Here is a 59,926-nt window from a genome sequence, read left to right as displayed (position 1 = left end):
CCAACTGTATAGGCTACAGGGAATGATGTAGTCTAAATAAAACGTAAGCTGCGTGAGTCGTTCTGAAATTAATCAAGTGGTTACAAATGCCCTAACATATTTGAGAATCAAATAAAGAACTGAACAGTAGTGTAAGAATGGCCACGTTATTTACGTCATTCTCGATGTAATGTGTACACAAATATTTCCATGCGCGTACAAAAAAAAGCCAAATAAGATTTGATAAAGATACATGGCCAAGAGCGCTTGCATGTAGAGAAAAAAATGTATTTCTATTTTGAAAAGATATCTCGCTTATATATATATATATATATATATATATATATATATATATATATATATATATATATATATATATATATATTTAAAGACATGCTGCTTGAGTGTTATCAGGGGCTAGCTTTCATTCTGACCTGCAATATTAGTGATTATTTTGACGGTGTCCCTTTAAGGCAATCCCTCGGCGGAATCAAGGGGGCAGTTCCTTTCTTTCTGGGGTTGGGCTGAACCTTCATTCTGTTCTCTTTAAGTTTGCGCTTACTGCAAGATCATAGAACAGCAAATTGTAAATATTGTAGTGGTAATTTAGTTAAGTATGCATGTTGCGTACGGTACAGCCAGCAGGCTGTGAAAACGAAAATATTTTGTCGTTGGTTGTTTTGTGCTCTCCGAAAGACAATGAGGTGATGACAGATCTGTCCTCTGCTAGCTGGCTAGATCCATTACTGACGACTCCTTTCCTCAGCTGTGCGCTTATGAAAATGAGCATTAAGAAATTGTCAAGATGGCACCAGCTATAGAAATTGGAACGTGGTGGCAGTTTTTTCCTAAGGGATTTTAAATCTTGAAGCAGCTTGGTGGATTATTATGTACAAAGGATGCTTTTCTCGTTTAAGTATTTTGCATTTGCGCTTTCTCTCTCAGTATGTGTCGCCACTTAGCCAGTGGCTGCATTGCATCAGTCGCCTTGGACTCGCACGCAATTCTAAGAGCTGAATATATTCAATGATGGGCAAATACCGTTACGCCGCATTACGGGCACCAGATGTGTTTGGTCTGTTGGAGCACAAACTGCACAACGAGGAGCGTTTCACGTAAACGTCAGACCAGGAATAGATGTAGTTAATCCATTTGTAGGCTACTGCGATTAGCTACAGTTAGTTAGTTAAGTAGCTACATTGCGCGTGAAGTGCTATGCTATATTAACTTCTGGTGTCGGCTAGGCGTATATAAACAGTGTACATTGAAATTCTGCCTGATTTGTAAACATATGCAAATGATTTAATATTAGCCGGACTTCACTAACATGAATGCACCAATGCAATGAATTTTATTCATAACAGAAATGGTTAGACTTATCATTAACAGTTCTGCTTTGCAATGGGTACACGCGCAATTTAGTTAATGGAATGCATATTTAACAGCAAACTAGCCATCCATTCGGCCTGGTTCGTGTGACTGACAAGTGTCTTCGCTGGGACGAGCGACAAGAGTTGAGTGAATATGGAAGAGTCGCTGTCACCTGACCCTCTATCCTCGCTGGACGTGGAAATAGACCCAGATTTTGAGCCACAGAAAAGGCCAAGGTCCTGCACGTGGCCTTTGCCTCGACCAGAGTCCAATGCAGGAAAACCTGGATCTACTGACAATGAGATTATTCCTGAGGAAGGGGACGATGACGCTGCCACTTCAGTCACTAGTGGCACAAACGGCATAGTGAGCTACATCTCCACTACGGGGGGTGACGGAAACAGTCCCAATGCTACTACCGTGGAAGACATTAAAGCTGCGTCCGCCATCCTGCAAAAGTCGGGTTCGCAGCTTTCCTCGCTTTCTCCTGCAGCGCCTGGGGCTGGTCAGGGGTCCCAACAACCGAGAAAGTCGTCTTCGCGCAGGAATGCGTGGGGTAACCTTTCGTACGCAGACCTTATCACAAAAGCCATCGAGAGCTCGCCTGAAAAAAGACTCACCTTGTCCCAGATCTACGACTGGATGGTTCGATGTGTGCCATACTTCAACGATAAAGGCGACAGCAACAGTTCGGCAGGGTGGAAGGTAAGCCTAGGACCTGCAGCATTTTAAAAACATGTTCAGAATTCAAAATACGTGTGGTAGCCTACGCATACTGACGCTAGCGAATAAGGCGCAGACTGCAAAAGAGGCTATGTCTCTTTACGAAGAGCCGTTCTTACTGCTTTGTTGTCATTGTCACGATGAGCTCTAGGTTGTTAACCTTTTTTTTTCAAACCAAGGAGCAAAGTGTCGAAATAATTTGGAGGTAAATTATTTTGATACAATACCATGGAATTGTATGAAATAGTAATAATAGTATAATTTTTACTTGAAAATCTCTGCACATTTATGTATTGCACAAAACGTTTTGTACGGCCAAGGCAGGCAACAGTTAGGCTATTATTAAACATATTAATATAAAACATTTGAGAAGTTCAAGTCGGTCGGTCTACACACAGTAGGCTACTATTTAAGGGAGTGCTGTTTATCTTCTTTCAGAATACTGGAGATCCAATGCAACTTTTAGTTTCAAGAACTGGGCTTCTGCTTTTTTCATCAGATAATTGTACTTTGCAACACAATGGATATTTTCCAGTCTGCATATCTACAATTTTAGGGGGATTATTGGCCTGTTATTTTTATGTATATTGTATAATGTTTGCTCAAAATGTTTTGTTTTTTTCTCTCCATGTAATAAATAGCATAGAGTTAGCCTTTTGATGGTACTTAAACAGTCATAGAAATAACTGTGTCCAAAGCACACACGGTAAATGAGTGGAGGAAAAAGAATGCGCCTCTCACCTATCCACTGAGCAAGCAGCTCCCTAAAAGACCTTTGTTTTGCCTTTAGGTGGTGAAAAGGTGCAAACATGAATAATTCTTGTTTTTGCTCTTGATTAAGTGTGCTCTCATAAGAATAATGGTAAATTTAGTATAGTTTACACAGAACAAATTTACAGTATGTGTATGTGGAGACACACTGTGTGCATGTGGGCTTGTGTGTGTATTTTCCTTTTCTAAATGCCCTGCCTCTTGGGAGTAGATTATCGCATTTCAGGCCTGGCAAGATGATGCATTGCTAATAGAGCAAATCCTGCAGGACAGCTATAAAATAACTGCATATCAAGCTCCTGGGTGGTATCGGTCTTTAACACTGTCTGCCTGGGTCAAATCCTGACTGTACTAGTGTCTACACAAAAGCTCCTTTTCCTCCACGGGGACACTTTTTGGAACTTAGGAACTTTTTGTGGAACTCAGGAACTAAGAATCTTACAGATTTATCTGGTTGATGTGGCACTGGTGATCAGTGTGTTGCCGCTGTGAAGTCTTCCTGTGAAGTAACTGTGCAGCTCTGAAAATGTGTACATGTGCAATACCAAATGGACTGAGGACATCGTCACAAAGGATGGGCCTAAAATTAAAACTAGAAATTCCAAATTGGAGGTGAAAAAAAAAAAAAAGTTCCAAACAAACTTCTCAAAGCTTCTCAAAAGTGATATCCATCCTAGTTACAACAGAAATGTCAGTCATTGTTATTGAACTGTTATTCTCAATGAAATACACGCATAGTATCATCACATCATGACAAAAGCAGAAATTTAAATTTTAGGTGTTTTTCTGACAACCCCAGTGAACAACTCTAATTTGTACATGTTCCTGTCAGTCAGAATTGTAATATTATTTAAGGTATCTTTCTTCATATTTAAGATGGCCATCAGAGTGTTACACAAGTGTGTAATACAGTGTGATGCACCAAAGTGTCAAGATACTGTGTGTCATAAATGTGTTTCATTTGGGGCTATGCCATAATGCCATAGTGTCTACCATAACATCAATAATCAGTTGCTTGGATCAGAGCTGAAGGAAGTTACGAGTGGTCTTTTATTTTTAATCAATATTCATGAAGGAGACACTATAACCACAGTGAAAAATTCAGATTAAGAGAGTTCATTCATGTTATTAATGATTAATTTTTCTTCCTGTAACTGGGAGTAAATGTGTTGAGTCAGCATTTTTGCAGAAAGGACAAAGGTCTTATTCAGTGTTTTGGGGGGTAGGGGTGTGGTGTTGGCGTCTGATCTTGGGAGCCTCATAATATTAGAAACAGGGCTTGAAAACTAAAATTTTCAAAAAACTTTGTACTGAGCAGAATCTGAATTTTAACATTTATGTTCTTTTGTTCCTTTTGCAGCATGTTCCTGAACTGGTTAGAATTAAATGAAAAACCGGTTAATTTTGCACGTTTCTCCCACTTCCTGAGCATTGAAACCAGCCTAGTAGCCTTTCTCAAAACCTACCGTCTTTGTGATCATGTTTCCAAAAATAATAATGAACACAGGAACAGTGAAGAGTTTTTTATTTTTTTTTATTTTTGTGGCACTCATTCTCTGATATGCACATGGCTTTTAACTTATTAATCATGACTGCATACATGAAGCCCCCCAGCCCATCACCACCTGCCCCGGTCTAGAAAAAGAAACACATTCTATACATGATGAAAAACACAGTGGGCATACAATATTACACTGCGTTAGCACTGGATAATAGTCCCAGTGAGGATTATAATGCGAGTTGCTATCTTGATGAAAGATGAAAAAATGGAGCTAATAATTATGTAATCGGTTCAATTAAGTTTCAGGTCATTTTGGAGGATTCTGTAGAATTCCAGAGGATCTATCTTGATTTTTCTTTTCATTTTTTGCAGATGTTAGAAATGTAAACAATGGCTGTCATTTGTTTATTTTTGTTTGTCTAGAGAAATGTACTGTACCAATGGAAATTATGCATAAATTGATTAAATTGGCTTGTTAGTTATGTTATTTGTTCTCCCATGTCCCTGTGTGGGTTTCCTCTGGGTACTCCAGTTTCCTCCCACAGTCCGAATGCATGGTTATGTTAACTGGAGAGATTTAATTTCCAGTAGGTATGAGTGGGAATGCTGTATGTGCCCTGTGATGGACTGGTGACCTGTCCAGGGTGTGTTCCTGCTTCTCAACTAGTGCATGCAGGGATAGGCTCAATCAGCCCCTGCAACTCTGACCAGGAAAAAGCAGGTTAGATAATGGATGGATGGATGGAATTATGTTATTATCTGTTTAATGGTAGAAATACAAAAAATGTGACTCTCCAATCCTGAATTTATTTTAGGTGTTGAAAAGTTAATAGCCAATTAAGAACTACACCTGTGTCTGGCAGTCTGAATACTATTTAAAACATTGAGAGTGTCTCTTTATCTTATGCAGCTCAAGGAAGGTTGAATGCCCAAAATGTTTCTGCTCAATGAAATATAGATTTTAAATAATACAATAAATCACAGTAAATAGCCATTTTTGTGATTTATATGTTATATTGAGTATTTGAAAGCAACTATATTTGAATGGTGTGCAACAAGGATTGACAGCTGACCCCACCTATGGCACAAGCGACCCTGAGGAGCAGTTGTTCCTTTGAACATATTCTGTTTAAAGTCAAAATGTGCCTTTCACATTAGTGATTGAATTAAATCATCACTAAAAGTTTTCAGACAGTATGAAGCTGTTAATTTGAAAATACTGTCATTCTTGAGCAAGCAACTCTTAGCAATCATGTAAAGACGAAATGGGGCACAACTAACCCCGGTCTCTCCTACAATCGCAAATACCATTAGGCATTTAGACGTAAAAAATTTAATTACTGTAAATTACTTTAAAAACTGTAAATGCAATAGCTACCCTCCACCTTCCATGACTTTTCCTAAATATTTGGGCTTACAATTACAGCGTTTGTGCCAGAAAACACCCCGTCAGACAATGGGCAGCAGGTTTTGGTACCTGACCAGTTGCGAATGCATTGAGCAACTGAATGAGCAACGCTTTGATGTAGGCTAACCAATTTGTGTCCCGTACCTGCTCATTATGACAGAAAATTTATTTTAAAATACTGTACTTCATATTTATTTTAATTGTAAACGGCCTGTATTTATTAACTGCGTCACACTCAATAAACTCCTACATTTTAAGTCATTCTGCCAGACGTAGCCTAAATTATTGAGTTTGAATAAAAATATGTTCGCCTAATATGTTCGCCTAATTCCTAAAAAAAATGAAAACATGAGAACATGTTTATTAGTTAGCTAGCAGGCAGGTATTCACTATCACAAATAAATAGCAGCTAATTAGTTTTATGGCTACCTTCTTTCCCCTTAGGCTGCATTTAGACCAGGTCAGGCAAGGCGGGAAAAACGGCAGTCCTCCTATTCATTTGAATGGGGGTAGTGCGTTTAGGCTGCGGGAGTGGGGACTGCATGGGGTGCAGAAAAAAACCGCAGCGGCCGTGCGGGAAGAAGTAGAACCAGAATCAACTTTTGCCATAAAGCAACCCGACGTCATGCTTCGGTGGCCAATCACATAAGCCGGTGATCAGAGCGGAAGACGCCCACGGGAAGAAGAGCCTTGTTTAAATTACCATGTAGCATTCCGCTGGTTACCAAGCAACTGTGAAGATATGGAAGCGAGACTGAAACATTGCTTGGTTTATTTCCTGTACCCAGCTTCGACGTCTACGTCTGGCTTGCAGTCTACGCTGCAAAATAGCGATAGCAAGAAGCTTCCTTAGGTTTGTGTCCATTTGTTTGAGTTAGCGGACCTGAAATGGAGGGGGGGGTTAAAGTTCACAACATGACATCACACAAATGAGCCATGTATTGACACGCCCACACCTCCGCACCTCCTACAGTAGTCCCTTATCAGTCTCCGCTTCAGTGTCGCTGAATTAACTTTATTGATCAGTCACCTCTCTTGGGTAATGAAGTTCAGCACTATTTTCATTTATCTCTGCAGCTGCAACAGAACTAGCATTAGCATGCCACCGCTGCAACTGCTGACTAAATCTTGCAACTGACTTCTTTGTTGAAGTAGCCTGGGTAGTGTATGGTAGGCATGCGCTTGACTGTCTTGGTGTTTCTCTGAACCTTTTGGTTTTAATAAGGATATCAAACTAGATTGCCGTTTTTAACCAAACGTTCTGCCCACAATGTAATCACAATGACCGTTCCGTTCATCTGGGCTCACTTTAACAGGTAATTTCACAAGGAAATAAACAAAATTAGAGTAGATAAAGCTTGTTTCAGAAGTGCACTGACAGTTCAGCAATGTAATTTTTCACTTTTGAAGTCAGAAAGTATGATAATTTGACTGTTAACTCATTCACAGCAGTGAGAAATGATTGAAATAACATGTGCAACTGTAGCAAAGGTAACAAGTGCTTGAAGTTTCAAGAAATCAATGGGTAGTAACCAGCTGCGAGGAACAAATAGCCTACTAGTAAAATATTGATAGGCTGGCGCATTTAATTGTGGAAAGAAGGAGCATGCTGTTTTGGCTTTCATTTAACAAAACGTTAAAAAATAGAGCATGCTCAAATTTCACTACAAAAAAAAAAGAACGGTTACAGTGTGTCCATTCTTTTTCTTTAAAATTTGATTTGGTACATCATGTACATTGCTAGGTCTTGATGGAGCACCTCTTGTCACTGTGTGTTACCATGAAGGGGGAAGGAGCACTGGGCTTCAACATCATTGACAGGGGCCAGCAAATATCTGATTGTAACAACTGACAAGGACGGGAATCTGAATCCCTGTATTTGTTATTCTAAATGCGTTCGGGAGGTTTCTGGGCATGGCACTCTTTTCTGTGTGGGGATGGGTGGGCATGGCTACCCATCTTGTGGTATGGGACCAGATTCCAGAAGTGCTTGTTGCCTATTAATAGCTGCAATGACGAATGCTACCAAGCCTAGATACAGCAAAGCAAAAAGAAAAGCTGACAGGGCTCGTTCAATAACTAGAGTCAACCTTGGAATTGTTTTTCCTTGGTGGCTGAAGTTCGCCAGGCGGATGAAAAGCCATGCAGAGTTGGCCTGTTTTCTGTTGGAGCTGTAAGTAAACTTACTTTTAACTATCTAGTTATGTGAAGCAGCTACATGCCCGAGGTTGGGGAGCTTTTGGATTGAATTCTGTTCAACCATCAAGATGTCTTCCTCCCTATGGGAACTGCTGTTACTGTGTATAGTTGCAATTTAGCTGGCTTGGTAATTCATAAATGCTTATTTTAATCGGGGACTGAATTGATACAGTATGCATGCTATCTAGCTATGTGCCAGCTTTACTATCAAAGCTAACAAAAGTTGCAAACTTATCAGCGTTCACTGATTATAAAACACAACATAACTTATATTGAAATATGTCAATAATTTATTTCTGATTCTATACCTCAGGAATAAAACATTGTAATATTACATAACATTTTATTTGGCAGCAGCTTTATCCAAAGCGATGCACAATAACTGCATACCAAAGGACGTTGGAACAACTACGGAACACAGGTCAGATAAGGTAGCTACAATTCGCATAAAGTACCAGTTAACCACTTAGCGGACACACCCTAGTGGTCAAAACGCTGGCGTGCCTAGATTGCTCAATTCAGACATTATGTACTCCTGCAACCAAATTATAAGTTGAAAACACAAACGCGGTGTTCTAGCTTTATTAGTAGATGATTCAGGACAACTATGCTGAATACAGAGTTTCACAGCGCCACCATTGTCGCGTGGTCGTGCATTTACCAAGCACCCCCTCCTTGCAGTCTGTAACTACACCGCCCACACACAATATACTGGACAATAGTGTTGATCTGGGCATACATGAAAACATTCTTTTACCACTAAAAATTCGTATTCCGTCATAGCAACAAGATAAAGCCAACAATAGCCGAAGGTATGCCAGCACAGCTGCGAGAAACGCTGCTCACTGAACACTGAAATAAACGAGGAATTTTAAAAATGATGCCATGCCATTCTACTGTCAATATCTGGGACTAAATATTGAATAAATATACAACCTTACCATTGGTTTTATGCATAGAGATGCCCCTTTTGAGACTGAGTGGTCATATATTGTCTTGGACAATTTGTTTGTGAAATATACACGCATTTGTGATGCCTGGGTACCTTCCAAAATATCTGTGCGTAATACCACACGTTGTTTTCGGTGTTGTCGTCCTGTGTAGTATAATCTGGCTTGATCGACAGTTAATCGACCCAATAGGTGACAGAATAAGCTTTCTAACAATGTATAATATGTCTAATTTTGCTTTTGGAATAGCGTTTTTATAGCTCAACGTAACCAAAAGTTTTGTCTCATTATAGCTGCATTACACATTCAGTCTGTGGAAGCAGTAGAAGTCACTGCACCTGGTGAAATTCTATCGATGACTTTCGTCATTTCTTGAAATACTATTGTTCTTGAGAAATTATGAGCATGGCTAAGGCATATGTTTTCTGATAGACCTAGCTGATATACTGTTTTCTGGACTAAGTTAGAACTGGGGAGTGACAGCATTCATTCTGTCTCTGTCTCTATCTACTGAACACAGATAAGATTTCATCATCTAAATGTAAGTGTTACTGCTGAAAATGTTTTGCTTATATACAGTTGAGGCTAAAAGTTTACATACACCGAGGCTAAAGATATTCAAACTCAGTTTTTCACAACTGCACATTTCTTGTTACCATACATTTCTTTTGCCACTGTTTGGCCATAATGATCAGCGCTATATATGGAGGAAAAAGGGTGAGTCTTTTAATCTAAAGACCACCATCCCAACTATGAAGCATGGGGGTGACAGCATCATTTTGTGGGGGTGTTTTGCTGAAAAAGGAACTGGTGTACTTCCGAGAATAGATAGCATCATGAGGAAGGAGGATTATCTAGAAATACTGAAGCAATACCTCACAACATCAGCTATAAAGTTAAAACTTAGTCGCAACTGGGTCTTCCCACAGGACAATGATCCTAAGCATACCTCCAAAGTTGTAAAAAAATGGCTTAAAGACAACAAAGTGAAAGTATTGGAGTGGCCATCGCAAAGCCCTGACCTGAATCCCATAGAAAATATGTGCACTGAACTGAAAAAGCATGTCCGAGCAAGGAGGCCCACAAACCTGACTGAGTTACACCTGTTCTGTCTGGAGGAATCGGCAAAAATTCCGGCAAAGTATTGCGAGATGCTTGTGGAAGGCTACCCCCCAAGCATTTTATTCAAGTTAAGAAATTAAAAGGCAGTGCCACCAAATACTAACAAAGTGTATGTAAACTTTTGACCCACTGAAAATGTGATATAGTACATAAAAGCTGAAATAAATATGTCTCTTAGCTATTATTTTGAAATGACCTTTTATGGAAATAAAGTAGGTACCCTAATTGACTTAACACAGGAAATGTATGGTAACATGAAATGTGAGGGGTTGTGAAAAATTGAGTTTGAATGCCTTTAGCCTAGGTGTATGTAAACTTTTGTCCTCAACTGTACGTTATTTTTGAAATTGAGTGTCTTTAAATAGGTTAGTGGTGTTTTAGAATGAGGATACTTCACACTGTAGCATAAACGTTTGTTGGTTTGCTAAGTAGTTTGTGTTTAATGTATGTACTGGATGTGACCTCAACTGGAACATTGCAAAAATGTGGCGGACGTTTGAATATTGAATATAGAAAAACATAGGCTACAAGAGTTAATGATTACACATTTAAATACGGTACCACATAGTGTGATAATGTTTTTGCATTATTTTTTAAATCAGATATCAGTGTTTCATCTTAAACCTTCATAAGGGGCTCATTTATATGCTTTATAATGGACAAAAAGAATTTTATTCATTTTTGGAGAGATTTTGGATGTTTCAGGACCCCTAGATATTTTAAGCCACTGGACTGACGGAAAGCCTGTAATTCCTACTTGGAAATGATGCAACAGTGAGTTTCTTTAGTCAAACAGTTAATTTGTAGTGAAATACATGATTATGTTGTGATTTACAGCAATGCACAATTTAGACATTTTGGATAGATTTGAAGACACTGTGTACGCTGCTTACTTTTTGATTCATAGATCTTTAGTAGTTCTGCGTATCCACCCTTAGATTTGAAGCACTTGTGGTCAAGGAGTTTTTGATCCATAGTTTAACTGGCTGTATATTTGCAATCTCTCATTATTTCATTGCAAACTAAAAAAGAACAAATTCATTTTTAATTTTTGCCTAGTCTATAGGCCTCAGAAGTCTGACGTAACGCAGAGCAAAAACCTTGCCTATATATGGAATTCCGGTTCAAAGGGAAATTTCTCTATGGAAAAATGAATGGATTTTCACATAACCGTCCCTGTCACAGTCTGTGATTTAAGCTGGCATTTAAAACTTGGATGTTTTTATCCGGACACATTTCTCTCTTAAATGGCACTGGATCCGCTGAATTCCGATGTCCTTTTTCAACCGAAACAATTATTTTGCTAACAAAAAGCTAACACTGCTGCGCATGTTATTTACGTCACAGCTCTTGCGGTTCCCTGGCAACGCTTGTGAAGCACAAGTAGCCTAGTTATATTAAGATGTTTACAACAATATATACAACTGTAAAAAATTGATAAATGTATAATTACACTAACGGGAAACAACGAGAAGAAAACGGTTTTCGCGTGTGTATTGAAACAGCTCTGTCTGTGATGATGTAGCCTAATTGTGCGATGGGTCATCTTGGGTGGCTAACCACTTAGCCGTTAGCAATTGGCTTTTTAAAATGGCGCAGAATTTTTTAAATTATAAAAAATGGGTAAAATGCATTATTTTTTCATATACAAAAAAAACTTCCAAATGTCATAATTTATTTTAAAGGAATTCGGAAATCGCCATTCATTTGTCCCGTAGGGGCGTCTATTCTTTGAACCGGAAGTCTCGAAAATGCTAACGAACCCGAACGGAATGACGACGCGACTTCTGAGGCCTATTGCATTTGTGGCACTTTATTTCTTCCTAAATTATGAATATAAACTGATCTAAGTTAGTATTATAAATGGTACAAACGTCTTGCTTCATTTAAGCCATTTTTCAAGTGTCTGTGGTGTTCACATCTGGTGTTATAAAGCTTTAAATTGGGTACCCCCTAAATTGGCAAGGATTGGCCAGATTTGGCAAGTGCGCTAAGGGGTAATGCTACAGCATACAATGAAATTATAGATAATTGTGCTTCCAACTTTGTGGCAACAGTTGGGGAAGACCCTTTCCTGTTTCAGCTTGACAATGCCCTCGTGCAAAAAGCAAGGTCCATAAAGAGATGGCTTGCTGAGTTTGGTGAGGAAGAACTTGACTGGCCTGCACAGAGCCCTGACCTCTACCCCATCAAACACCTTTGGGATGAATTGGAATGCTGATTTCTAGCCAGGCCTTACGCCCAGCATGTTTTTTGTAATTATGGTGAAAAGGAGACATGCGCGACCCTCAGGAATCCGAATCCCCAGCAGATAAAATAGTATTCCATAGCCAGATATAACCTGCTGCTAGTGTATTATTTCTGGTGGCTAAGTCACCGGGAAAACTCATTTGAACAATAAGATTCTTACATGCCTATCTTTGCCAAGGTCATAACTACAGTGTGATATAAAGCATTTGAGATATACGAATGGGTGTTTTTTGTAATCGCAATGAAAAGAAGACCTGCGCCGCCGCAGGATTCCGAATCCCCAGCAGCTCGAATAGCCACAGCTAGCTATGACCTGCTGTAGTGTACATGTTTTCTGGTGGCTAGGTCACCGGTAAAACTTGTTTGAACAACAATATTTTCACTTATATTTTTCCTCCAAGATTGTGTCTACAGTATGGTATGAAGGATTTTAGTTTTACGAATGGGTGTTTTTTTTTTGGGTGAAAATGGGCACATAAACCTGGTCGATTCCAGGCCCCAACTGCAATGGAATTTTAAAGCCACAGGGTCGCAATATTTGAAACTTTTTGGCACATATTGCGTTTTGAGAGTACACTTTTCATTAAATGATGCATCCCATAACAATATATACCAGTAAGTGCGTACAGTATATTAGTTTTACTGAACGAATACCACAAAATATCGGTTCATTTTGTTGAACGAAAACAGATAACCTCACCCTAAAAGTCGCACAGGTGATGATGCGTTTCCCTCCAACAACAGTGCTTACAGGGAAGTGGCTAATTTAGTCGTATTATGGGAAACAACAGTTATATTCAGGCAAATTGGCCGATTATATGTTGTTATTTGATTATTCTGTAGCATTTATGACATTATGCATGAAGAATAAACTGTCAAAATATGTTTTCTGAAAGATCGCCAAAACAGGTTTGACCTCCCTGGCATAGATGATAATTATTCCAATTTTAATGGTACAGATATATTATCAAAATAGATCAGTTAAGTTGCCCTTTCTATTTTTCAAGATGATACAATGTTTGCCATATTGGAGTGGAATTTTTTTCAAGAGTTGCCTACGTTGCCTTTTTTAAAGTTTATACCGCTTTAATTTTTCAAATCATATAGGCTACAGTTTTTGCTGTTGGATTACACAAAGAATGTGAGTGAATGTAAAAAGACAAGACTCAATGATGCGGTGTTGTTTATTTCAGCTAGCGGGCTAAAACATAATTTTTTTTTATTGGTATTTGTGGTTATGAAGAATTTAGTGGTCAGTTGTTGTGTTCACCCAATGTTAAAATGAAACCTACACCCTTGTGTACAGTATATACTACATTGCAGTATTGAACAAAGCAAGTTCAATTTCCATTCATGCACTTATGCACAGTATTTATTTTTTAAAGAAGGACAGAAAAGACTGTAATGCCTTGTAGACTTGAGGTCAATTCCACATCAATTCAATCAGCACAGGAAATGAAAATGCAGTTCGCAAATTGAAAAATGTCCAGTGTTCTATGAGGACTTTTCCATTGCTAAATTGAGTTTTCTTAAATTTTTTGCACTGAATGAACTGAATGTTTTTTACTTTGTGACCAATACCACTAACTCCATGGGACTGCACTGCCATGTTATAAGAGACCCTGAAAAACAGAACAATGCTATTGATCAGAAATTACAGTGGCGATATTAGTGTGAAATCATCCACATGTATGTCTATATGAAATAGTAATTGGGCAACTGTGCCTGAAACACCAGGAGGAAAACACAGCTGTTATTCTTGTGAACAAGTAAATTAACCTCAATTGCTTTGGTAAATATCCAGCTTTATAAATGCTTATTGTCAAACAATTTTGTTACTGCATTCACTACACTGTACAGGACTTGGGATATGGGTGTCAGCTGAATAAATAATGTAAAATCCCAAGTGCTTGGATACACTGGGGGCTGTCTGCACACACTTGTTATGGGAGCGTGAAATTGTTCCACCGGCCCAGGGCATCCTTCTTGCCGGACTCCCCCTGTGCCAAGTCATTCTGCTCATCTCTCTGGTTCACATTGAGGGCGGGGGTGGTAACAACTGTGGTTCTGACTCTGGTCAGTAATTCTGGTCATTGAAGATTTGAGGATGCTGACGTGCACTGAAAGCAGATTGAATGAACTGAACACACTGTATGGTTTTACTTTATTTTATCTTACATGTCGTTGCATTGATAATACTTGGAAGTACCTTGATAGTTTTTGTCTTCATTCTGTAGCTTTTGATTGATGCCCATGTCCTCTTGGTGCTTGTAATTTATATGTATGATGCTAGAATGCTTGTATGTTTGTATGTACATTACAAGCAGTTACTGTAAATATTTGTTTGTTCAGTTAAAAATCTCACTTCTGGAGAGATCAGTGGGCAGCAGCTTTTTGTTAGCCTTAGTTTTTCAAACCGTCAAGGTCAAACAGTGTGAGTATCTAATCGGTACGAGGTGATTAAGCATGGCTTGCAGTTGGCTTTCCAATTGATCCCAAAGGTGCTGGATGGGGTTGAGGGCAGGGCTCTGTGCAGGCCAGACAAGTTCTTCCACGCTGATCTTGACAAAACCATTTCTATATTGACCTTGCTGTGTGTCCGGGGGCATTGTCATGCTGAAACAGGGAAGAGCCTTCCCGGTAATGTTGCCACAAAGTTGGAAGCACAGAATCATCCAGAATGTCATTGCGTTAAGATTTGCCTTAACTAGAGATAAGGGGCCTAGCCCAAACCATGAAAAACAGCCCCAGACCAAGGGGCGTCCAGATACTTTTGGTCATATTGTGTACCATGTTTAGAGTTACTATTTTCATGTAATCACCCCTTGCCAATATTGCATTGGGAATATAAGAGTTTGGAAATATTACTGGTCTCTTAAACACTATTATAAACTTTTCTGCAACCAAAAATTAATTGCGTAATCTTTTGCCATCCCCACGTTTTTTCCCGAAATTCTTCAGATGGTGTGACATGTTGCATTGTAATGATGATGTAATTATGCGAGTAATGATTGTTGTACAAGGAAGGTTGGCTGCAATGGCCAGTGCTGCGGTAAATAAGTTTGTTGACATTATTTTTGCACCATTCTCACATACTGTCGGCCAGCTTCAGCCAGTGTCAACTAGTGAGAGGGGGTGGGTGCTGAATTGGCTCAATCTGAGTAGTGTGCCAAACGAATAATTAATTAATTAATACATAAATAAATAAATAAATAAACTCTTTTTTCCCCTGTCATCCCAAAGGTGTTCTGGAGATGGTTTCTGTTTGTCCCAAAGACCTTTTTTTATGAATGTTCCAATTCCAAATTTTTATTGTTACCCTTGGTCCCAATTCACCTCCTAAACACTCACCCTCACTCACCCCACTCACCCCTCAAACTGTTTTCAGTTTAGCTTAATTATAAAGTGTCACTTTCTTGATGGACAGTGAAATTATGCTGTTTCCAGGGCCATCTTCAGTGTTTTATGTTGTTTCTCTGTTCTGTCTAGTAGTTAAATTATTCAGGGCCGGCCTGTGGCATAAACGGTCTATGCGAATCCAACAGCAGCCCCCCCCCCCCCCCCCCCGCTTGCTCGGACAGACTTGCTTAGGGCCACCAAAATCCTAGGGCCGGCCCTGTAATTAGTTTAATGTCACTGATTAGCTAGAGATTCCATTCACCTGCTGTCCTAGGTCTAAAGCAGTCCCTGCTTAGAGGGCCAGACTTGAGTATCCCTGTAACAGAGGATTGTTCAAGCTTTCCATGAGTACCCAGTCCTGGTTTTGGAGAGACACATTTTTGAAAGTTGCCACATTCCTTGCATGTGATTGCAAAGACAGCCACAATTGACTATTTCAAATTATGGGGGAAAAGGGGGAGATTATTAAAAAACAAACAAGACAAGGATCCAGGAGTGGGAAGCAAGAAGGGGTGGGTAGTTATTTTACCATATCCTCCAGGGATGTTCTTTGCTTCTTCTGAAGCCAGTGCTCTGGGTTATATGAGGTGAAGGGGTTCACTGGCTCCCACTCTTAGTCAAAGTGAGTGAAAACAACATTACCATATGTGCAAGGGTTTGAGAGGCCTCCAGATTGCAGAGCACGTGAGAAAGGGGAGCGTTTCTCAGACCTGGTTCTTGGGGGCACATTGGCCTGGATACAAACATTTGTCTTTAATTTTGACTCATGATGAAATGCATGTGTTATGTTTTCCTTCATGAAAACAGTTTGTTGGGTTCATCAATCATCAAAATGAACTTGCCAAAATGAGTTTGTCAAAGAAAAAAAAGACTGGTATTTAATTACCATCAAAGTTAAGGACAAATGTCACTTAAATGCAGACCATTGTGTACACTGGTTTTTCTTACAGCTGGCCAACTGTTTTCGTCTTGGTTTGTTTTAGTCTCTGCTTTTTTAACTGTTAAATGAAAGCTAACCCTCTTTTGAGATCTACACAGTTAGCCCGCTGTAAATCCATTGCAAGGAAGGTGTGCTGGTACAGGAGTGTTTATGGAGTAGATATAGTCATAAACATAAATAATGTTGAAGGAATATATCTGCCCTTTGAATCAATCTGGTTGATTGTCTCAAACATCATTAGTTTGTCAAACAACTAATTATGCCTGGTAAATGAAGCTGCATACCTGTGTCATTAAGTTGGTCTAGGGGTACTTGCAGAAATGACTTTAAAAATCCCTTGGCTATTAACACAAGCACACAATAACCTCTGTCTCTCAGAAAATACTCATATATTACAAACAGATTATATCACATTCACAGGTCAAGTGTTCAAATACGTCAGTTTACTGAGGAGTCAATTATGAGAAATCGCAGCATGTAGTTTTCTCCATTAGTGTGTCACAAATGTGTGTCCATTAGTGTGTTTCCTTACTCTTCTGTGTGCTTGTACGTCGCTTTGGATAAAAGCGTCTGCCAAATAAATGTAGTCTAATGTGTGTGTATTTCTCTGTACACTAGCCATCAGTATTCAGTATGTCAGTGTGTTTCCCCTGTAGACTGGATATCAGTATTGTTGCGAGTGTTTTCTTGTAGACAGCAGGCATCAGGGTTCTGGGCAATTCTCTTTGCCCCCTCCTCTGTACCCAGTGTACTCCTGTGCTGTCTTCCATGGACCATGTGAGCTGTGGAGCCGAACCGTAATGGTGTCTCCCAGGGATGGGAGGTCTGGCTTTGAAAATAAGCTCATCTGGAGCTACTGCTGATGAAATTCTGCATTTTGTAAAATTCACATAAAAAAGTAAAAATAGGTTTGTAATTCCTGGAAAGAATCCGGGGGTATTTGGGAATCAAGGAAATATTTATCTTTCTATTCTAATCAGGGCATACAAGACAGAGTAGGAAAATCAAAAGCAAGGTGAAATTGTAGGTGCAGAACTGGGCAAGGGACAGCTGTACTCACCAATTTTTAGACGCAACATTTTTCCTTTCTAGTAAATTGGAATGCCTAAATTGAGCCCTTAGTCAGTTCCAGAGAGTTCTTTCTTCTGAAACCAGCTGCCATTACTTTTAACATTGCATTCCAGCTGGGCTGCGCTAAAAGAGACAACTTCATTCACAGCTGACACAAGGGCTGTGTCCCAATACGATGTCAGCTGCCTCACTGTCTACATCCTTAGAAGGCAGCTCCCTCTGCAGGCATCATCCTAACGGTAAAGGAACCTCAAAAGGCAACAAATTTGGTGCGCACTTTGGTAAGGCAGAGTGATGTCACAGGGATTTCACAAAACCAACACAAGATCAGTGTTTACGGTTACAGCCGATGGCTTTAACTTGCCAACTGACAGACTCTACGCAAATAAATACTTCTGTTGTTGTAGCCACAATTGTTCTGACTCTCTGTTTAAAGGAAAACAAAATTAGTTTTACAGTCGGCTAACTACATAACTTCCTACTAGTTTAGCTACTTTTTTTGGTTTTAACCAGATTATCATGATTTTATTTGTTTGCTGTATGTCACTGTATATTCACATTTCCACCACTTAGCTGGTTTGAGCCACCATTAATTTAACGGAAGTCAGAAGTCAGTCGGAAGAAATCGCAAAGACCTATGGGATAGCCTTCCAGCTGAAGGATGCATCAGACACTGCCTTCAAATTTAACCCAAATAGGGCACATTAGAAGGACACAATTTTTTGATGACTTCGGTTTGGGACATGCCTACAAAGGACAAGTGGGAAAAATAGTGAAAATGCTGCCTTCAAATGCTGCCTTCTGAGGCAGCTGACTTTGTATTGGGACAAAACCAATAAAGCCGTGTTTCCACCGCAGGAACTTTACCCCGGAACTAGGAACCTTTTGAGGAACTTCCTGTTTCCACCACAGGAACTAGGGTCTAAATTTAGTTCCGGGGGCTTTATTTTACCCCCCAAAAAGTTCCTGCTCGGGGGGTAGTACTTTCCGAAAGTACAGGAACCTTTTGGGTGGAGCTTGCAGCTCTGAACATTTCTGATTGGTCGAGTACTCGCAGCATTTTTTTGTGTTTGTTTTCAGCCGCCATGTTTAAAAATATGCAGCCGCAAACCAATTTATTTTCATAATAACTTCAAATCAAACTTGTATGTTATGTGGCGCAGTAGCCTAATTTTGGTTATAGCCTGCCAACGTCTTGGAATTATAACGTTTGCTCTTCTGTTCTTTTCTTGCTTTAGTATTCGTTTTATACATTTTTTTAATAAAAAGCATTTGTGCTGGGACAGCATATTATGTACCAAAACATTCAAACGGATTAATTCGGTTGCTGAATATTTTCTTCCGGATTTTCTTTGTTAGCCCGTTGTAATTGACTCAAAACGTTTGATACAGTTATGTGAGGTATGCGGTAGTTCTGCGTAATTCACATTGGTGATACAGTAAAAGCAAACTGGAAATCACCTTCCGCACTTTTTGTCAGGGTAAAATAACGGGTTAATTCTAGTAATCGTCCCTTTAGCTTTTTCAGACTGCCGTAATTTTACTCTGCCATTCTTCAATTCCACAAAAAGACCAGGAAGACTATGGACTAATTTATGGTGCATGGTTCGCATCTGGAGGGCACACTTCACTGCTCGGCTAGCAGTAACTTCGAAGGAAAGCAAACGGTGGCTGTACCACTACTAATTTAAATTTTCACGCAAGTCCGAGTTTTCGTTCTATTCTTGTCATTTTGCTATTTGCGATATGGAATTGACGATGAGAAAGTAATCAAACAGCAAATTGTTTACAACGTGTGCATGTTTTCTGCTGTTGTTGCCAGTTATACATATAAATGTGAATGCATTCGGTCGCTTCGGATGTCAAGACATGAAAGCGAATGTTCGCATAAAAACATAATGAATGTGTTTGAGAGGATATATAAAACAGTTACAATCTGACTATTGGCCTGTTATATCCTATTTGTTGCATAACAACGGTCCAAGTTCAACTACCAACGACAGTTTTGCTTGACAACGGTAAAATATGCCCAAACGGCTGCAGAAGAATATTTCAATTCCAAGTGATTAAATCGATTTAAAAAAAAAAAATACAAAAGTAACCGTATAATCATTGTTGGTAACCCGTTGTATATAAGTGGAATAAACCCCTCTGGGCTGTCCCGGTTATTAGAAAATAATGTAGGCTACTTCGGTGGTAGTATGGGGTTACAGAAGAAATCATAGGACAGATGGACCGACGACAGCGTCGTTTTTTCATACGTCAGTGGGCTAATTTGCCTAATCTTCGCGGGACTTTAGACCGCGGTGTAAACGCAGACAACCATGGGCTGAAGGAAAAAAGTAGTTGAAAAGTAGTTCCTGGGACTAAAAGTTCCGGGTAATTTTGGTGGAAACGCGGCTTTTGTCTGTAGGTAACAGAGGAGACAAGTCTGGTGCGCGGTAAGACCAGATGACAATCCTAACGGCTCAAGCCCCCCCTCCCTTGGTGACAGTCGGGCCAATTATAACTTGTGGGGTTGCCAGTCACAATTAACGAGGCACAGGTGCACTGCTTTAGAGGAGAACCTGTGCTTGTTTGCACTGTTTTGAATTAATGGAGGAATATACAGTGAAAAACAACCGCAAATTCCAAATGGAGATAAAAAACTAGGTAAAGAACTACATTTAGCCTTTTAAAATTGGCTGTGATGTCTTGGCTCCAAAATCTGAATTATAAACTAGGGATAGGTAAGAATAATGGATTGATTGATTACTGGTGGGATATGTGCCTTATCGATCTTTTTATGCCTTAGCGACGGCACAGCCTAGGCCGGAGGCATTATATTTTTGGGTTGTCCGTCCGTCCGCCCGTCCTTCCGTCCGTCCCGATTCTCGTGAACGCGATATCTCTGGAACGCCTTCAAATTTGGCACAAACTTCCACTTGGACTCAAGGATGAACTGATTAGATTTTGGTGGTCAAAGGTCAAAGTTCAAGGTCACTGACCTCACAAAACATGTTTTTGCCTTGAGGGAATACAAAACACGTTTTTGCGTTGGGGGAATTTCTTCACATTTGGCATACACATCCACTTGGACTCAAGGATGAACTGATTAGCCTATATTTTGGTGGTCAAAGGTCAAGGTCACTGTGACCTCACAAAACATGTGTTTGGCCATAACTCAAGAATTCATACGCTAATTATGACAAAGTTTCACACAAATGTCTAATAGGATAAAATGATGAAGTGATGACATTTTATATCCAAACTGACTACTGGTTGGCGGAGGCATATAACCACGAGGCAGTATTTCAAGTTTTATTACATTACATTACAGGCATTTAGCAGACGCTCTTATCCAGAGCGACTTACACAACTTTTTACATAGCATTTTACATTGTATCCATTTATACAGCTGGATATATACTGAAGCAATGCAGGTTAAGTACCTTGCTCAAGGGTACAACGGCAGTGTCCTTACCCGGGAATCGAACCTGCGACCTTTCGGTTACAAGCCCAGTTCCTTACCCACTGTGCTACACTCCGTCCTATTTATTGTCACATAAATGCTATGCATGCACTATATGTTGGAACTTAGCTCCATTTATGAAAAGCTTGGGTACTGATATGCCTTGTTATTGCATTGGCCATTGCACCTTTGGTCCCACTGGGGTAACAGTATTAGTTATTGCACTGTGGTGAGATCACTGAAACGCCAACAGGCTTTTAGTCTGATTAATATACAGCCAGGAACACTGCTCCCCAAAAAGGGCCTGCTCTGTGCCAGGCCAGTACATTTGTTTGTATCTGTGCATCTTTGCATGGAAAACTGATAGCTCCGAGTAATGGGCATTGAGCGTCGACTTTTTAAATTGGGTGTCTAAATATTAGTCAGTAACTTTTACTATTTCAGAGGGAACTTAGCTGCAATACTGGCTGCAAATGTGAGTTGGGAATTTCTGCATAGGTTTCTTGCTCACAGCATATGCAGCAACAGTGATTGCACTCTGCTTTTCCCTTATTAATAGAATGATGTGTGCTGCGATAATAAAACTAAGTACTAAGAACTGTCTGATTAAACAAGCTATGTGTGTATTTGCATAGTCAATATTAATTTATTCATTCAGTTATGTTTATAAGGCGTTGTTATTTGACTAAATGCACAGATGTGTGGTTCATGGTAAAGTAATTGCAGAATCAGTATAGTGGTTAACCAAAATAATTTTTTGATTTCGCTGATTAAACGCATGAATGCACGGCTGTGTGAATCGTGTTCTCCACAGTCCTACAAGACTATAGCATTGAATATCACAGCCTGAACCGCACAGCATCTGTGCTCTGCTTAGTGATTGTTGAGAGCCACATTCTTGGTGTCTGCAGCCATTGGCCAATGCCTTCCCCACCCCTGCTTCTGATTGGCCACTGAATGTAGCACAGGAATCAATTGACACGTGTAGGTCAGTGTGCGGCGATATGGGAGATGATAACCGTGCTCACTCCACAAATCGGATGTTCCGTTCCTAGCAACAGCTGCAGGAGGGTTCAGAGCTCAAACAGGGAGGGATGCAGGCTTGTGTTAGCATCACAACATTTATCTGGTGTATGTTCAGAGATTCTGTCTTCTGGTCAGTTGCTATTTGTAATTCATCCTGGTATCAGTTGCACACAAGTTAAATCATGCTTAAGCTGAACAGGTTTTGCTAAAAGCTTGAAAACAAAAAAATTAATGTCCAAGCACTACTCTAATGCTCCCTAGTGGCTTTGATTTATTTATGCAAGGATGTAAATTGGACATTGTTTGGCTGATTTTTGTCAGATGCCCGGGGATTGGATTTTAAAGATTTACTTCCACATGCAGATAAATTAAGAGCCAAATGGGATTATTAGAGTAGAGTGCAGGCTTTGTTTCTAGGTTGCCTATTCAGTAGATGCACCACAAGAACAGTTTCACTTTCTGTGGTGTGACCCGTGCTTCTTCTGCTGCAGAAAGCACCATAGATGGGCATTCCCATCTAATACTCTGTGTGTGGCTAGTGGCTGCATGGCTGTGTGTTTTTTGCTTTTTGTGGGATGGGTACTTGTATCACTCAAAATGGCATCAAAATGCAAATATCTGACAATTTTCAAACTGACAACTCTGTTTCCTCTGTGTCATTTGGATGGGCTGGAGCCTATGTTGGATATCTGTTTAATACAGTTAGTAAGATTTAGGAATGCTTCACTTTGAGAATACTGAGACATGACAACAGATAGGAATAACAATCAAGTTAAAGGTAAATATTGTACAGCCCCTTGAATTTCCATATGGCTGTGGATGTTACACTGGATCAGCCAACCTTTCAAAAGCTGCACAAAAGCTAGCCATCACAGCCACTATGTAAAAAGAAGATAGACAAACGTCACATCTTCAGTTTTTGTCTTGACATCTGGACTGCCTGGTCCAATGAAAGGGAAATGCCCCCTTGTTCAGCAGATTTCCGTGTGGACTGCAGTAGGGTGACAGGATAGAGGCCAACCTGAACAGGAAATGCTGACTTCAGCACAGCACAGACGTTCACGTCCAGTCCTAAAGGTCAAACAAAGCAACAGTAAAACTTCAGCAACACGATAGAGCTGTGTTTCAAGAAAGACAGATACTGTGTTACATAACTACAAACAATTACTGTATTTACAAACAGTGCTTCACTGATTTCCTCACAAACACTATGTGCAAAGTGCTGCATTGGAGCCACAGTAGATTAGTAGTAAGGTAGTAAGGTTTTCATAATTGTTTTGTAGAAATTTAGAAAAAAAGTATGAGTTGTGCAACAGTTGTAATTTATTCAAATAATTTCTGCAAAGTAGTACATATTTCATATTTCAAGTCCAGGATGTGATTATTTGAAAAAAGAAACATTTTGGGCCATATTTACTAAGGATTTGCAGGGCTGGTTTTTGCGCTGGTAAAACAAGAAAAAATTTGGGTTTGGGTTAATGAATATGTATTTTAGGGCTTTCTTATGTTTGACATATGGGAGGAGAGAATGAAAATTTATGCATTTGACCTGCTACAGGTGATTTATCATAGCTGGTGTCCCCTGTGGAAAAGGTAATTGCATGTTTTTTAACGTCTGCGAAAAGAGGATGTTATTTTCAAGAATAAGATGAACATGGCCATTCATAAGAGTGTTAGATTAGGGGAGAGTTGCCATAAACAGTTTTTGGATTTAGCTAATTTATTTAGAAAATATTTAGCCTAGCACTATGAAATTTTAATTCAAGCAGCTTTGACATGTCTGCAGTCTAGTCATTAGCCATTTTAATTACATTCATAACTTAAGTTTTTTAATTAGGGAGAGCAGGTATTCATTAAGGGGAAATAATATCTTTGAAAAAAAGAGGGTAAGGACAAATGTGAAAAATATATGTGTGACAGTTAAAGGGGTTAAATTATGGAATAGTTGTAATGAACTAAAAGAATGTAGTAATATGTGTAAATTTAAGAAAATGTTTAAAAGCATTACATTAGAGAAATACAGAAATATGGTGTGACCATCAATTAAAAATGAATGGCACTTATGATCTGTAAATGTTTGTCTATCTGTTTCTGTTTTGTGCTGATGTGTTGCTTTATTTCAGTTTATCTTTTTGGTTTGTTCTGTTAAATTGTTATTTTGGACAGAGTATGGGTAATGTTTGTATTAAGGGTAGGCACAATAAGCTCAGGCTTCAGCCTACACTTTTTTTTCAGTGCAGAGAATATTATGTTTTGATTTCGTTTATTTTGATACAATGACTTGGTATTATTTAACCTTTTTTTCATAAATGTATGGTAAAATTGTTGTTAAGACCGAAAAAAAAATAAAAATAATAATAATCGAGTGGGATACAATTAAAACAAGGTTGATATGTCTGTATCTCAAGTGTCTAATAATTGTAACAGGAATTTTAAAAGTTTTTCGAAAAAGGACACTACATGTACAGTAGATGGTTTTCTACTCCATCTAGTGTCCCTAATCTCCAAATCAGAAGCCCTCTCCATGACCTCCCTGTGTACTCATTTTTTCTTTGGATGGCTCACATTGTTTGTTATAGCTCAGAGGTGGCATAACTGTAACACCTGTTACATTTATACAGATGGGGACATTTTTTGGTCACCAAGCATCCCATTTCCACTAGAATACTCTCCGAAAATAATAGCTTTTCAAGGACAAATAACTTTTTTTAATGCGCACAATTTGATTTATTACAAATAAAAATAAAGCCTATACCTGAAAATTACATCTGGAACAGATTTTTACTTAGCTTGCTCAAAAACAGTTTTTTGGAAGCCTTTCTCACAAAGACTATCACATTGCTCCATTCCTTTGGGAGGCAGTAGAGGACTAAATTGTACAAACCTGAAATGGCACATTCGCATCCCATGTGTTGCCAACTTGCTGGTGATACAAAGCAGCCATTTTGCACTGCACACAAGGTGAAGACAGGGATTTATGTGGAAAATGAACCTATTTATAATTAGGCCTATATATTCAATACAAGATATCTGTGTATATGCATGCCCACACGCATCCACAGTCTGGCCTCACCAATAGACCAGAGCTGTGGGGGTGGAGGTCACAGGGAGTGGTGGCAGTGGCTAGGGTTTTCCTGTCTTCAAGCCAGGAACAAAGCATGGCATTTTATTTTGTGTCGTATAATAAAGGTTACACCCACATTGCACCTGTGTGTGGGTGGACTACACCGAGCCTTTAAAAGTGCACATACAGGACATACTGTTCTATATCACTCCACCTCCTCTCTGCTGGAACTACTTTTGCCGAATGAGAGGCCGCCCCATCCAGTGTTGCAAATAAAAACTGAGACCATGCTGGATGTACTATGTACCACTCTAAATGAAGCCTGATCACAGAAGTTGTTGCTGTGATGTTGAGCATCACGGAATTCCACTAGCAATGAAAGATAAAAGAGCAACTGCTGCAGTGACTTCAATGGGAAAAGACAGATTTAATTGAAATAATTGATATTATAGTTAATCAGTAGCATTAAATTTAGTCAGGCTGTTATAGTAGCATTTTGACAGTCTTTTGAGAGATTCATTGGCAGAGAGGTGTCACATTAAAATGATTGTACTTTCATTATGTCACTAAAACTTAGCAGACATGTGGAACAATAATTCTAAGAAATGGCCCAAACTTCAATATCCTGACATTTATTGTTTTGTTATAGCCTATCTGTTATTCTTTCAAGTTATTTGAATTTGTTTATGCTTAATATTTAATATGTATTTTGGAGCATGCAGGCTTATAAACTGCCAAATAAGTATTTCCATCAGTGTGCAGTGTATCCAGGAGGAAAGTCTACTGTTGCACCTGGGCATTCAAAGACTTTTGTGCTTGACATTCCATCCTTGGAACTTTACTTTCACTTGGTACAGCCTATTACATAAACTAATAGGTTTGTAAGGGTTACAATGCTTCTCTAACTATATAATTATATATAATATATAATTAATCCATTTATTGTGAAAATCCAATAACTGCAACAATGCCACGCTGATTTAGATGGTAATGCAAATTAAAATAATTTTGGGTTAGGTTCCCTATACTATAATGTTTGCAGAGGTCAGATAACATATGACCATTCCTTCATGCAGAATCTCTCCAGATCCATCAGAGTCCTTGGTTTTTGCTTGTTGACTCTCCCTTTCATTGGGGACTAATTAATTTGGCCTGGGATGGCCATTACAAAATTTAATATGTGGCTGGTTGACCATTTTTGTTGATTTGGAGGAATGTTTTTCATCATTGTCCTGCTGGAAAATAAAACCACAACCTGTTTTAGCATCCTAGCAGAGGAATTTTGATCTAAAATCATGTTGTACTTGATACAGCCCTTATCCTTTAGGTTTGTCATATGATGGTACAATATTTAAATGCTATTCACATTGTAAAAATAAAGACATTTGAGCGTGAAAATTAATATTGAAATGTGAAAGGAACAAAAATCAGCGTATCTTTATTGCAGCTGTCTTCCGTTCAACCTGGGTTGTGTTAAACCAAAAATTAATCTCACATAAAAAATTAATATGCGCAACAATGTTATTGTATCCATTTTTAGATACGTATGGGTACCTTCCAAAATAGCTGTGCATAATACCACACGTTGTTTTCGGTGTTTCTAACAATGTATAATTATAATAGGCCTATGTCTAATTTTCACTTTTGTAATAGAGTTTTATATATCAGCGTAACCGAAAGTTTTGTCTCATTATTGCTGCATTACGCATTCAGTCTATGGTAGCAGTAAAAGACACTGCACCTGGTAAAATTTTATCGATGACTTTCGTTATTTCTAGGAAAATACTATTATTCTTGAGAACTTCTGAGCATGGCTAAGGCATATAATTGCTGATAGACCTAGCTGATATAGGCTACTGTTTTCTGGGCGAGCGACAGGATTCATTCTGTCTCTGTCTGATTTAATCGTCCAAATGTGTTACTGCTGAACATATTTCGGTTATATATGTTATTTTTGAAACAGAGTGTCTTTAATTAGGTTAGTGGTATTTTAGAATTAGAATATTTCACACTGTACCGTAAGCGTTCGTTGGTTTGCTTGTAGTTTGTGTTTAATGTAATACAAGAAAACACATACTGTAGAGTACAGAAAAATATACAGAGATAAAGATATAATGATTACACATTTAGGTATTGTAGCACAGTGTGATATTTTTGCATTATTTTTTAAATCTGATATCAATGTTTCACCTTAAATCTTCATAAGGGGCACATTTACATGCTATATAACGGACCAAACCCATTTTATTCATTTTTGGAGAGACTCTGGATATGTTTCAGGACTCCTAGATATTTGAAGCCACTGTACAGAAAGCTTGTAATTCCCACTTGAATTAAAACAGTGAGTTTCTTCAGTCAAACAATTGATTTATAGTGAACTACATGATTATGTTGTGATTTACAGCAATGCATAATTTAGACATTTTGGATAGATTTGGAGACAGTGGGTACACTGCTTACTTGACAATTGCATTTGTGGCACGTTCGTTTATATTTCAAGTCTCTGTGATGCTCACATCTGGAGTTATAAAGCTTTAAATAGGGTACCCCTAAATGGGCAAGGATTGGCCAGATTTGACTTGTGCGTTAAGGGGTTAAACCTGTAGCAAAATAGCTTTAACACACTGTACTATAACTAAGAAATAATGGTACCAGTATCTTGATGTTTTATTAAACAAAATAAAACCAGGGAAGATCACGCAATACCAGTGATCCTGTTCACAGCAGCAAACTGACATGGCGTTGTTCAAATGAAAGAAAGAAAAGCTGTAATGTGTCATTAATTCACAACAATGGCATGGCTTGGGTGGGACTGGGTGAGTTGTGGTTTCATCATGTTTTATATACACTTATTTCAACCATTTATCTCCTGATTATGATCTCCAAATTAGCATAGGTTTGACTTGTATTGTGTGGACATTGCTAAGCAACGAAATAGCAAGTCTGTCCCCATGTGACATGGTTGTAACCGATACATATGGAATGTAAATATAACATACATATAGGGGTATAGAAGAGGCAAACCTGGTTTCACCTCACATATGATTAGTAACTGGCCAAAAAATGATGTAACGGCAACAGAAAATCTGTTTCTTTTCCTTTCTGCAGAAAAAAGATTTCTTTACTCTTCCCTATTGACATGGGTATGGACAAAATAAGTGTATTTAAAACATGACAACCACAACTCATCTAGCTAATCCCCCACACATACCGTTTTTGGCAATAAATAAAAAAACATGACCTTCCTAATTGGTTGCTGGTTTAAACATCCATGCACAGTATGTTCCTTTGAACTGACAGCATTTTGTAAATATAGCAGATATTAAGGATTCATGCAGTTATTTTTCATTGTTAAAATTGTATTGCACCTTTGTTATTACTGTCATGTGTTATGTTTGATGCAGTTTACTGTGAAGCTAGAACATCACCGACATTTTTTTTCTGATGGTGGAATATTATTATACTGTAATCTTGTACATAATGCGGGGTATTAGTATCTCCATGTACTTGTCACTTAGGGCATTGAAAATACTCGCTGATATGCGCTGGATGAACATAAGATTTCCCTCATAAATAGTAACATTTATAAAATGTCATCCCATCCCCATTCAACAAAAGATTATAGACTGTAGAGTACAGAAAAATATATGAGAGTGAGTGATTACATATTTTGGTCTGTGTATCACACAGTTTCACAATGTTTTTGCATAGTTTTTCAAAGTGATATCAATTTTTTATCTAAAACTATCACAAAAGGCAAATTTATATGCTCTATAATGGACAAAAGGCATTTTGGACAGGTTTTGGACACGTGTCTAGGAGTGTATGATCCAGAACATACATATTACATTACATTACATTTATTTGGCAGACGCTTTTATCTAAAGCAACGTACAAGAAGTGCATTTTATGGTCATAGACAACTACTAAACACAGGTTCAGTAAGATACAATACTTATTTTGTACAGCTATTTCTAAGGGTTAGAACATAGGTTTAATTATGTGATCTCTCAGTATATAATTTCAAATTAAAGGTAAATAACTTCATTTTTGCATTTTTGCTGAGGTAATAGCATTTCTGGCACTATTTCTACCTGAATTATGAATATGAACTAATCTAAATTAGCAATTACTATTGTAAATGTACAAGTGCCCTGCTTCATTTAGGTAATTTCCCAAGTCTCTGTGATGCTAATGTCTGGAGTTATTCATAAATAGAACACTACCTTAGTGAATGTAGATTGGCCAGATTTGGCATCTGCACGAAGGGGTTAGTAATTGTTCATAAGTTTATTAAATAAATCCAAAGATTTCTTTTTCATTTTATGTAAAGGCAACAGCAAATTTAATACTGTTAAGTGCGTGCGTTTATTTGCGTGTATATCACATTCCTACCGTTTTTAAAAAGGAAGCTAGTCTGCTTCGACCAAGATCACAGACACCAGAGGAGAACTTCTTGATTGCCATTGCAATCTCACAGCTCCTGGAGTTGTTATGAAGCGGTGCTAGCACCCACATTTTTCATGGGGTTTCTGCTAACATCAGTGTCAGCTAGCTAGATTGCCATGCAGTGAAGTTTTTGGAGGCCTGTCAGCACTATGTTTGTATTAGAGACTATCCTGAAAATGGAATGCCTCCCTATAGTAGTAGGCTACATCAGAATAAAAACTAATTCGATATTTGGAGTGCTCTGCACATTAATTTATTATGCGTAAAGTGATTCATTTATTATATGTATACACATAACCTACCACTAGAAAAATCATTAAATTTGTCACTCTCCCCTGCATAGACTAGTTTACATAACTCAAAGCTAGTGATAATTTATTAAGTTGGCCAGCTATCTGTTTATTCATGCTGAATTTGATAGGAGGCCTACTGCCATTTTTTCACAAAAGTTCATGGATAGTACCAGTTGATGTAGACTTGTGCTTTCATTTGTGATAACATTATTAGCAATAGGTAGCATTTAGCCTAGTAGTCTAAGCAGACTAGTTGTTATATGCAGTGCTGTCGTTGTGCTGAATGGGAGTGAATGTGATTGGGGAATGTGCATTTCGGTTCCTGCAATTTCTAAAACATCCATAGATCTCATTTGTGAAAAAGAATAGCTGTGAAACAATCATTTCTTGTAAATTCTATGGGTAAAATACTTCTACTAATCAGTATAGGCTATTATATATCTTATCATCATGCTATATTATTGGGAGCTTATTTAGCCTGTTTTGTAATATTGGGGGGTTGTAACCCCCCATCTCCCCCATAAATTACGCCCTAGCATTTGGGTCAACATGCATTCTGTGCCACAATTGGGGACGTGTCAGTAGGAACATTCAGTGCTGTGTAAGTTTGGTATTCTGTGTAAGTAATTGCTTTTAATTCTGTAGGTCTACTCACTACTCAGGCAATTTGTCATTGCAATACGAAGGCATGGGGTAGGAAGACACATAGTGTCTTGGTGACTAGTCTGGAACTCATTCCGGATCCAGACCTGGACCTAAGGAATCAGAATGTCCAATTCCTTCAAAGATTTGGTCCTCAATGACAGAAATGACCTTCCCAAATTCGGTCCCCACCGCTTTTAGTTGAGGAACTGAACTGCTGTTGCTTTGGTCAGCAAAGCATGCCCTGCTCAAGCAGATCAATGCTGTCATTGGCTAAAGGCTACTACAGACACCCAAGCCCAATGGTGAAAATGGTTAAATAAGAGGAGTAGCTGCAGCTCCAGCAAATGGCAAGTTTTAATTACTGAGAGCTGAACAAAAGGAACAAATCCTTACATCGAGGTGAGTCAGTTCCTTTCATCCACCCTAAAGATTTGTTTAAAAGGAACGAATCATTCATGAACAACACACCACTACTATTAGGTGACAGTAGCTATCAATTAAAATCATGGCTACTTACTCCATACATCTAGCCCAGAACACACTGATACCTTGCTTTTATTTGTGCATTTGGCTGGGCAAGGTCAATGATTGAGCGAACCTTTGTAAAGTTGAAAATGTGGTTCAGATGTTAGGACCGGTCGAGTGGTACATTACAGTATAGCCCACAGAAAATCAGTGCATTTTTTGGTTGCTGTACACAATTTAGATTCTCTGATTAGCCTACCTGCATGTCTTTGGACTGTGGGAGGAAATTGAAGTACCCAGAGGAAACCCACATGGACACAGGAGAACATGTAAACTCCACACAGAAAGGCCCAGCCTGAGATGTAATCCTGTACTGTATCCTGCTGTATAAGCAGATGTAATTTAAAAGAAAGTGCAACAGCTGTGTTTAAATGGATGCAAAAATACACAGGAAAGTAGGAATTGGTTGACTGAGTTGTTTCTCTGGTGAGTATATATACATCTTATCAAGTGCATACATACATCTGATAGAGATTTGAACCCAGGACCTTCTTGCTGTGAGGCAACAGTGCTATCCACTGCACCACCATGCCACACCCAGCACTCGCATATACATGGAAAATGCATTTTGTTTAAGGGGGAAATAAATATGAAAATAAAATCTATTTAGTCTCACCTTTCTTTTGATATCATGAGTAATGGTTCATAGAGATGCTCTTAGTGTGCTGGCTCTTCAGCCATGACAAAGTTACCAGTTAGCTGTGGTGTTAACGCACTGCTTAAAGGGAAAGAAATGTAGCAATCTGATTGGCAGAAATGAAACCAAACCTCGATCACACCCATTTTTTAATTTTACCTAGGTCATATGTATTAAGTGCAATAATTTGCAGATGTGAATTTCTGTTTTATGTAAATAAGCAACAACATTGTCGCCCAGCGAGTAGGGGCGGAGGTGGGCAGAAAAAGGGGCTTTAGGCACCACAAAAGTATTCCTGTAATCGTAAGGACAAATCAGCTTGTCATCCTGTAGAAAAAATCATGAAATGTCCCACCCCTAATTTATTCTTAAGATATCATAGGGAAAATTACAAAAGTTAATATTTTATTTTATGTATTTTATATATATATATATATATATTTTTTTTTTTTTTTGCAGAACTCCATCCGGCACAACCTGTCTCTCCACAGCCGCTTTGTGCGGGTGCAGAATGAGGGAACTGGAAAGAGCTCCTGGTGGACGATAAACCCGGATGGCGGGAAAGGGGGCAAGGCCCCTCGGCGGCGTGCTGTATCCATGGACAACAGCAGCAAGTATGCCAAGAGCCGTGGCCGTGCTGCCAAGAAGAAGGCTGCCTTGCAGATATCCCAGGATGTTGGGTCTGAGAGCCCCTCGGGTCCCTCCAAGTGGCCCGGCAGCCCCACGTCACGCAGCAGCGAGGACCTGGACGCCTGGACAGACTTCCGCTCCAGAACCAGCTCCAGCGCCAGCACACTCAGCGGCCGGCTCTCACCCATCCTGGCCAATCCCGAGCTGGATGGGGTGCCAGATGATGATGACCTGCCCCTCTCCCCCATGCTGTACTCCAGCCCCAGTGGCACATCCCCCTCAGTGGCCGCCCCCGGTCCTGCTGAGCTCCCCCGGCTCGCTGACCTGACCGGCACCATGAACCTCAATGATGGACTGCACAACGACATCCTGGATGACCTCCTTGACGATGTTGCTCTGACCCCACCCCATGAAGCCTCTCCAGGCACCGGCGGGAGTGGTGACAGTGCAGTAAGGGGTTCAGGCCTCAGTGCTGCTGGCTATGCCAGCTCTATCTTCGGCCCACCGTCATTGGCGGGCCTGCGCCCATCACCCATGCAGACCATCCAGGAGAACCGCCAATCCTCCTTCTCCTGTGGCACACACTTCACTGCTGATACCCTGCAAGACCTGCTAGGCTCTGCCCCCCATGCCCACAGTGATGTAATGATGACACAGTCGGATCCACTGATGTCACAAGCCTGTGCTGCTGTGTCTTCACAGAACCCTCGGCGTGGCGTCATGCTCCGCAGCGACCCTATGATGTCCGGCCAGGGTGGCTCCGTGGGGAAGCCCTCAGCCGTCCGTCACCAGGCCCAGCGTCAGAGCTCCTTGCCAGCTGCATGGAGGGCTGGTTTAGTCGGAGAGATGAGGGACCTGGTCTCCCTCAAGCAGCAGGCCCTGTCCCCTGGAAACAGTCTGTCTTTGCACCAGGGCTCGTCCGACTCCTCCTCGTACTCCAGCCTTCAGCACTCTGCCCAGGACAGGTTCCCCAGTGACCTAGACCTGGACATATTCACGAGCAGCCTGGACTGTGACGTGGATTCCATTGTCCGCTCAGAGCTGATGGATGCCGATGGGATAGACCTCAGCTATGACTCCCTAACCTCTACTCAGAACGCTGTGACCCTTAGCATGGGTGGGTTCACCAGTGCCAAGCAGGCCACCTCCCAGAGCTGGGTGCCAGGGTGAGGACCCAGGGGTTAAAAAAGTAAGCTTTTACTGTGTAATCATGTTTTACTCGAACTCTAACTGTGCACAAATGGTTTAATCTCAGGGTACCAAGCGCTGTTCTAATGTATTACTTAGGTTCTACTTACTGGTTCTTAAAAATCTCACTCTGTTTTAGCCATTGACTGTAGAAAAATATGGGCAAAGTCACAGTGATGTCACAGTTTGACTGTCCATGGGCTTGGTGAAAAGCATTTTGAAGCCTGGGAAGTGTAGTTTGTGGGCGCCGCCATGTTGTACAAATTGGAGGCAGAGACTGCGCAGTAGGGACATGAAGTCCGGTTGTCCACTAAGCGTGTGAGATGCAGTGACTTGGTAGTGACACGAACTGTCCCTGATTCATCCACAAAATATTACTGTCTTGTCCAAATAGCACAATAACTTAACAAATCGACATATGGGGAAACATTAGGCAAAGAAAAAACACCTATTGCGACTACTTTCTTTTGTGGAAAAAAATGATTGACTTTGTATTTTGACAATATTGTTACTACTGACTTACATTAAAACGGGTGACTGAAACACCTATACTGATACAACCCCTGGCGCTAGTGAGAAATGTCTCTCAACAAGGCAAGGAAGTGAGTTTAAAAAACACAGCCCAGGTTTGGCTGCTTGGTTCTAGCCAGTGCTTAAGTCTGACTGTTCACCAATGTCTTACTAAGGGCCCTTTCCAACCAGTCATCCTGTTAAAGTGCTGTTCTATTGCATGGACCCCAGTGTGGTAGCGGCAGCTGCACAGGGTGATGCACGATTGGTTCTAGCTTTACCCAGGGATAGGAGGGGTTCAATTGGCCAGGATTAGAGCAGCTTATCACTTAAAATTGGGAAACAACATTCTATGGTCACATAAATGCATGCTAATGGAAACAGCTTCTGCCATATTGTTCTAATATTCTAACTGAGAGTTTCTTCAGTGTTTCTGTGCAATTATCAGTGTCAAGATCTCAGTTTCCTATTGACACCAACCTGTCAGTGTCCTACCTTTTCACTGCATGTGACTCCTTCATGTCAAAGCATGGTATTTTTAATATGGAAAATATATTAACCCCAAGAAATAAGGCACAAACCATAAGAGGAGAGATTGAAGTTACTGCAAAAATACAGGCGGGTGACAAAATAAAGGAAAAACCTGAATAAATGAGGGGAGAAACATCAAATATGGATGCTTCCATACAGGTGTACTGCATGATACAATTAAGTCATTTACATCTTATCATGCTTTGTGGCATGTATAAAAAATGCTGAGTAGGCCCAGTTGACCTCAATTGTGGATCAGTATGGAAAGAGGGAAAGATCTTTGGAAATGTGACTTTGAAAGAGTGATATTATTGGGACACAGATGGCTCAACTGGCTAGTGTATCAATAGGAGTGATACCCTAAAGTGATACCCGCATTTAGTAAACCTTCATTTGACTAGGAAGTCACATTGAGATTAAAACCTCTTTTACAAGTGAGACCTAGCCAAGACAGGGCCAAAGCAGTATAAAACAGCATACAAAACAACAGCAATGATAACAGTAGCACACAGAATAAAACAACAAACATGATGAGATACATAAACTAAAACAGTGTTAAATAAGTTCAGAGTTTAAAACAAGAACAGGTCATAGACAAAATATCAATTATCTGTCTTTTAAAATCTGGTAACGAGATGAGATAATCAAGTTTGAGTTTAGCCTGCAGCTCGTTCCAGGACCATGGGCCTTGATAGAACAAGCTCAACTTAACCGCCTCAGTTCGGACAGCAGATACCATACAGTGCAACCACTTTTGAGATTTTAGTTTGTGACTACCTTGCAGGAATAAAAACTTGGAGTTTATGTACCTGGGCAGTTTACAAAGGATAGCTCTATAGATAAAAATATACCAGTGCTGCATCCTACGCATTGCAAGGGATGGCCAATCAACTAGGTTGTACAAAACACAGTGATGGGTCCTATAAATAGAAATTGTAATGTATCTCACGGCTCAATAATACAGGGGGTCGAGCTTAGCCAAAGTAGAGGGGCAGGGAAATCTATAAACAGTATCACCATAGTCAAGCTGTGGCAGGAAAAGCCCGGCAACTAAAGTTTTCCTTGAAGACATCGAGAAACAAGACTTCAACCTGTACAAGAAGCTGAGTGTGAATTTCAGCTTCTTAGCTAGACATTCAATGTGATGTTTAAAATTTAGTATTTTGTCCAACCAGATTCCTAAATATTTATAGCTGTCGACAAATACAATGGAAATGCCGTTTAGAGTACTAATGATTTAGATCTATGGGACAGACATCAGTAAATAGGGTCAGAAAGTGCACATTCGATGACTGTAAGGTTGGCAAAACTGCCATGAAATTGAGCTTGAATATTAGCTTTTGTAATTTGTTAGAGTTCGAATATATTTGAATATAATTTGCCTATAATTCACAAAAATAAGCTGCTTATTGTCGGGCGCAATATGCACGTGACGCTCCCTCTAAACTGGCCTGCGCGTTATTTTCCACATGCCGGCAGTAGAATAGAGGACATCGGTGAACTTTCAAACTAGGTTACTACATCTGGGGCCTCATTTATAAAACGTATTTTAGATCAACTTTGTGGCGCATACGTAAAAAATCAAATCACGGCAAAGTAGTTATTTATAAAATTTCAACATTACTCGATTTGACCGTGGAAACGGTTGTGACTCTACGTCAGGTCTTCACTTTGGGTATACACGCAAGTTCATTTTATAAATGAGCCCCCTGCAGTTTCTTCAAATGCATAAAGCACTTTCTCGTGGATGTAATTTGCCACAACTCGGCATTTATTAATCACAATAATAGGGAAATGACTATTTATAGGAAATCCCTGTTTATTTCTTAACACAAAAACTATTAAAACGGCTAATACCTGTAGCCTAAAACAACATAAATTACTTACTCTGTTTAGTTTAACTTCTTTCGTCATCCAATTTTATAAAAATCTTCAGAACAGAAAGGAAACATAGCCTGCCATGGGTACGTTATTTAGCCTAAATTGTTAGCTGACCAGACCTGTTGAACGAAGTGAAAAAAGAAGACTGGCTCACGAGGCTAGCTGACCAGTAACGTTAGGTGTCCATGGAGCTGAAAGTATCACCGGAGGTTATTGGCAACCAAAACCAGATGATCCACTTGCTCTGGATCCAGGGCAAAAGTTTTTTGTTGACAGAGGAAGTAACGTTAGCACAGGAAATGAACTTTGCGTGCATGAACATGATTCGCCGCATGAAATTAAAGCCTGTATATTCATGTTAATTACAAAACGCAGGATCCAAAACTAATATTCGAATGTTCAAATTTAGGTTCGAACTTAAAAAAAAAAAAGATTTTCGAATAGTTTTCGAACTTCGAATATTTTTTGACAGCCCTAATGACCGTGATGCTCGTGCATTAGTGCGATGTTCAGGAAAAACAGAAGAGCAACTCTTTCGCAGGTCACTGAGAATGTTAATGCAGGTTGTGATCAGACTGTGTCAGCAAGAACAGTCCATCAACAACTACATATAAAGGGATATTATAGTAGGGTTGCAGTGCATAAACCCCTCATTACAAAGATGAATGCACATTTGAGAGTTCAGTGGTGCAAAAACCATAGGCACTGGTCTATAGGGATGTCGGAAAAAAGTGATATGGTCAGATGAGGCATCCTTCACCATATTCTCGACAAGTGGGTGAGTGCATGTGTGGTGTACACCAAGAAAACGGAGCAGGCCTGAATACTTGACTCCTACAGTGAGGGGGTCCAGTCCGGTGACTCTGTTATGCTGTGGGGGGTATTTTGCCTGGCATGGTTTTGGCCCACTTGTCCCCTTAGAGCGTTGGTTCACTGCAAATCAATACAAAGTTATTCTGAGTGATCAACTTTATCCTATGATGAAAGATTTCTATCCTGATGGGAGTGATCTCTTCCATGATGAAAATGCCCTCATCCACAGGGCACGAGGGGTCACTGAATAGTATAATGAGTATGAAAATAAATTTAATCATATGCTATGGCCTTTGCAGTCACCAGGTCTCAACCCATTTTGAACACCTATGGGAGATTTTGGACTGACATGTTAAACCACCATTAGCAAAGTACCAAATGAGGGAATATTGGAAAGGAGTTTTGGAAGAATGGTGTTCCATCCCTCCAGTACCAGAGACTTGTAGAATTAATCTGTGCCAAGGTGCATTGAAGCTGTTCTGGGGGATTGTGGTGGCCCAACACCTTACTAAAACACTTTATATTGGTTTTTCCTTTAATTTGTCACCGTCTGTATACTCTTTAGTAAAAAGCCAATGTTTTGGGAATCTGTGACTTTGACAGGCTCCACTGCCCTTTAAAATTTAAAGTTAATTTTCAGCAGACACTAATGATTAAGTATCATGGTAACAACGAGAGCACATTCTGTAACAACAACAGTAAACATATTACCACAGAGTCTGAACTAAGTAGAACAGAGACAAGAATGTGTTTTTTAGGCTCTTGTTTGAAATCATTTGAGAATTGTCCTTTGAATTACTGCTGAGGATGAAGAATCAGCAACCAAAAAAGAAAACATTCATGGTACATGCCCACTTTTTCAGTCCTAGTTTTGTAACATTTGCAATTCAAATCATTAAACTACCTTTGGCAAGCATTTTTGCAACAGTGGAATGCAGTACTTTGTTGGTCCCCCTTGATGTGATATCGCAGTCATCCTTATTTAATCATCCTTATATATAGGTATAACAATCCACTCTATTTGAATGAAGAGGAGGTTGTTATTGCAGCAAAGAATCGACTAACTCCATATTAATGCCCTTAATTTTGGATGGGATGTTTTGTGTCAGGTGTCCACATAATTTTGGCCATGTAGTGTAATGCCGCTGAACAAGCTGCTTTAGAGTTACTTGAATTGTGTGTTCTTGCTTTAAATCACACACCCCGGAAAGCCCTATGCCTGCTGTTATAAAGCCAAGTCATCAAAAACTACTTTAAAAATCTAAAATGACCTTAAAAACTGTCCCTTTAAAGCAGAGCAGAACCCCCATACCATATTATTCAATATTATGAGGTTTGAAGTCTCCAAATCTTCCAAATACAGCCTCCAGCATGGTAGCACAAGCAATCACGTTCATAGTTGGCCAGGTATTCAATAAGTAAATGATTGTTGTGTAACATGTAATATACATATTTAATTAGTATACAAATTAAATTACATTAATTGGCAATGAGGAAAATAAGGACAGGAACTGAAAACAAACCGCAGCATTACGTGTCAATTGAATAGAGGATCAAGCACTAAAACCTGATGTTCATTATTTGTCAGTATTTATTTGCAGAAGTAATTAGGGTGAATGGTTGTGGTTTCATTTGCCACATTACTCATTTGTACAGGTGTTTATGTACTGAAGTGATGCAGGTTAACCTCTTTGGTGTAGGGCTCAACGGCAACAACCCCCTTGGATTTGACTCTGCAAAACTCCTGGGTTAGATACCCAGTTACATACTTACATCTCCACCATCATGAATTCTGCCCTGATATTTCTTACAAAAAAGTGCACCTTTTGTCTTCTTCCAGGTCCATCTGTGATGCATGACCCAACATGATGTCTTTTGCCAAACCAGCCATCTGCATAATGTGGACGCCAGTCAGTTTATAGAACTGTCCTCAGAACCTTTCCATCGCTACTACAGAATCAAGAAATAATGACTGGAGAAAACTTGCTGAACTCAGCTTTTTATGAAGTTATTTGCAAAAAGAATTCTGAATTATGCACTGCTTATTTTCAATGTAAAATGTAACAACCACATGCTGATATAAAGAATTTGGGGGGTTAACATAAGTTGTGTGAGTATAATGTATCCCTTGGTGTAGTTTTTATGAAAAAAAGTGATTTGGTATTATTTGTACAGTGGGACATTGAATATTTTAGTTTTCATTTCTTCCTATATATTTCTCTCAGTGTTTAAAATACGTAAAGTCACCCCATTCCTCTCCAGCAGAGCATGTGAGTGGAGCACAGAGCGAACAGAGTGGACATAATTTGACTGGAGTGCGAAGTGGGGTTTCAAAGGATGGAGCGTCTGTCTTCCCTCACTCCAATATTGTTCAATCGCAAGCTTTGCACGTGAGCAGACAGAAAACTTGGCCCAGTGGGCCTACACAGCTTCCCCATTCCCAACTCCTACTCTGTAGCAAACAATTAGCTACTTGTGCTAAGTGGGTTAAATATTTTTCCAAGGAAACTGACAAATAGGTGCACCATGAAAGTATACTGAAAAGAGCAGAATGTAGAGAGAGAATGTGGTGATATTGACCCATTCCTGTATCTAGTAATTTCCATGTCTCGTTCAAAATTCCTCATTTATATATTGAATGTATTAAATATATGTATCTATTCCACAAAGTCAAAGACTCTCCAGTAACTTGTTTCATTGTAATTGTAGCCTATACATTTTATTAATTAGCTATGTCAAGGCTAACTATCATTTCACGTGCACATACACTGTTAGGTATTGTGTACACTGTAAAAGTTAAAGTAATAAATTGACTTGTTTTCCCTCACTTTATGGGTGTTTCCCTATAACAGACCATTTTCCGTAAAATTAAAAGGTAACCTACACCCATTAAATAACAAATGCGATAAATTGGCTCGTTAAACACATTCTTTATAGGGGAGAGTTTATTCAAGAATGTAACAGTTCTTGGATTTTGCCAATTTACTCAGAAAATATTTATCTAAGCACACAGGAATTTTACTTCAAATAGCTTTGACATGTCAGTAGTCATTAGCTGTTTCAATTACATTCATAACTTCATCGAGTTGGATACAATTAAAACCAAAGTACATGCAGTCTGATGTTACACTGTTGGTATGATTGTAATAGAGGAATAATTTCTGCAGTAAATGAAAACTATACTATAATGTGCGTACGCAGGTTTTTTCTGCACATACTAATGTTAACCAAGGAAACACATTTCCAGTGGTAACGTGAGATCAGCCACATTGTCAGAAGCATGAGGCTTCATTCATGAAAAAAGACTTCAAAAGACCACAAAGCCAACCAGCAGTGTTAAGCACTTAAAATTAACCACAATGATTAAGGTACAACTGAAAAAAAGACGAGTACAACAGAACAAAAAGGGACAAAAGAACAAAACACAATAGTCACGGTGTGTTGTGGTGCATGCCTGCAGGATCAGAGTGTGACTGCCTCAAATTGGCATCTTATATAGTATGTGCGAGGTTTGCACCCGCATCTGAACAGTGCACACGCATCACCTGTGCTGCAGCCTGTAACAGACAAAGAACATACATGCAAACCAAAGCACACTCACATGAGAGAAAGAGAAAAAATTACAACCAAATTCAAATATATAAATTAACTGATAGTTTTTTTATTACTCTACTAGCCTATAGAAAATATTTTAGTGATTAGACTTGCCTGGGTTAAATGATGCTTTAAACCAAAAAAGGAAAAACAAACAGTGAATTTTGAGATAAACATTTCTTTCAGTGAGCAAGCGGCGAGCGATTTTGGAGCAAAGCGGTGAAAAGGACATGGAGCGGGGGCGCGATGCACAAACACATGCTTATGATCAAGAAGTGACATTTCCTACCACTCTGCTCTGCTCACATGCTCTGCTCCCCAATTACTTTAATGCAAGAACTTTAAAGGGCATTGGTTCCATTTAGGCACTTTATCATTTTGCATCAGTGTTCTCAATACTACAATACTTTAATTAAATCTCTCTATCCCCTCTTTAATTGTTATTATTAGCCCTGTTAATGTAGCGGTAATTAATATTGGGGAGATTCTAAATGTTCATGTGTTTGTAACTGTAAGTATCAAGGCCTTGGCATTGAAAAGGTGTTGTTTGTGGGACGGAAGATCAAATTGAAGTTTCGGATTTGTGTTACTGAAGCCCAGTCTCGTGTTGGTATGAGCATTTTTGGTATGAGTTTTTTCCCATCTGAAAACGAGAACTCCCACCAACCACAAAAAAACATCTGTACCAGAATGTTACCAGGCAGAATTATGTGAAGAAATACATTACAGAGAAAATTATAAGCTACTGCATGCTGCCAAACTACTTAAATATTTCAGAAATGCTGGCAGACAAAAAACTGATAAAAACAAGAAAGTAAGTAACTTGGGTAACTTGGGAGTTCATGGGAACATGGAAAATGGGCAAAATCGGAAAAGGAGTATCTTTAGCACCATCTTGCAGGCACAAAAGACCTATCAACAGGTAGCCAGGCAGAAGACTCCATGTCATGCTGGTCTACATTTATTTTTCTTTGTAAGAAATGGATAGTAGACATAACACTGTCCGTAGCACAGTATGCTCGTGTTGTACTTAGCCTTCATTTTTCTCATGATGTTAAAAATGGCAGACAGTAGATGTGTCGCTATGGAGAGAAGGTTCTGGAATATTGGTTCAGTAGGCTTTTCTGCTCTCTAATGTGCTGTAATATATTCTGAGAAAGAGATATGCATGGCAGGGTCTGCAATTGCATTTAGCGATGAAACCTGATAAAATGCATGCCCCTCATCCATCCCAGTACACACACACACACACTCACACACACACACACACACACACAGTTAAGGTACTGATCATCTGCACAGTACACACAGTGGAGGGACCACCTGTTCCTGAAAAATGCCCCAAAATGCTGCAGCTACAGCAACTGCCAGCAGCTCTCATTTGTGTAGTAATATAGCTAGACAGGAGAGCAGAAGACAAGGCCATGAGCCAGCTGCTGTCTTTAAATATGTGCTGAATAAATCATGCTGTTTTTCAGTTGGATACCGGCCAGGGGGATGTGAGGAGAGGTGAGCAAATCCAGATTAGGGAAACTCGATAGGCGTGACCTTTGACCTCAGTTTAATGGCAGGTACCATCAAAGGGAGCAGGTTTGTGTTTAAGTGGAAACCTCAATTAGGCCACCTCTCCATGGGTGCCAGGTTTAGATCTAGCAGGGAAAAGAGAGAGAAGTATTTTTAGCAATGGCTTGCATCAGGATTAGGGCTGCTTAGCCTGTGACCTGGCCCCATTGGATGGGAGAAGAAATGAAAAATCCCAGTTCTCCATTCCTCCCAAAAGGCCATACTGTAGGTGCCTGTGTGTGTGCACATGCACACGTGTGCATTTATGAATTTGTGCACACATTGTTTTTTTCTTTTGTGCAGTTATCCTGCAATTGATCCCATGAACTAATGACCCATGAACGTTTACACTGATGTACCTCCCAAAATTCACTGAACACACCTGCTTTCCACCTGCTCTAGCATTTTCTTGTTCACTTCCCTCACCACCAACCACCCCACTCCAAAGGCCTCTTCCACCTCAAACAAAATTCAGACTGTACTGGTATCACATGGACAATGGCAATTTTACACCACTCAGCAGGTGTTGAACATGTTGGTGTTGAACATGTGGGGACGACATAGCTAAGGAGGTAAGAGCGGGTGTCTGGCAGTCGGAGGGTTGCCGGTTCGATCCCCACCCTGGGCGTGTCGAAGTGTCCCTGAGCAAGACACCTAACCCCTAACTGCTCTGGTGAATGAGAGGCATCAATTGTAAAGCGCTTTGGATAAAAGCGCTATATAAATGCAGTCCATTTACCATTTACCATTGTCATCTGTTTGTTGCTGGAAGTCAACATGGCCTGCTTCCCAATGGAGGTAGATGTTGTTCAAAGTAGAAAGCACAATTAAAGCTAAAATAAACTCCCTTTAAGGGCACCTAGTGCTGTTTTCTGAACCTAGTGCAGTTTTTTTTACATGACAGCAAACACTCAGCAGGAATTGTCTTAAAGGGATAGTTTTTTAGACCCAGGCCTGCTAAGCTACTCACCACAAATTATGTGATGAACTTGGAGACATGTCAGGCTCAAGCCTGACTCAAGTATGCATAGCTCACTCTCTGTTAGCTGTTAGCTTTGTTAACTAAATAACACTGATTTAATGATGAGCTGAGAATCACCCCTGACAGCTGTTTAACAAAGGCACTATTAAAAACAGAACTTAAATAAACACTTCTTCATATGTTTATTTGCTTGCATAAATACATATCTTGTCATCAAAATGGGCCAATATAGGCAAAAACAGTATTATTACTATGGACAACTATATCTTGCACCTACTCGAGGCAGGAGGGCTCGAGCCCGACATGTCCCCCAGTTTGTGGCCAGTACCTCAGTGGACCTGGGTCTAAAAACTCTGAACGATCCCTTTAGGTGAGATTGACATTAATTTATGTTCAGGGTTTCTTACATACCCATTCAGAAAATATGCAGTACTCACAATATACTTTTTTATTGAGCAGTGCATTTAAACATTAGAAATTTTTGTTATTTATGGTGCAAGTGTTGCACTTCTGCTGTTATGAAACTAGGATGATTTCAGCTGTACTTTGTTTTGGGGTGATCACAGCACTGTCTTGAAAATTAACCCCAGGAATATAAATGCTTTGCTGGACATACATGCAACCTTTCCTTGGGTTTTACTTTGTAATTGAACAGCTCTAGGTGCCTTTTATTGATATTAACCCCATGTCCTGGTACCTCCTCATTACCTTTTAGCACTAGTTGCTTCTCTAATTGATGTTAGTTGGCATTTCTCTGTGTGATCCATTTTGAATAGTTATTGACTTTGTAACAGAAATGATGTGCATGTAAATACAGCTTGATTAAACTCTTGGATTTATCAACATGCTGTTCAACTGTTTTGATTTGCAATAAACACTTGTTCTTCAAGTGCTTACTAATGCATATTAAATAAGCACAGTCTGATATACTAACACTATGTTATATTTTATAATTTTTTAAAAACTGAAATGTAATTTTTTGTTGTAAAGACATACTGTGGACTTCTGGTCTGACAATGCACGAGGAGGACGCAAAGCAGATGGTCCCAGTCATCTGTGATCAATTGCTTCCTTAGTGCAGGTATAAGAGAGCTTTTCGTATCTAGTCTTGAATCTAGCTACTCTTATTGGCATCAGTCTGCACCAGATAGGGACCACAGCTGTGCCAATGAAAGTCAAGAAAGCCACTATGAGGCTGAGAAATAATAAAAAAACAGACACAGTCCAAACCTTAGGCTGACCTAACTCTGTCGGTCTGGAACATCATTAAGACAAAACAGAGCAACGGTGAGCTCAATAATCATGATGGAGGCAGAATTCTCACCATAATGAAGAAAAACCTCCAAATACCTGTCCAATATATCAGAAACACTCCTCAGGAGACAGGCGTGGATGTGTTAGTGACTACTGTCTGCAGAAGACTTCACGAACAAAACTGCAAAGGCTATACTGCAAGATGCAAACCATGAGTTAGCCGCAAAACAGGATGGCCAGCCAACAGTTTGCTAAGAGCCAGCAGAGTTCTGGAAAAAGGTCTTGTGGACAGATGAGATCAATATTCACGGGTATCAGAGCGATGGCAAAAGCAAAGTGTGGAGGCAAGGAACTGACTAAGATACAAAGCATACCACATCAACTGTGAAACATGGTGGTGGTGTTATGGGCATGTACGGCTGCCACAGTTATGAGCTCACTTGTCTTCATAGAGGATATCACTGCTGATAGCAGCAACAGAATGAATTCTGAAATGTACGGAAAACATCTTACCTGCTCAAATTTAAACAAATGCCTCCAAACTGGCACTGTAGAATTTTTTTCAATTAGATCTATAGGTTCATAAATGCAATATTGATCAGAAAGGCAGATGGTTTGCCCTGGAAATCAGATTAGAGGGTCTATAGATGAATATGTATGCTCCTAATGTGACATCTGATTTTTATGATGTCTGCAATACTATAAAAAACATAGGAAATCACAGGATAATACTCAGTGGATACCAACCACCTGGTGACACAAACCACCTACAGTGGCTTTCCATAATTTCATGAAACGACTTGATTAAGAAACTTTGCATTCATTCCAGACATACTAAAGCCAGCCAAACAGTTCTTGAATTGAAAAAAAAAGATTTTATTGACCAGCAGTTCAGCAGATGATACTGATAATATTCCAGCAAGAACGATAGCGATGATAGAGTGAGATGAGAAAATTATACTGATAAGGGCTTTTCACACTGTACTTAACCCTGGGCTAAATGCATTCTAGAACCATTTTAACCTGGGTTAACAAGGCTCTTAACTTTCAAAGTTGTATACTGTAAGTGGGCTAACCCTGACTTTAACCTTGGGTTAGCTGGCTGTGCCCTGCAGCAGAGTTATCCCCAAATTCTTGGCGGTTATCCCTGTAATCAGGGGCTAACTGCTGCCAGTGTCAATCAAGGTTACAATAAACAATGAGTGTGGCATAATATTTCTGTACTCCAATCACAGCGTTTCACCACAAAGTCATCAAAAACGTGCTCGAGCCTAAGTGTAACATATTTCTTGTGTAATCCTTTCAGTTGTAAATTGGTAAACTAGGTACTTAACTTTAGTTAAATAATAATAAAACATGTCTGAACTAGTAATGAAAGGAACTAAGGAGGAGACAAGTTTGTTTATTAGTTTGTGGGCGGAGAAATCCATTCAAAGTAAACTTGACGGCACCTGTAGAAATAAACTGGTTTTTGACCAGATGTCTGCAAAACTGTCACAGCCAGGATGTACAAGGTCTCCCGATAAGCTAAGGGAAAATTAAAGAAATGTAAGAAAGCATACAAAGAAATTAAAGACAATAATAATAATAATAATAATAATAATAATCAATCAATCATGCATCAATTTTATTTGTATAGCGCTTTTAACCAAGGAACTTTGTCACAAAGCAGCTTTACAGAGAACCGGCCCCCAATAATAATAATAATAATAATAATAATAATAATAATAATAATAATAATAATAATAATAAAACACAACTCTGGTGAGAAAAATTATTGGTCAGAAATATTTATTACCTGCTCGTTTGCAGTCTAACACAGAGCAGCTGGCTCACAAAAATGTACTGAACAAAAATATAAACGCAACACTTTTATTTTTGCAGCCATTTTTAATGCGTTTAAATAATACCTCAAAGATTTGTTCTATGTGCACAAAGATCTTATTTCTCTCAAATTTTGCCCACAAATTTGTTTATATCACTGTTAGCTAGCATTTCTCCTTTGCAAAGATAATCTCCTGCACAGGTGTGGCCTATCAAGATGCTGATTAAAAGCCATGATCACTACACAGGTGTTCCTTATGATGCGGTCAATAAAAGGCCACCCTAAAATGTTGTGTTTTTTGTTGTTCAACACCATGTCACAGAAGCCTCAAGAGTTAAGAGATCATGCAATTGCCATGCTGACTGCAGGAATGTCCTGTAGAGCTGTTGCCGGAGTAATAGGCATTCATTTCTCCACCATAAGCCGCCTCCAGCATCATTTCAGAGATATTGGAAGTTCGTTCCAACAGGCCTCACAACTCCAGACCACGTGTAACTACGCCAGCCCAGGACCGCCACATCCGACTTCTTCACCTGCGGGATCGTCTGTGGCCAGCTACACGGACAGCTGATGAAACAGTTGGTTTACACAACTGTAGAATTTCTGCACATTCTGTCAGAAATCGCCTCAGGGAAGCTCATCTGCGTGCTTGACGTCCTCACCAGGGTATTGATTTGTCTGCAGTTCGGTGTCACAACAGACGTAAGTGGGCAAGAGCTCACCTTCGATGGCCACTGGCATACTGGAGAACGATATTCTTCACTGATGAATCACGGTTTCAGCTGTACAGGGCAGATGACAGGCAGCATGTATGGCCTTGGGTGTGTGAGCGGTTTGCTGATGTCAACGTTGTGAACAGAGTAGGGTGTTGGTATGGGCAGGCATATTCTATGGGCAGAGAACTCAAGTGCATTTTAACCATGGCAATTTAAATGCACAGAGATATCGTGATGAGATCCTGAGGACCATTGCTGTGCCATTCATCCACCGCCATCACCTTATGTTTCAGCATGACAATGCACAGCCCCATGTTTCAAGGATCTGTACACAATTCTTCGAAGCTGAAAATGTCCCAGTTCTTCCATGGCCTGCATACTCACCAGACATGTCACCAATTGAGCATGTTTGGGATGCTCTGGACCAGCGCATACAACAATGTGTTCCAGTTCCCACCAATATCCGACAATATTCCACAGGCTACAATCAACAATTTTATCAATTCAATGCGAAGGAAATGTGTTGCGTTGCATGAGGCAAATGGTGGTCACACAAGGTACTGATCGTTATTCTGTTAATTTCATGGTATCTTCTTTTTTGGGAAATCTGTGACTATTAAATGCATATCTGTATCCTCACTCACATGATATCAATAGATGAGTGCTTAATGAATCTATTTCAGTTGACTGATTTACATTTATTACCTCTGAACTCAATAAAATCTTCAAAATTGGTAAGTGTTGCATTCATATTTTTATTCAGTGTAGTTAAAAAAACTAAACAGGTATGAAATCTGTGCTGTTTTTCAAGTCACTCAACTTCTTGCAACTGTCTGTATTTAGTTCTCTTTTCGTTCTAGTTTATCGGTCTAGCTCATCACTAAACAGATAGCCAATCAAAACACAAGTGTAGACTGTATGATCCATCCAACATTCACTTTTCAACCACACCAGCTCCACTTTATTTCTAACATTACACAGCATGGACAGTATCATCAATGCAAGTTCAGGTTGCAGCCCTCCACACCAATGGATTTCGACCGTGCAATTCATCAATATAATCTAAGCCCTTTTTTTATTTTACACCACTCCAGCATTGCGCATGGTGATCTTAGGCTTGTGTACGGTTGCTCAGCCATGGAAACCCATTTCATGAAGTTCCTGACGAACAGTTTTTGTACTGACATTGTTTCCAGAGGTATTTTGGAACTCGGATGATTTTTACACGCTTCAGCACTTGATGTTCCCATTCTGTAAGCTTGTGTGACCTACCGCTGAGCTGTTTCCACTTCACAATAACAGCACTTACAGTTGACTGAGGTTGCTCTAGCAGGGCATAAATTTGACAAACTGACTTGTTGGAAAGGTGGCATCCTATGACAGTGCCATGTTGAAAGTCACTGAGCTCTTCAGTATGGCTTATTCTACAACTAATGCTTGTCAATAGAGATGGCTGTATGCTTAATTTTATGTACCTTTTAGCAATGGCTGAAGTAGCCAAACCCACTAAATAAAATGGATGTACACCAGAGACTGTGAAAAATATGCACAAAGCTACTGTGACATCACCCAGTGACTCTCCGTGGGTCTCTAAAACACATTTTGAAGCTCAATGGCGGGCGCAGCCATGTTGTCGATTTGGAGCCAAAACCATAGAGGTAAGCGGTTCTGTGATTTTTACAATGTGATTGACAGTCCGGTGCGGAAAAGCCCATCAACTTGAACGAACGATTGCAGAACGAGCTCGAGGCTAGCTGACTGTCTGCCTTTATGTTTTAAAATATATTATCAAATGTTTACGGAGTTTGATTTCCATCCGTGACTGTACTGTGTCATGTAATCACGCTATATGTATGACATTAATAATAAAATTGTGTTCAGTGTATGTTTCTCAGCAAAACGAATATGCTTAGCTAGCATAGCTTGCCAGTGAGCTAGGTAGGCTCTCCGTGGTCACGCATTAGCAATATGAACCACGGGAAGAACATCGACTACACTGATGGTCAATCAATCAGAGATGTGTACTGGTGATTTTTGACTAGGCTCATTTTCATGTAACTGTCTGGTAGACCTGCTGTTAACCAAGCAAGTTATCACCGTAGGTTTTCGCCACAGTCAGTTAATGAGCTTCTCCATCGCCGTTTGTGGTGTTCACTTGCTGGGTGACACTAGCTGACCGATCGTTCGCAAGTAACTTTCAGACGAATAAAAATGAACACTGTCAGCGGTGATTAACAAATCTACCACGTATTTTAATAACTGATCTGCATGCGTGCAAATATGACAACGCACTTTGTAGAGCAAGTTTTCCACCTGGTGCATGAAGACAAAAATAATGTACATTGAATTTCTAATTATTATCTTGTAGATCATCAAACCAATGGAGAAAAGCCAATATACGCAAGGAGCCCCCAGGACCGATTCTGAGAATCACTGGCTTAAATGCTCTTGTCGGTCTCTTAAATGCTAAAAACATGTTCCTTTCTAAATGCCAGTCTTACAATGATGGTTAATTTCGTTAAATTCTGTGTGTGTGATTTCATCTTAATTCGCTTCGTGAACCTGAAAATTTTGCAGTGTTTATCCTAAAATCGGGATTATAGCAGCTTTGTCACATCCGTGAAGCATGGCCCAGGTAGACATTTACAGAATGTACACAGCTGACAAGCCGTCAAACACGTTTGACAGATTGAATATTTGCCGGTTAGGGTTAGCTAGCTAGTCAAATGGCTTGGTAGCCGAAGCTGCGAACTGTTATAGCATAGGCTACTGGACTACCAAATATAGCAAATAAGCGTTAGCTGATTACGCTTTCTGCCAACTAAGTATTTGGTTAAGTAGGCTAAAGGAAATAGTAAAAATGACTTGGCTACCGAAAAAACTTCAGAGGAGGATTATTTTATGGTCGTCTAGTGCAGCTGTAAATAACACGCCATAATGAAATCACTACAAAATGGGATGCCTGTATTTTTTGACTTCGCACAGGTACCGTGGACAATGAGTCGGAGCTGCTATGTCAAACCCAAGAGGCGCCACCTCCCACCCCAGTGACCATAGACTGTAGCCCCTACTGTAGTTTAGTCATCCGCAGTAATCAGGAAATGGCGCAAACTGTACCTCATTGGTCCACAACAAATATTATAACAGTGCCCAAATGACACAATAAATCATGAATTCGACCCATGGACAGTCATAAGACGAATAAAATACACATATTGTGACTATTTGTTCTTGTGAGAAAAAATTATTGACTTTGTATTTTGACCGCATTTGTACCGTAGACTTACATGGAAACTGGATATGAAAACACCTATACTGGAGCCAACCGCAGTGGCACTAGTGAGCAACTAGGAACAACAAGACCAGGAAGTGAGCTTCAAAAACGAAGTCTGGTTTTGGCCGCTTGGTGTACACATACTTTTGGCCATGTTGTATATATGTTTCAGATGAGGAAGTTGATCAGGACAGCAAAATTTTAATCTCTAAAACATAGAGATTTTTTTGCACATACTACAGGTTGGTGCTCCTCGTGGGAGTGGCAATATAGCTACCAAATTTCATCAATTTATTATTTAATTTGATTTTTATCGGCTTACTGTAGCCACGTTTTTTAGAGTATTAACTTTTTCTGCATGAACCTTACAATGAACAAAATTCTGAAAGTTTCATATTGACATGTCAAATGGTCTTGGTCGATGATGTTTTTAAAGAATCTTTGAAAAAATTTTTTAAATGCCATAAAATTCAATATGGCAGACAAGATGGGTTCGACTGAATTAATTTTAGGTCAAGAGAAGCTGCATCTATTGACATTGGTCTCATATCTCTATGTGAACAAGTCAGGAGTAATAATGTCTTGAAAATGTTGTATTTAATTGTCCATCATAGCGCTACCATATGGGGTGAAATTTGCTGCATGGCTATTGTCCCCAAAGATCTACCACTGAGCAAAATTTCATGAAAAGTTACCATGCGGTTTAGCTGTAATTGCAAAAAACAGCAGAAATTACTACTACTACTACCACTACCACTACCACCACCACCACCAGCAAAAGCAATAGGGTGCCAGCAGCTTCACTGCTTGGATCCCTAATAATAGCGACAAACACAATAGGGTTCTAGCATGGTAAATGGACTGCATTTATATAGCGCTTTTATCCAAAGCGCTTTACAATTGATGCCTCTCATTCACCCATTCACACACGCACTCACACACCAACAGTGAAAGGCTACCATGCAAGGTACCAATCAGCTCGTTGGGAGCAATTAGGGGTTAGGTGTTTTGCACAGGGACACTTCGACACGCCCAGGGCGGGGGATTGAACCGGCAACCCTCCAAACGCTCTTACCTCCTGAGCTATGTATGAGCTATAGCAGATTCTCTGTTTGGATATCTAATGATGTTATTATAGCTAGCTAGTAGGGATGGGCATTTGGAAGATTTTTAGTGCAAGCTTATTTTGAGTACCCAGGGAGAATTTTGATAAGAGTATTTGAGTGCTCGATCGCTTCTGGGGGATCCCATGATTATTGATATTTTTGGCAGTTCCGTTACTTTTCCTGTTTTACCATTTCGGTGATTTCTTGTTTTTGGTACTTTGGATAACTGTTAAGCAATTTTTCCCCCTTTTGATTTGTTGCCTACAGACTAGGCCTATAGCATTTCACCCATATTGCCATATGCTGGGAGAAACAAAGTGTGACAGTGACCATGTAGATTCTACAATGTGCAGTGCTCAAGATTCCAGTCCTCGTCTGTTGCTGTAATCAAATGTTTGATGCCAGCAGTCACCAGAGTTGTTTCTGAGCTCTCCTTCCCCGTTATGGAAACATATCACTGACAATAGCCTATATTTCATGAAAGACTGAAACCTTGGAATGTAGCCTATAGCATGTGGTACCAAAACAAACTTCAAAAACGGACATACAGTAGCCAATCCTGTTTTATTATTTTAGTAGGGCTAATGAAATGTGTGCATGTGTTTCACACAATAATACCTAGCTGGATCTATGAGGGATCCCTATTCAGAATAGTGACAGATGAGGGATTGTTTTCTGTTGTCCAAGGAGGTTGTTATTTTCTCCATTGCCAGCCCCACCTATATGCCTATGATGCATTGCTGATGATATCTGCACCAGATAGAGATGTCCAAGCCTATCTCAGTAGTTTAAATGATAGAGTTTCATCTGGTGGACTATTTAAATCATTGCACTTTCTCAGAAAGAGAAACAACATATTTCATCAAAAAGAGAAAACGTTAGGCGACCCAAAATATAGTAACTGCTTTGAATCATTAACCTTGATTAACGTGAATGTGTAATGAAGAATAACTGATCCTCTATTAATTGTTAACATTCCTAATAACAATGTAGCATGCAGAACTAGTGGTAAGCTAACAAATGAGCACTCCTTTCTTAAAAAGAGTTTTAAATAAATAAATAGATGTGCTGTCCCTTCTATGGCTGTCAAACGTCTATTGTATACTATTCGGTAGCCTATACTTTAAGTTCATTGCTAAGGAGTAGGTTACTAATGATGCTCACTGTATGAAGTTATTTACCAGCAACGTATATGCCAAAATAGGCAAACAACATAAGCATCACTCCCCTAAATAATTTCTATAAATGATCAAAAATACAATCGTCACTAAAAATAAATAAAGTTCCAAATGCCACCCATGACATTGTGCAGCCATGGGCTGCTTCAAGAGGGCTGAAGTTTCTCTTTTCAGCTTCCCCAGAGAGCCAGAGAGGTAATAAATGCTAATAATATAGTTTACTGTACTATACAGCCATAAGCTGCTTTGGACGTCCTGCCCCAACAGGAGAAGCCCACTCCATGACTGGCTGAAAGAAAGCAAGGGAATGTCAGAGAGATTTCAAAAGCATTCTGTAAAAGAGCAGAGTGTCTGTTGAAGTTAACTAGCCACCAAAGGACTAGCTATGTACTCGAGGTACAGCTTATATGTCTAAATTATTTGTTTTAAACTGTGACTAAGCTTCACAGAGAGAGCTTGGCATTAGCTCTGGGGTTTCGGTGTTCTGCAGAATCATTTAAATTTTATTCTATAAATATTTAACTCGGGTGGTGTTCCTGGGTGGGCACTTGAACTGATCAATTCAAGGAATATACATATTTCTGGCAAATTTGCCAATATTGTTTCTTGTAACTTTTAATTTTGATATCAATACTTTTAAAGGCCTTGATTTTGCAAGTTTGAATGAATGACTATACAGTGATTTGTATATGTCACACGCCGGTGTGACCCCCCTGGGAGGGAGATGCAGCAGTTTCGGGAGTGGACCATCAGTTGCCGTATGAGAGTATGAGAGAGTGCATCCACACCAACACAAAATCAAATAAAACAGACATCTTCATCCTCCCCCATCACGGGATCTGGGAGAAAACAATAAACTGAAACAACAAACAAAAATGAGTTGGAGAAATAAAATGGAGTGACAACTTTTCAGTTCGCCAGCCCTAGCTGACCAGCTCCTCCTGCTTTTCAGCGGCGGTTTACTTTCTCCATCTGACAAACAAAACTGAAACTAAACGAAAATCAAAAACTTACTCTCTTTAATGCAACCCAGGCGCATGGGCTCTCACCACTATACCAATAAATAATAAATAATAAGAACAAAGACATGAAGGAACCGGATCTGCAATGAGCTAGCTACACAGCTGCTGGATCTCTACCACTCTCCCTCACTCAAACATCTTCGGATTGCAATGACAAACACTTGCCTGTGTAAAATTGAAAGCAATTGGCTTACAACATAACCCAGCTCTTTGACTGCATGATATAATTTAACCAACATGAAACACAAATGAAAGTGTATGTGTCGGGGGTCAGGAGCAGCCCGCGCTGCCTCCCGCCACCTAACAATGTCTTTTTTTTCCTGTCCAGGAACCCACCCACCACCAGGAGATCAGGACAAGGCAGGTAAAAGGGAAACTTTTATTTAATTGTTAATTCATAAAAACAGAGCACACCACAATCTCGCACCAACCCCGCCCTTCCTTCTTCCCCCCGGCTTCCTTTAACACTCTCCCACTCTGGCCCTCCCCTTCCCTTCCACGGAGCCCCAACGCAGGTAAGAGCGACACCCCTCACACGTCACACACTTTTAAGCCGCTGGGGTTCCCCTCACACGTGCCCACACTCAGCAGAAAAACAGTGTACCCACTCTGGCCCCCCTGCACCTCAGCCCCGCCTCCGGAGGGGGGAGACCTCACCCTGCCGTCTCACAGGGGGAGCCACTAGGCGGGGTCTCACGCACACTCACACCTCGCACTCCTACATACATACCACACAACATAATAATCAAAATTAAAGATAGGATGTAGTTGGCCCACGCCTCGATGCTGGGCCACTCTACATCCACAAAAAAAAGAAAAAGAAAAAAAACCTCAAACCCCAAAGGTCCACTGTCTCCCATTGTCCACGTCAGTCTCTGGGCTGCTGGGCGGCGCCCCGGACCACTCTGCCGTCCGCTGCACGTTATTGCCGTCCCACTGTTTGCCACGCAGAGTCCCTGCTGCACCCTGCAGCTGGAGAGCGAGTCCGCGCCGGCTCCGGTCCTGGTCCGCACTTTTCAGTCTCCCAGACTGGGAGACTCGCTGTTCCTCCGCCCTCGCCAGGGCTTGTCTAGAGTCTCCCCTCGCGGCGTAGGTCCTTGCCAGAGTAGCGCAGTTTCCTTGCCACAGGACCAGTCCCGCTCTGCACAGCGCCGCTCCTCCCAGAATCCCACCACGTTTCCAACTCGGTCCGGGCGCAGCTCGCTCCTTGTGGCTCTAGTGCAGCGTCCGGGAACGCCAGCCAGCCACCGCCAGGACGGGAGACAGCTCAAACAAAAAAGGAAACAGAAATGACAATAACAAAAGAAAAGAAAACCCAACCTCAACAAAAACTAAACTAAACTAACTTAAAGCTAAAAAAAGAAAAAATCCTCATCTGAGGAACCCAACATTCATCCCTGGCGTCTCTCGCGTTCTCCCTCTCACCTGCCTCCTTAACCCTGCAAGCTCGTTAGGGGGAACACGAAACAGCAATAATCAATCCCCCAGTGAATCCGGCACAACTGTCAGGCTACCTCCTGACATATGTGTTCTGTATGTATTTCCTAAAGGATTCTGTACCAATAAAGCTGGAGCACTGGGGTCATTCATTAGAAATTGTCCCACACCGCTAAATACAGTGCTCAATACTTTGTCAGTTGAAAATGATTTTGCAACATGCGTCGCCTAACTTGCGCACCTTTCATTTTTAAATGCAGGTTAAATGGTGCACAAACATCTGGAAAAAGCCTAACAATGGTGTATGCTATGTAGAAATTCACCCACAAAGGACAGCAGGTGATTTATTTCTGAGCAGTTTTTCACTGAACAAGTTCGAAAATGAGGTCGCACGACCAAGTTGACTTCTCCCTTCAGCCACTGCATGACTGTCCTCACAGAAGACAATAAATTATCAAAATGTAAGAAATTGGCATATGCCTATGGGATTTTTTTTGTATTTGTACTATAGACATTGCAAATACTATTTCTGTCATTAAATAAATGATTAAAAATTGCTAGTGTACTACAGTGCTGGAGTGGAAGCCCATCAGACCAGTTTTTCGTTTGTTTCCTTCAATTTGTTAAAGGTTCGAAAGACTCAAACAAGATGAACTGATTGTGCTGAATGACTTGAATGAAATGTACTAAATGACTCAAATTACTCAAATGAATGAAATGAACTGCATGACTCAAATGAACGAAATGTACTGAATGTACTGAAAGACTCACATGGCCAGAAGGAACTGATTGTGCTGAATGTACTGAATGACTCAAATGAACTGAAAGATTAAATTGGTATGAAAACTCGAAAAGTAGCCTACTGAACGACCGAGTGTATAGCATAGGCGTACTAATGCCTCGTGCGAGCAGAAGTGAGACAAACAGAAACAGGAAATGCTATACACCTAGGCTAAAGACATTCAAACTCAATTTCACAAATTTCATGTTTCCATACATTTCCTGTGTTAAGTCAATTAGGGTATCTCCATAATAATAATTCCATAAGAGGTCATTTCAAAATAATAGTTAAGAGACAGATTTATTTCAGTTTTTATGTACTATATCAGATTTTCAGTGGGTCAAAAGTTTACATACGGTCAGGTCCATAAGTATTTAGATTTTGACAAAGTTATTGTTATTTTAGCTATATACCACAGCATATTGGAGTTGAAATTAAATAATGAATATGAGCTCAAAGTGTAGTAAAGTTCAGCTTTAATTTGAAGGTATTTACATCCAAATCGGGTGAACGGTGTAGGAATTACAGCACTTTTATATGTGGTCCCCCCCCTTTTTAAGGGACCGAAGGTAATTGGGCAATTGGCTACTCAGCTGATCCATGGCCAGGTATGTGTTATTGCCTCATTATTTCATTTACAAGTAAGCAACAGAATTGATTTCAAGTGTGGCATTTGCATTTGGAATCTGTTGCTGTTAACTCTCAACATGAAGTCCAAAGAGCTGTCACTGTCGGTGAAGCAAGCTATCATTAGGCTGAAAAAAACAACAAAAAACACATCAGAGAGATAGCAGAAACATTAGGTGTGGCCAAATCAACTATTTGGTACATTCTTAAAAAGAAAGAATGCACTGGTGAGTTCAGGAACACCAAAAGGCCTGGAAGACCAGGGAAAACAACTGTGGTGGATGACAAAAGAATACTTTCCCTGGTGAAGAAAAACCCTTCACAACAGTTGGCCAGATCAAGAACACCCTCCAGGAGGTAGGCGTATCTGTGTCAAAGTCAACAGTCAAGAGAAGACTTCACCAGAGTAAATACAGAGGGTTTACCACAAGATGTAAACCATTGGTAAGCCTCAAAAACAGGAAGACCAGATTAGAGTTTGCCAAAAAAAACATCTAAAAAAGCCTGTACAGTTCTGGAACAACATCCTATGGACAGATGAGACAAAGGTCAACTTGTACCAGAATGATGGGAAGAGAAGACTATGTAGAAGGGAAGGAACTGCTTATTATCCAAAGCTTAGTGCTATGGCATGGGCACGTATGGAACTGTTTTCCTTGTATTTATTGATGATGTGACTGCTGACAAAAGCAGCAGGGTGGATTCTGAAGTGTATAGGGCTATATTATCTGCTCAGATTCAGCCAAATGCTTCAAAACTCATTGGATGGCGCTTCACAGTGCAGATGGACAATGACCCAAAGCATACTACGAAAGCAACCCAAGACTTTTTTAAAGCAAAGAAGTGGAATGCTCTGCAATGGCCAAGTCAATCACCTGACCTGAATCTAATTGAGCATGCATTTCACTTGCTGAAGGGAAAACACCCCAAGAACAAGCAGGAACTGGAGACAGCTGCAGTAGAGGCCTGGCAGAGCATCACCAGGGAAGAAACCCAGTGTCTGGTGATGAGTATGGGTTCAAGACTTCGGGCAGTCATTGACTGCAAAGGATTTGCAGCCAAGTATTAAAAATAACAATTTAATTTATGATTATCTTAGTTTGTCTAATTACCTTTGATCCCCTAAAATTGGGGGGTGGGGGGGCTATGTATAAAAATGGTTGTAATTCCTACATTGTTCATACAATATTTTTGACAAAACCCTTAAATTAAAGCTGAAAGTCTACACTTAAATCACATCTTGATTGTTTATTTCAAATCCATTGTAGTGGCGTACAGAGCCAAAATGATGAAAATTGTGTCACTGTCCAAATACTTATGGACCTGACTGTACACTTTGTTAGTATTTGGTGGTATACCTCAAACGTTGTAACAAAACTGCTGGTACTGGAGTACTGGAGTGGCCATCACAAATCCCTGACCTGAATCCCATAAAAAATGTGGACTGAACTGAAAAAGCATGTCCGACTGAGTTACACCAGTTCTTTTCAGGAGGAATGGGTAAGAATTCCAGCAAAGCACTGTGAGAAGCTTGCGGAAGGCTACCCCAAGCATTTGATTCATGTTAAGGAATTAAAAGGTAATGCCACCAAATACTAACAAAGTGTATATAAACTTTTGACCCACTGAAAATCTGACATAGTACATCAAAACTGAATTAAATCTTAACTATTATTTTGAAATGACCTCTTATGGAAATAAAGGAGTTACCCTAATTGACCTAACACAGGAAATGTATGGAAACATGAAACGTGTGAAATTGAGTTTGAATGTCTTTAGCCTAGGTGTATGTATACTTTTGGCCTCAACTGTATGTTCGGCGAAAGAAGCGTTTAGATTTGTGAAAAGAAATGTCTCATGGATGATTATAATGATGTTAATGACAACCTTGACGACAACTTGAAATTTTTACACGGTGCTATGAAAGCATATTCCCCCATTTGGTAAAAAATGAATTAGCATCTCATAAAAAACACGTTTTCAACGTACAAAAATGCCAAGTTACTCAAAAGTATTAATATCAAAATGACGCCAAGTTACGGTACTACAAACAATATAGGCTATCTTGCCTCACTGAAATGACATAAGATGTATTTCAAAGCAATGCTATCCAATATTTCCTCAATTCATTCAAGACACTTGGCCCTGTGTGTATAAGCATGCACTACATGGACAGGCCAAACATATGTGTGGATGGCTCTCTCACAGTCAAGATTGATTGAATAGGCGTGTACATGTCCAATTTGTATTGGTATGTATGTATTTCGCTGCCCAGCCTTTCTGTTGCGTGAATGATAGTATGTTTCTTGGTATAAGTGTGTGTTCGTAAATGTGAATGTAACATGCTGCGAGGGAAATGTCCCCATGGGGATAAAGAAGTTCTCTATGTATGTATGTACAATATGTGTTTTACATGCAGTATTTATTGTACGTAGCAAATATACAATAACTTGCACATGTACTCAAATTCAGTTCAGAAGCAAGTACAAACATGTTTTCTGGAGAAATATGCTTCCTGTAGTTACTCAGCAGCAGTTTTGTACATTAATTTCAATGTGTTCCATGAGGCAATTCGAAATATTTGACTCTTTGATCTGACACAAAGTTTGCATGATATTGTTAAATGGTAAGATTACAAAACACAGGGCCAAGTGACTTGAAAGAATTGAGGAAATATTGGGTAGCATTGCTTTGAAATACATCTTACGTCATTTCAGTGAGGCAAGATAGCCTATATTGTTTGTAGTACCGTAACTTGGCGTCATTTTGATATCAATACTTTTGAGTAACTTGGCATTTTTGTACGTTGAAAACGTGTTTTTTATGAGATGTTTGTTTACTGTGTGAGGTTGCTACAATGGCGGACGCTCAATCAGTAGGTGAGAGTATAAGCTTTCTAACGATGTATAACATGTCTAATTTTGCTTTTGGAATAGCGTTTTATAGGTTAGCGTAACCGAACATTTTCTTACGATGGCATTCGCTCTATATATGGTAGCATTAAAAGACGTTGCAACCAACGAAACGTTGACAACGATTTTTCATAATTCCTTGGAAAATACCGTTATTATTGAGGACTTCTGGGCATAGCTAAGCCATATGTTTGCTGATAGACCTATCTGACATCGTTTTCTGGAGCAAAACAGAAGCGGATAGAACTGTCATTGATTTACTGTCTCTGTCTCCATCTACTGAACATAGATAAGATTTCGTCATTGCTATGTAAGTATTACTGCTCAA

The 59,926-nt window shown here is 39.8% G+C and overlaps 1 protein-coding gene across 1 annotated transcript; it reads left to right on the top strand.

Annotated features, from left to right (window-relative positions):
• Positions 1-467: 467 nt before the first annotated feature.
• On the top strand, positions 468-44,309 carry foxo3a (forkhead box O3A). Its single transcript, XM_035430037.1, has 3 exons — positions 468-2,055; positions 32,234-33,593; positions 39,168-44,309. The coding sequence occupies exons 1-2, from the start codon at positions 1,504-1,506 to the stop codon at positions 33,572-33,574; spliced, it is 1,893 nt and encodes a 630-aa protein (XP_035285928.1). The 5' UTR covers positions 468-1,503; the 3' UTR covers positions 33,575-33,593; positions 39,168-44,309.
• Positions 44,310-59,926: the final 15,617 nt, after the last annotated feature.

The sequence above is a fragment of the Anguilla anguilla genome, chromosome 1 (assembly GCF_013347855.1).
Source record: "Anguilla anguilla isolate fAngAng1 chromosome 1, fAngAng1.pri, whole genome shotgun sequence".
NCBI classification, from domain to species: domain Eukaryota; kingdom Metazoa; phylum Chordata; class Actinopteri; order Anguilliformes; family Anguillidae; genus Anguilla; species Anguilla anguilla.
The sequence above is the reverse complement of the archived record's forward strand: the minus strand, read 5'-3'. Positions and strand labels throughout refer to the sequence as shown.

Excerpts from the sequence above, each read along its gene's own strand:
- foxo3a (XM_035430037.1), top strand. The coding sequence starts at position 1,504 with ATGGAAGAGTCGCTGTCACCTGACCCTCTATCCTCGCTGGACGTGGAA. Across the intron at positions 2,056-32,233 it reads ACAGTTCGGCAGGGTGGAAG|AACTCCATCCGGCACAACCT; the intron begins GTAAGCCTAGGA and ends TTTTTTTTGCAG.